The 71,500-nt window shown below is 45.7% G+C and overlaps 2 protein-coding genes and 1 pseudogene across 8 annotated transcripts in view; 1 reads left to right on the top strand and 2 right to left on the bottom strand.

Moving 5' to 3' along the window:
- CDK5RAP1 (CDK5RAP1 mitochondrial tRNA methylthiotransferase) overlaps positions 1-40,533 on the bottom strand; it is a 43,328-nt gene extending 2,795 nt beyond the window's left edge. Inside the window, exons 1-13 of one of the 5 annotated variants that reach the window (XM_081257383.1) lie at positions 36,961-40,515; positions 33,598-33,928; positions 30,509-30,612; positions 29,978-30,012; positions 28,823-28,923; positions 26,274-26,484; positions 24,355-24,475; positions 19,938-20,168; positions 18,354-18,451; positions 17,593-17,648; positions 11,570-11,700; positions 8,311-8,460; positions 2,158-2,298 (exon numbers count right to left, since the gene is read on the bottom strand). In XM_081257383.1, the coding sequence (XP_081113509.1) occupies positions 2,158-2,298; positions 8,311-8,460; positions 11,570-11,700; positions 17,593-17,648; positions 18,354-18,451; positions 19,938-20,168; positions 24,355-24,475; positions 26,274-26,484; positions 28,823-28,923; positions 29,978-30,012; positions 30,509-30,612; positions 33,598-33,907 (1,689 nt within the window). In that variant the 5' untranslated portion in view covers positions 33,908-33,928; positions 36,961-40,515. Of the gene's footprint in view, positions 1-2,157; positions 2,299-8,310; positions 8,461-11,569; positions 11,701-17,592; positions 17,649-18,353; positions 18,452-19,937; positions 20,169-24,354; positions 24,476-26,273; positions 26,485-28,822; positions 28,924-29,977; positions 30,013-30,508; positions 30,613-33,597; positions 34,888-36,960 lie in introns of those variants that run through there. The other 4 variants (XM_081257384.1, XM_081257385.1, XM_081257386.1 and 1 more) reach the window with 4 other exon arrangements.
- Positions 40,534-42,174: 1,641 nt separating this feature from the next.
- SNTA1 (syntrophin alpha 1) lies at positions 42,175-71,004 on the bottom strand. 2 transcript variants are annotated; one of them, XM_081256966.1, is made up of 8 exons: positions 70,571-71,002; positions 67,066-67,251; positions 50,995-51,199; positions 47,654-47,861; positions 47,374-47,504; positions 44,966-45,162; positions 44,068-44,255; positions 42,175-43,983 (listed from the first exon to the last, which is right to left on the bottom strand). In XM_081256966.1, exons 1-8 carry the CDS (start codon positions 70,878-70,880, stop codon positions 43,891-43,893), a joined length of 1,518 nt encoding a protein of 505 aa, XP_081113092.1. In that variant the 5' UTR covers positions 70,881-71,002; the 3' UTR covers positions 42,175-43,890. The 2 variants fall into 2 exon arrangements, with proteins under 2 accessions (XP_081113092.1, XP_081113093.1); XM_081256967.1 differs by lacking the exon at positions 42,175-43,983 and having other exon boundaries at positions 44,142-44,677; positions 70,571-71,004.
- Positions 58,330-60,539, top strand: LOC308629307 (annotated as a pseudogene). Its single transcript has one exon. The product of its transcript is annotated as an uncharacterized misc_RNA (transcript).
- Positions 71,005-71,500: the final 496 nt, after the last annotated feature.

Below are 71,500 nucleotides of genomic sequence, written 5' to 3'. Positions count from 1 at the left end.
AATACAGTAGGATTAGGATTTCAGCACCATTCATTTGAGTTTTATGGCATGAATGTGAACTGAGTGCAGTTGGTTTATGTGAAGAGACTGTTATTTGTCCCCCAGCAGTTCTCCTGTTCTTCCTCAGTAACTCCTCAGAACTCCCAATTTTTAACTGGGCACATCGTCATTCAGAATGAAGACCACACTTCTCAGCTTCTTTGCAGCCTGGCGTGGTGTGTTACCATGGTGGAAATAGTATGTGCAACTCCTGCAAACTGTCCTAAAAGGAAGAGGCCAAGCCCTTCACCTTTCTTCTTCCTGCTTCCTACTAGCTAGGACATGGCTGCTGGAACAGCCATCTTGAATCATAAGGTAACCTTGAGAATGGAGGCCACACACAGCAGAGCAAAAGACAGAAGGAGCCTAGACCCTTGGTGATCTTGGAGCCATCACAATCACCAGTCCTGGACCTTCTATATCTAGATTTTTATGACAAAGAGAACTCCTACCTTATTTAAGCCACCGTATTTTGAGTTTTCAGTCCCCATCATCTGACCTAATCTATGTAACAGAGATTAACTGTGTGCTCTTCCCCAACAATGTTCAGCTGCTAGGGTGCAGCTGCAGATAAGCAGATAACCACTTCCACCAAAGTTGGAGTTTAGCCAAATAAGCACCACAGAAGAAAGGGAGACAAGAAAATGAAATTTATGAGGAAATGGTTCTAGCACAGCCCGGGGACTCTAAGTGGAGAAAGATGAGAAAAGTGACAGAAAGATCCAACAGACCCCTGGTTCCACATCTTCTCCTTCATTCTGATCCTTTCACTAAATCTCACTTGTGGGGTTTATGTCACTTCGGAACAAAAAAAGAGTCCCAAGTATCACCTTTCTGTCTTTCTTGACAAATGGAATTTTTCCATTTTACAAAAGAATATCATACTAACATTACAACCCATACCACCAAACTCATCTTGCAAATAACCCTTATCTATAGTAGAAAGAGAATAGGAAGAGGTATGAAAAAGCAACTGAAAATCAAAGAAGCAAACATTCAGAAGACAAAGAAGAAAACAAGAGAGTGTCAAAAAGAAAGAATGAACAAGTAGAAAAGCCTATGAGAGACTGTTTCCAGATCAATCACGTTGTTGCCTAGTAGGAATTACTCCATTTAGGAAATCTCTAGGTAATGCTGAAAGTAAGACAATCCCCAGTCAGGACAAGGCCAGAGAGGAATGGGATCATCAAGTCCCCAACCCGAAAAATCATTGTTTCTGTTAGATGGACAGAACAGAAAAGTTCTGAGCGCTGGTAAAATTTCCAGGCCAATCTACAGAAGTTACATGCCAGGGGAATGAGCCTCCCTCAGCTGCACACCATGAACCATGGCTCCCATGACTCCAGAGGGAGGTGACGAAGAGCAAGGAAAGAAAGCAGAGGAGAGGGTAAGGCACTAAGGAACGGGGTGGAGGACCTAACACTGAACAACATCAGCAGAAGCGTCACGCTCTCGCCACCTCTCTTGCAGATGCTTCAAAGCTCAGTGTTGGAAAAGTGGTCTTACTCCTGCCCACCTCATCAGTAAGTGTCCTGCCAGTCTCTGGCTCTGGGGCAAAGTGGACATGAGGAAAAAAAGGAAGATGGCAGTAGCAGACCTGTGGTAGTGCAGGAAGCAAAAGAAGAAGGAAGAAACTCATGAAGGAGGGAAGAAAGGAGGAATATCCTCAGTGAAATGGGGAGAGGGAGAAAGGGAAAATCCCGCAGCCATTCAACTAGACCTGTTAGTCCAGGGAAGGCATGCAGGAAACTGGAGCACATGTAAGTTAGGGATGCCTGGAGCATCAGAGACCTTGACGGGCATGCTGATCTCTGACAGAGAGAACTATCAAATCACTTACACTTCCTGGCCTCTCTGCAGCAGGAAACTGCTTGCCACTATGTATTCCAACCTCACCAAATTCCCAGAAAGAACCCTTTCAGGGCAGGAGAGAAGAAAAACAGAAAGCCTAGTTTGGAGCAGTCTAAAATGCAATTAAAGTGCCCTTCCATTGGTCAGGTTGAGAAGAGATTTTTATTTTACTAAAGAATTTCTCCAGAAAAAAATTTCATTCCCCCAAATTATCCAATCCAATACCCACTTCACAGTGCAAGTCAACAGTGCAAAAGGATACCTTACCTTCACCAGCACATAGTCCCCGGGCTGGGCTTGGACTCTGAGACCAGAGTTAGTGACATCCTCCATCTCTACATCAGGAAAGATCACCTTAAGGTTTCCATCATTCCGGCCATACAGGTCAGTGGCAGAGCGTTTACTGAGCTGCAAAAGAACAGAGGAGAGGTTATGAGTCTGTCACAGTCATCAGTTCTTGGTCTGTTTCAGATCCCCAGGGGTCTGACCCATAGAGCATTTCTTTTTTTTTTTTTAATTATTTAGTTATTTATTTTTGGCTGCATTGGGTCTTTGCTGCTACGCGTGGGCTTTCTCTAGTTGCGGCAAGTGGGGGCTACTCTTCGTTGTAGTGGGCTTCTCATTGCGGTGGTTTCTCTTGCTGCAGAGCACGGGCTCTAGGCACACGGGGCTTCAGTAGTTGTGGCTCACGGGCTCTAGAGTGCAGGCTCAGTAGTTGTGGTACATGGGCTTAGCTGCTCTGCAGCATGTGGGATCTTCCCAGACCAGGGCTCAAACCCATGTCCCCTGCATTGGCAGGCAGATTCTTAACCACTGTGCCACCAGGGAAGTCCCCACAGAGCATTTGTTAACCAAGGAATCACAAGACTAAGTGCTTTACTGCTGCTTCACCAACAAGGGCAGTAAATAGCACACAACAGAAGCTCAATAAAATTTTCTGACAATGTAATATATGATTCAATCAACAAATCTTTGATTACAAAATTACCTTTCGCGGGAATGGACCTCCAACAGGCCTGATGCCAAGGACACAGGGGTGATACACTTGGCAAAAGGACTCACTTCACAGAGTCTCATAGTAATCACTCAGGAATGTTCTGGGGTTGTCTGGCCTGGGTTACTTGTCCCAGTGAACAGGCAGACTGGAAGCCAGAGTCTCCATCACAACATGCAAAAGACTGGGCCAGGAGAATACTAAAACCAGGATGATGGTATTAATTTCCAGAACATACCCAAGTCTTTCTCTTCCAATCATGATGAAGTGACAAAAACCAAATTTATCCTCAGGCCTTAAATAACCAGGAAACTGGACAAAATATATGAGACACCTATTTTCAGATACTGGACAACAGATTTGCCAAACTATGATTCCCAAGAGAAGGAAAACAAATGGGGTGAGCCCTTCAATCACCCCTGCATTCTACCAGAAGACATGTGTCAGACCAGAGAATGCAAAGCAGGGAGGGAGAGCTCAAGGCAGAGCATGGTGGCTCTCTCTGAATTGAGGAAAGTTGGATCAAAGTCCAGGGAGCCTGCAATAGCTGGAAATTGTGGAGCAAGTTCGAGAGAGGAGGGAGCTAAGCAGAAAAAGAGCTGTAGAAATGTGCACAGCGGCCCCCTGAGTCTTTGCTGAATAATAATAAATCCCTGTGTGGAGCAAAAATCCACGATGTCAGACAAAGAAAGTAACCTGGGAACTGCCAGCTGGTTAGCTCCCAGATCTCACAAAGGGCTAGGAATCATCTGACCTACCACCAAATAGTCCTCACTGATTCCTTGGGACATGCAGTAATGACTCTAGAAGAGCCATAAGTAGTACTAAGGCAAAATTATCCCTAGAATAAAAAAACTTTTCTAGCAAAGATCAAAAACAAGACTTGATGGCCATTCTGACCGGTGTGACGTGTGGAATCTAGAAAAAGGGTACAGATGAACCTATCTGCAGGGCAGGAACAGAGAGGCAGACATAGAGAATGGACATGTGGACACGGGGGGAAGGGGAGGGTGAGATGAACTGGGAGATTAGGATTGATATATACACTACCATGTGTAAAATAGATAGCTAGTGGGAACCTGCTGTATAGCACAGGGAGCTCAGCTCAGTGCTCTGTGATGACCTAGATGGGTGGGATAGGGGTGGGTGGTAGGAGAGAAGTCCCAGAGGGAGAGGATATATGTATACATATAGCTGATTCACTTCATTGAACAACAGAAACTAACAACATTGTAAAGCAACTATACTCCAATTAAAAAAAAAAAAAAAACCTTGAAAGGATCAAACAAAACTACAAACTACAAGTAACAAAACTGCTTATCAGAACAAAGCCCAACACAAAAACCAGACACTCAAAGATAATGTCTGACAACATAATGTGCAACATCCAATCAAAAATCACTAGATATGCCCAGAAGCAGAAAAATGTGACTCATAATCAAGAGAAAAGTCAGTCAATAGGGGCTTCCCTGGTGGCACAGTGGTTGAGAGTCCGTCTGCCAATGCAGGGGACACGGGTTCGTGCCCTGGTCCGGGAAGATCCCACGTGCCACGGAGCAGCTAGGCCCGTGAGCCATGGCCACTGAGCCTGCGCGTCTGGAGCCTGTGCTCCGCAACGGGAGAGGCCACAACAGTGAGAGGCCCGTGTACCACAAAAAAAAAAAAAAAAAAAAAAAAGTCAGTCAATAGAAACAGACCTAGAAATGATAGCAGTGATGGAATTATCACAAAGATATTAAGCCAGCTATTATAATTACGCTCAAATACTAAGTTTCAAAAGAAAACAAGAACACAGAAGAGAAGCAGAAGATATTTTTAAAAAACCAAATGTAACTTACAGAGATGAAAAATATATGATCTAAAATTTTTAATTCAATACATAATAGCAAATGAGACACTGCCAAAGAAAAGAATAATGAACCTGAAGACAGAAAAATAGAAACTATTTAAAATGAAGCACAGATATAAAAAAGAGAAAAAAAACTGAACAGCCTCAGTGTCCTATGACACAGTATCACGTGGTTGGACATATAGGTGACTGGAGAAGGAGAGAAGATACGGGGGGCAGGCAACGGGTGGCAGGAAGGAGGAGTACAGAAAAAATATCTGAAGAATAGTAAATGAAATTTTTCCAAATTTGATGAAAATTATAAACTCACAAACTAAGTAGCCTCAACATATCCCAAACAAAACACAAAGAAAACCATGCCGGGCTTCCCTGGTGGTGCAGTGGTTGAGAATCTGCCTGCCAATGCAGGGGACACGGGTTCGAGCCCTGGTCTGGGAAGATCCCACATGCCGCGGAGCAACTAGCCCCGTGAGCCACAATTACTGAGCCTGTGTGTCTGGAGCCTATGCTCCACAACAAGAGAGGCCGCGATAGTGAGAGGCCCGCGCACCGCGACGAGGAGTGGACCCCACTTGCCGCAACTAGAGAAAGCCCTCGCACAGAAACGAAGACCCAACACAGCCATAAATAAATAAATAAAAATTAAAAAAAAAAAAAGAAAACCATGCCAAGACACATCAAATTTCTAAAAAGTGATAAAATGACAACTAACACAACATGTAATACTAAACTAAATCTTTTTCTTATAAATGACAGTTCTGAGACAAGTGGAGAATTTAAATGGGGGTCTAAGGACTGGTTGGTAGTAATCGAACAAGCTTAATTTTCTGATTCTGATGGTTGTACTACAGTTATATAGGAGAATGCTCCTGTTTGCACAAAATACACACTGCAGTATTTGGGGAATTGGGGGCATCAGGGCAACTTACTCTCAAAAGCTTCAAAGAAAAAAGTTCTTTGTACTATACTGCTACTTTTCCACAAGTTTGCGATTGTTTTACAATAAATTTTTTAAAAGAGAGAGTGTTCATGTTCCGTGATTTGAACAAACCAACTATAAAAGAACATTTATAAGACAAAGAGGGAAATTGGAACATCAACTACATATTTGATAATATTAAGAAACTACTGTCAATTATTTCAAATATGATAGTCACATTATGTCTATTTTAGAAAAGAGTCATCTTTTAGAGACATATACTGAAATAATTACTGACAAAATAATATATGTCTTGTACTTGCTTCAAAACAACTCAGTGGGGGCAGTAGAGATGAAACAAGATCAGCCATGATTAACACTGTATTAACAAATTGCTGAGGCTGGTTAATGGGTACGTGGGCATTCACTATATTCTCTATACCTATTTTCTTTTTTTTTAGATTCTCCATAATTTGAAAAGGTGGGGGCGTACTTATAGGCTACAGAATGAGACAGATATGGGTCAAATTCTGGCTCTGCCACACTAGCTGTGTGACCTTGGGGAAGTTATTCCTACTTCTCTGAGTCTCCTTTCTTCATCTACAAAAGTGAGGTAATAACAGCACTACCCCCAAGGACTGTGGTGCAACTCAATGTGCTGATGACTGTAAAGTAGTTTCTGGCACATAGTAAATGCTCAGTATACAGACGTTATCATCTTCTCTGACACTGAATACAGCAAGCCTGTGTTTTAAGCTGGCCATGGGACATCCCTGGTGGTCCAGTGCTCAAGACTCCACACTTCCACTGCAAGGGGCACGGGTTCGATCCCTGGTTGGGGAACTAAGATCCCACATGCCGCCCAGCACAGCCAAAATAAATAGATAAATAAATGAACTGGCCATGACTGGAGGAAAGAAAGTCTTCCTAAGAAAAAGTGAAGACTCCAATGCTGACCTTGAAAAATTCATTTATTCTCTAGCCCCAGGTGAGTACTGGCTTATGCTGGATGTATTTAAAAAAAAAAAAAAACCCTTGTTTTGGTTCATTTAATTACCATGGGCTCTCTGTGGAGTTGATGAAGTGTTGGACAAAAATTAGTAACCCTTGAGTACTTATTCATTCAATCAAAAGACAGGTACACTATTCTGTACCAGACCCTGTGTGAGGAGAGCTGGGCATACAATAAGACCTAATTCCTACTGGATAAAATGTGGATTGCTAATAGACATGTTCATGTACAGGTCTCCAGAATCACAGTGGCACCCTAAATAACAAAGCATTTATCGAGGCAAACACTTTTGAGGTATTTCACCAGCTCAGCATCACCAACCATCAGCAGCTACTAGACCAGACCACAGGAAGATTCCTAACCCAAGCTGAGGTGATCGGACTCCCTCTCCTGGAAATCTGAATTGGAGCTGAAAGACACAACTTTGGTCTGTGAAAAACTGGAACTACACCATGAAACACAGGAACTATAGGGCTGCTGTACTCTACCACACAGATCAAGAATCAGGAAAAGCTGGTCTGAGGAGGAGAGAAGAAAGTCTGAGCCTCAAGGGCTTCCCAGACTGGGTACAGTCCGTTCCAGAAACCTGGCAGTATTCTTGCCTTTGGGCTCCACAAAACACTCCTGAAGTCTTATACAACACAGAATTATTTTTGGCTTAGACTGAATGGCTTGAACAAGTTTCCCACTGTTATTCACTACCAGAGAGTCCTAACAAACACAAATACCAAGCAATTGCTGATTTTGACACTGCCATATCCTAAGGCATGGAGCAGGACTCTCCTTTCTCAAACCTGGACTTGTGAGGAGTCACACAAAGAGCCCTATCTCTCTCTTTCCTCTCCTCTTCAATAGCGGAAGTATGCAGCTTCACAGAAGGTTAGGTTCCCTAACTCACCCCTTATCCCATCTGTTTAGTGCTCTAAATGATGACTAGGTTGCCAAGCTTGACCACAGAAGACTACAGAACCCCAAACTTCCAAAACGCACTACATTTCTAAGAAAGTGTGATTTTTAAAAGGACTGAAAACAAACAATAAAATTGTTTCTAAAAATACACATATAATAGTGTTTCCAAAAAGGTGGAGCAGAAATACTTTTCACTAATCCTTTCACTAAATACAAAAATATCCTTCAGGAATGAAGAAGAAATCAAAACACTCTAAGATGAAGGAAAACAAAGAGAATGTGCTGCCAGAGTGTCTAAAGGGAGTTCTCTAAGCAAAAAGTAAACAAAAAAGAAGGAACCCTGGAACAACAGGAAGAAAGAAAAACAGACATGATAACTTGCAAAGAAAATCCCAAGCAACCTACCCAAAAAACTCCTAGAACTATTGAGTTAAGCAAGATCAGAGGATACAAGATAGAAATACAAAAACCAATTATTTCTACATACTAACAGTGAACATATGGACACCCAAAATAAAAATATAGTTGCAATTACAAGAGCTAAAAAAAAAAATGGATGTAAATCTAAGAAAACATGTACAGGATCTATATGCAGAAAACTGCTAAAAGAAATCAAAGATCTAAATAAAGGGAGATATACTGTGCTCTAAAAAACAAAACAAAACAAATATATATATATATATATATATATATATATATATATATATATATATACATGCATACACACATAGCCTCACCCCCTCCACCAGCACCAGCTGGGTACAACCCACAAAGGTCTTGTTGGCTTTTGTTGCTTCTTCTCGGAAGACAGTGATAAGTTCCTCCAAACGTCTTAATTTTACCTCCTCCGGGATATCATCCTTCAGCCTGTGATAGGCCCGTGTCTTCTATTAAAAAAAAAAAAAGAGATGGAGGTCACCACGGACTTGTAGAATCCGTTCTTCAAGCACGGAGGCAGACATGCTCATCCAATTTGCAATTTACAGACACATGTATAGGAACTCAAGCCACACCACAAGGGTCCTCTAACTCTTGGGGCTTCTAAGAGAAAAAGGTAACTATGCAGTGGAGACACGTTTTTGCAAGGGTTAAATTCTAAATTTAGCACATGAAAATCATAGACTCAAAATTGTTCTTGAGGGCTTCCCTGGTGGCGCAGTGGTTGAGAGTCTGCCTGCTGATGCAGGGGACACGGGTTCGTGCCCCGGTCCGGGAAGATCCCATATGCCGCGGAGCGGCTGGGCGCGTGAGTCATGGCCACTGAGCCTGCGTGTCCGGAGCCTGTGCTCCGCGACAGGAAAGACCACAGCAGTGAGGGGCCCGCGTACCACAAAAAAAATAAATAAATAAAAATTGTTCTTGATATATTTATAGAACACAGACACTAAATAATTCATATACCAGGTTACTCAGCAGCAGTGTTTATAAAGACACAAGATACAAAGCATAGTAAATGTTTATCAATAGGGAACCCGTAGGGCCTTCCCTGGTGGTGCAGTGGGTAAGACTCTGCGCTCCCAATGCAGGGGGCCCAGATTCGATCCCTGGTCGGGGAACTAGATCCCACATGCATGCCGCAACTAAGAGTCTGCATGGTGCACCTAAGAAGTCCGCATGCTGCAACTAAAAGATCCCACATGCCACAACTAAAGATCCCAGGTGCCACAACTAAGACCTGGTGCAGCCAAATAAATAAGTAAATACTTTTTTTAAATTTATTAAAAAAAATAGGTAACCAGTAAAACAAATTATGGTTTATCTACACAATGGAATATTACACAGTTGTGACAAAGAATGAGATTTGATACAGATATGATTGCTCTCCAAAATATACTCTGAACAGAAATAAGCAAGGCACAGATCAACATGTATAATAACTTTGATGTAGAAAGTATATATATAAATATATTTATAAATACATGAAATGTCTCTGGAAGGTTAAAGAAGAAGTTGCTAAGAGCAGTTGCCTTCAGGGAAGGAACTGAAAAACTAGGCAACCCAGGAAGAAAAAACAACTCCTTTGCACTGCATACTATTTTGACCTTTTGAATTTTATACCACACTCAGGTTTTACCCAGTCAAAAAGAAAATGTATCCTTGAAAAGCTTTTAAATCATCCAAAATCATAGTGTACATACATGTTTATGTATATAAATATACACACACACACACACGTTTATATATATCTTTAGGTACACAAGTTCATAATGGAGCTGGAGAACCACTGAGCCAGACAAAAGTGGAAGTCTATACACCAAAGTCTGGACATTCAAACCAATCTGCCTTTAAGAGAACTACCATATCCAGAGGGAAATGAAGAATGGGTAGAGAATTCTAAAACAGAATTCTCTTACAGGGTTTAATCTATTCTGTCTTATTATTAACAACTAACCTCTACTGTGCACTTAGCTATTATAAAACACTATTTTAAGTGCTTTATATATATTATCTTAATCCTCAAAATAACCTGATGAGGTTGGTATTAATGTTATCCCTTTTCACAGATGAAGAAAGCAAAAACTTTTCCCAAGGTCACACATTATTAAATGGGAAAGGCACAATGTGAGTGCTTGTTCTCATCCACTATGCTACTTGATTAAGCCTCTAGGGCCTTAACCCTAATCTAGGAATTAGACTCCAAAGTAAACACTCATATTCAATGCCCATAGGATATGCTTCCACCTCACACTGAAAACTCACTTCCCAACTCTAGCATTAAAAAGAATTTTTCTTGGGCTTCCCTGGTGGTGCAGTGATTAAGAATCTGCCTGCCAATCCAAGGGACACAGGTTCAAGCCCTGGCCTGGGAAGATCCCACATGCTGCGGAGCAACTAAGCCCGTGTGCCACAACTACTGAGCCTGAGCTCTAGAGCCCGCGAGCCACAACTACTGAGCCCACATGCCACAACTACTGAAGCCTGTGCGCCTAGAGCCCGTGCTCTGCAACAAGGTTAGCTACCGCAATGAGAAGCCTGCTCACCGCAACAAAGAGCAGCCCCCGCTCACCACAACTAGAGAAAGCTCGCGCACAGCAACAAAGACCCAACACAGCCAAAAATAAATAAATAAATTTATTTTAAAAAAATTTCTCTTGCATATTTGTGATGTCCACAGAGATGAAGCGAATTGGAACCCAACAACTCTTCTGATGCTTCATCCCTGAAACAATTCTATAAGAGACGGCAATATACACATTGGCCCACTTACACTGTCTACAGAATACTAGGTAGTGGGCTTTACAAGATGTGAATTAGCTTGGTTGATGACAGCTGAGTGACAGTGATGGTTCAATCATTCATCAGATAGCTTTTCCCTGGCCACAGAGACCCCTCAGCCTCCAGCCCAAACACACGGCAAGCTGCCCTTGAGGTGACTGCGGGGATGAGAAGTGACCCATGCAAATTCATCCCTACTATCAAGAAAATGGCAGACAACCAGAACTATCCCCTCTCTGCAGGAAATATGCATTACGCTTCCTTTTCTTTCTCATCTCCTTCTGCTTCGCTTTCCTGGGAATCTGTGTTATAGGAGAAACTCTAAAGTAGACATCAGTGGGTTCACTTGACCGAGAAAAATGGAAATTAAAAATGGCTGAGGATGGCTAGGAGGGCAACAAGGAGCCTCTATAAAACAAATCACATCTGTTGGCCAAAAAAGAAGTTCTGCATATTAAAAGATTTTCGGTTTCTTTTAAAGAGAATAGTGCCCCTCCCTCCACTTTCAAATTCTGAACAACCTAAACATAATTTTAAATATTCTAATGAAGAGGAATATTAGCACAGTTGTTTTTCATCTCAAATTGCTGAACTGTATAAAAAGGTAGACACGTTTATTAGAAAAAATAAAGAAATGAATGGTAAGATCCTTGTGGTTTCTCAAGGACAGCCTCGCTGCCACTTTCTCTTCTTCCCAGCTGTCCACAATCGACCAGAAACTGGTCGGGAACGATGTCAGTCTCAGCATAGAAGTAGCTCCTCCTCCAGCCCAGGGCTCACCTGTCTCATGCTATAGGCAAAGAGGAAGCCCATGTTGTACTGAACTTCCTGAAGCAAAGACACTGTCTGGAGGTGATCTTCCTCCGTCTCACCACAAAAGCCAGCAATGAAATCGCTGCTGAGGCTCACACCTGTGACACACAACAAAAGACAGCATGTCACTGCTGCTTACCTTTAAGAGAAGCCTTTGGTACCTGTGGATTACAGAGGGAAGGATAGAGACTGTAAGGCCTTCCCTGGAGCTAGCCAACCCATGTGCAAGTAAAACGGAACAGTTATTATAGAGCAAGGAGGTAAAGGCCTGCTTGCTCATCAACAAGGTTCTCATGCCAGAGCCTGGCTTCTCAGTCTACATTCCCCTCAGTGCTAGAAAAGGTATTTTTCACTTCAAATATTGGATTTAGGGACACAGTAGGAGTCCATATTTTCAAATTTGTCCTGCTTTAACTTTTTTTTAATTTAATTTTTATTTTATATTGGGGTATATTTGATTTACAATGTTGTTAGTTTCAGGTGTACAGCAAAGTGATTCAGTTTTACATATACATATATCCATTCTTTTTCAGATTCTTTTCCCATATATTTAGGTTATTACAGAATATTGAGTAGAGTTCCCTGTGCTATACAGTAGGTCCTTGTTGATTATCTATTTTATTAATTCCACTTATAATTGGCATCATATGTTATTTGTCTTTGTCTGACTTACTGAACTTAGTATGGTAAACTCTTGGTCCAGCCACACTGCTGCAAATGGCATTATTTTGTTCTTTTTTATGGCTGAGTAATATTCCATTCCATGTATGTACGACACCTTCTTTATCCATTCCTGTCGATGGACATTTAGGTTGCTTCCATGTCTTGGATACTGTAAATAATGCTGCAATGAACACTGGGGTGCATGCATCTTTTCAAATTATGGTTTTCTTGGGATATATGCCCAGGAGTAAGATTGCTGGATCATATGGAAGCTCTATGTATAGTTTTTTAAGGAGCATCCATACTGGTTATACCAATATGGAGGTTGTCTCCATAGTGGCTGTCTCCATATGGTTGTCTCCATAGTGGCTGTACCAATTTACATTATCATCAACAGTATAGGAGGGTTCCCTTTTCTCCACACTCTCTCCAGCATTTATTGTTGGAAAATTTTTTGATGATGGCCATTCTGACCGGTGTAAGGTGATACCTTATCGTAGTTTTGATTTGCATTTCTCTGATAATTAGCAATGTTGAGCAGCTTTTCATGTGCTCTTTGGCCATCTGTATGTCTTCTATGGAGAAATGTCTATTTAAGTCTTCTGCCCATTTTTTTGATTGGGCTGTTTGTTTGATACTAAGCTGCATGAGCTGTTTGCCTATCTTGGAGATTAATTCCTTGTCGGTCGCTTCGTTTTGCAAATATTTTCTCCCATTCCGTGGCTTGTCTTTTTGTTTACGGTTTCCTTTGCTGTACAAAAGCTTTTAAGTTGAATTAGCTCCCATTTGTTTACTTTTGATTTTATCCCCATTAATTTAGGAAGTGGATCCAAAAAAGATATTGCTGCAGGAATTCCCTGGTGGTCCAATGGTTAGGACTTGGTGCTTTCACTGCCATGGCCTGGTTTCAGTCCTTGGTTGGGGAACTAAGACCTCTCAAGCCATGTGGCACGGCCAAAAAAAAATACTGCTGCCATTTATGTCAAAGAGTGTCCTGCCTACGTTTTCCTCTAAGAGTTTTATAGTATCCAGTCTTACATTTAGGTCTTTAATCCATTTTGAGTTTATTTTTGTGTATGGTGTTAGAGAATGTTCTAATTTCATTCTTTTACATGTAGCTGTCCAGTTTTCCCAGCACCACTTATTGAAGAGAATGTCTTTTCTCCATTGTATATTCTTACCTCCTTTGTCACAGATTGACCATAGATGTGTGGGTTTATTTCTGGCTTTCTATCCTGTTCCAATGATCTATATTTCTGTTTTTGTGCCAGCACCATACTGTTTTGATGACTGTAAGTTTGTAGCATAGTCTGAAGTCAGGGAGCTTGATTCCTCCAGCTCCGTTTTTCTTTCTCAGGATTGCTTTGGCTAATCGGCATCTTTTATGTTTCAATATAAATTTTAAATTTTAAATTATAAATTATTAAATTATAAATTTAAATTTAAATTATAAATTTTAAAATTGCTTGTTCTAGTTCTTTGAAAAACGCCATTGGTAATTTGATAGGGATTGCACTGAATCTGTAGATTGCCTTGGGTAGTATAATCATTTTGACAATATTGATTCTTCCAATCCAAGAACATGGTATATCTTTCCATCTGTTTGTGTCATCTTCAATTTCTTTGATCTTTTTTTTTTTTTTTTTTTTTTTTTTTTGTGGTACGTGGGCCTCTCACTGTTGTGGCCTCTCCTGTTGCGGAGCACAGGCTCCGGACGCACAGGCTCAGCGGCCATGGCTCACGGGCCCAGCCGCTCCGCGGCATGTGGGATCTTCCCGGACCGGGGCATGAACCCGTGTCCCCTGCATCGGCAGGCGGACTCTCAACCACTGTGCCACCAGGGAAGCCCCAATTTCTTTGATCTTATAGTTTCTTAACTTTCATCTTATAGTGTCTTATAGTATATAAGTACTTTATACTTATAGTACTTAAAGTACTTATAGTACTTTTCAGAGTACAGGTCTTTTGCCCCTTAGGTAGGTTTATTCCTAGGTATTTTATTCTTTTTGATGCAATGGTAAATGGGATTGTTTAATTTCTCTTTCTGATCTTTTCTTAGTGTATAAAAATGCAACAGGTTTCTGTACATTAATTTTGTACCCAGCAACTTTACCACATTCATTGATGAGCTCTAGTAGTTTTCTGGTAGCATCTTTAGGATTTTCTATGTATAGCATCATGGCATCTGCAAACAGTGACAGTTTTACTTCTTCTTTTCCAATCTGGATTCCTTTTCTTTTTCTTCTCTGATTGCCATGGCTAGGACTTCCAAAACTGTGTTGAGTAAGTGTCTTGTTCCTGATCTCAGAGGAAATGCTTTCAGCTTTTCACCCTTAAGTATGATGTTAGCTGTGGGTTTGTCATATATAGCCTTTATTATGTTGTTAGGTTCCCTCTATGCCCACTTTCTGGAGTTTTTATCACAAACGGGTGTAGAATTTTGTCAAAAGCTTTTTCTGCATCTACTGAGATGATCACATGGTTTTTACCCTTCAGTTTCTTAATGTGGTATATCACACTGATTGATTTGTGGATATTGAAAAAAAATCCTTACATCCCTGGGATAAATCCCACTTGATCATGGTATATGATCCTTTCAATGTACTGTTGGATTCAGTTTGCTAGTATTTTGTTGAGGATTTTTGTGTCTATGTTCATCAATGATATTGGCCTGTGATTTTCTTTTTGTGGTATCTTTGGTTTTGGAATCAGGGTGATGGTGGCCTCACAGAATGAGTTTGGGAGTGTTCCTTCCTCTGGAAATTTTTGGAATAGTTTCAGAAGGATAAGAAGGATAAGTGTTAACTCTTCTCTAAATGTTTGACAGAATTTGCCTGTGAAGCCAGCTGGTCCTGGATTTTTGTTTGTTGGAAGTTTAGAGGGTGGGTTTGTCTGTCTGTCTATCTATCTATTTATTTATTGCTGCATTGGGTCTTCGTTGTTGTGTGCAGGCTTTCTCCAGTTGTGGCAAGCAGGGGTTACTCTTGGTTGCAGTGTGTGGGCTTCTCATTGCAGTGCCCTCTCCTGTTGTGGAGCACAGGCTCTAGGCATGTGGGCTTCAGCAGTTGTGGCACATGGGCTCAGCAGTTGTGGCCTGCGGGCTCTAGAGCACAGGCTCAGTAGATGTGGCACACAGGCTTAGTTGCTCCAGGGCATGTGGGATCTTCCCGGACCAGGGCTCAAACCCCCATCCCCTGCTTTGGCATGCGGATTCTTAACCACTGTGCCACCAGGGAAGTCCCTTGTTGGAAGTTGTTAAATCACAGTTTCAATTTCAGTACTTGCAATTGGTCTGTTCATATTTTACTTCTTCCTGGTTCAGACTTGGAAGATTGTACCTTTCTAAGAACTCATCCATTTCTTCTAGGTTGTCCATTTTATTGGCATATAGTTGCTTGTAGTAGTCTCTTATGATCCTTTGTATTTCTGTGGTATCAGTTGTAACTTCTTCAGTTTCATTTTTTTTGGCTGTGCCACATGGCATATGGAATCTTAGGGATCTTAGTTCCCCAACCAAGAACAAACCCGTGCCCCCTGCAGTGGAATCAAGGAGTCCTAACCACTGGATTGCCAGGGAATTCCCTCATTTCTAATTTTATTGATTTGAGCCCTTTCCCTTATATTCTTATATATAAGCCAAAGGTTTATCAATTTTGTTTATCTTTTCAAAGAACCAGGTTTAGTTTATCTTTTCTGTTGTTTTCTTTGTCTCTATTTCATTTATTTCTGCTCTAATCTTTAAAATTTCTTTCCTTCTACTAACTATGGGTTTTGTTTGTTCTCCTTTCTCTAGTTGCTTCTGGTATAAGGTTAGATGGTTTGAGATTTTTCTTGTCTCCTGAGGTAAGATTATATTGCTATAAACTTCCCTCTTAGGGACTTCCCTGGTGCCACAGTGGTTAGGACTCTGCACTCCCAATGCAGGGGGTCCGGGTTCGATGCCTGGTCAGGGAACTAGATCCCACACACATGTTGTGGCCGCAACTAAGAGTTCGCATGCTACAACTAAGGAGCCCGCGTGCTCCAACTAAGGAGGCAGTGAACCGCAACTAAGGAGCTCACCTGCTGCAACTAAGCCCCAGCACAACCAAATAAAAATAAATAAATAATTTTTAAATAAATAAATAAACTTCCCTCTTAGAACTGCTTTTGCTGTGTCCCAAAAGTTTTGGATCGTCATGTTTTCATTTTCATTTGTATCTAGGAATTTTTTGATTTCCTCTTTGATTTCTTCGGCAATCCATTTTTTAGCCTCGATGTGTTTGTGTTTTTTACAGTTTTTTTCTTGTAGTTGATTTCTAATCTCACAATGTTGTGGCTAGAAAAGATGCTTGATATGACTTCAGTTTTCTTAAATTTACTGTGGTTTGTGTGACCCAGCATGCAATCTATCATGCAGAATGTTTCAGTACCTCATCCAAACATATACTTTTTTTTTTTTTTTTTTTTTTTTTTGCGGTACGCGGGCCTCCCACTGTTGTGGCCTCTCCCGTTGCGGAGCACAGGCTCCGGACGCGCAGGCTCAGCGGCCATGGCTCACGGGCCAAGCCGCTCCGCGGCATGTGGGATCTTCCCGGACCGGGGCACGAACCCGCGTCCCCTGCATCCCCCTGCATCGGCAGGCGGACTCTCAACTACTGCGCCACCAGGGAAGCCCCAAACATATACTTTTGAAGTTAAACACAATGTTCCAACACACTTTATTTAATTATTCCAACAATCCAATAAGGTGAGTACTATTAACTCCATGTTACAGATGAGGAAACTGCAGCCTAGAGAACCTCCACACTATCCTGCCCCATCCAAATGAAAGTATTGGTACAGAACACAAGTTACAATAATTAGAAATTTGTAAAACAATGTAGACATTATCAACAAATCTAAACTACAAGACTTACAGAGTAATTTTATTTGGAGAAAGGGAAAAGAGAAAGGGGAGTAAGGGTTATGATAACAAGAAAGGAATTACCTCTAAGTACACATTTTTAAAGATATCAATTGCTCCCAAATCAGAAGTAATTTAGACTATAACTTTGCCAGCTAACGAGCAGGAACAAGGTTTCTCTCATATGTTCAGAAACACAAAGACTATAGAAAAGGAATCTCTTTAGTACCTGAGGCCACAAGCTAATCCACACCTCTGAGTATATCTAGCAAGACCAAGATATTAAAAAATTAGAAAGAAGAGAAAGAGAGAAATGAAGAGGAGCAAAAGAAGTGAGAAAGGTGACACAATGTACTATCACAGGTGTTGCCTATATCTGACCAAGAAGACTGGGGTCACTGGTAGAGTAATGTGCTCAGCAAAATATGTTTCTTAAATGTACCTGGGATAGACTCTCTGATATGATGAATTAATTCCACATAAGCTTCTCTTGAATATCTGCAATAAAGAAAAAAAAGAAAAAGCTTAGATGAACCAATCTTCTTTAAATGAATGCTATAAGAAGATAACACTATGAACTAATCACACGTAATTACTTCTCATTCACATAGGACAGTACAAGAGTAAGTATCCAGAAGAGTCCTTTTGATTCAAATCCTGTACTATAACCTAATCCAGAGCCTATAAAATTTTAATTCAAAAACACAAATTACTCTAAATAGATGTTTTAACTAAGAAATGAAGACAAATTAACATTTAATATCTCTAAAACTCTTTGCCAATGTGGAATACAAGGAAATTACTAGTTCCATACAGCTTGCCATTTGTCACATGCTCCTTTCAGTCTTATCTTTGCTATACTTACTATTCCCAAAGTGAGTGAACACATGGAGCTATATTTAAATTCTAAGACCTAAAAAACTTTAATGTTAAAAGCTAAAGGATTAAAATCTCAGTGTGCCACACAGTAGGTGCTTAATAAAACACATGCTAAACAAATGAAATGAGTGATCTAGTCCTCAGTCTATACTTACAGAATGAACAGAAGCAAGTTATAATGTCCATGGGTTTACTCATGTAATAAATATTTAGTGAGTAGCTACTGTGTGCCACACACTACACTAGGTTCTTAGACACTGCTTGGTCCTTAAGGAAACATGGAAAGGTATGGGATGCCCGCCCCCCGGCCCAAGCAAGTCTGACCCCCTCCGCATGGCCTCCAATACACGGCTGCTTCCACTCTGGGCTGGTAGGTGGATCTGTTTACAGATATTGTCCCTCTCGTGAATCAGCTGCAGAACCTGATCAAATAGAACACATTAAAGGTCATCAAAGTCTCACCAAAGAATCTTGCAGAAAGGAATACCATCCCCAACTGTTTTTCCACCAAGGTTAATTTTTTTTTTTTTTTTTTTTTTTCTTTTTGTGGTATGCGGGCCTCTCACTGTTGTGGCCTCTCCCGTTGCGGAGCACAGGCTCCGGATGCGCAGGCCCAGCGGCCATGGCTCACGGGCCCAGCCGCTCCGCGGCATATGGGATCCTCCCAGACCGGGGCACGAACCCGTATCCCCTGCATCGGCAGGCGGACTCTCAACCACTGCGCCACCAGGGAGGCCCAACCAAGGTTAATTTTTGAGAATTAAGAGGCTGACTAAACCAAACACATAAATTACCGAAAATCTTTACTTTTGCTCAACCCATGTTCTGTCTGTCCCAGACATTTCACCTGATGGCATCTCTGCTTTCAAAGAGTGAAGAAAGTAAGCAGAGGTCAGATTCAAGCCATGGGGCTATACAGGGGTAGTGCCAACACAGACCAGAAAGGAAAAACAGCATTTGTTTCATCCAGCTTACCAACTAATTAGCCACTTTAAAAGATATCATCAAGAAACTAAAACTAGGAGAAAATACCTGAAAAAAATATACTGACAAATGATTTGTATCAAGAATACATAAAGAGGGCTTCCCTGGTGGCACAGTGGTTGAGAGTCTGCCTGCCGATGCAGGGGACACGGGTTCATGCCCCGGTCCGGGAAGATCCCACATGCTGCGGAGCGGCTGGGCCCGTGAGCCATGGCCGCTAAGCCTGCGCATCCGGAGCCTGTGCTCCGCAATGGGAGAGGCCACAGCAGTGAGAGGCCCACATACCGCAAAAAAAAAAAAAAAGAATACATAAAGAACTTTCACAACTCAATAAGACAAATAACACAGAGGGGAAAAAGTAGGGGTGGGGCCAAAAGACAGACATTTCACCAACACAAAAAACCTTCCAAAAAAAGGTTTCACACGTGAACTACATACTACATGCCAAGCACATTGCCGAGTACGTTCCACCCGTTATATCTATTTCTCAATAACCCAAAGCAGGAAGTGATTATTAACCATTTTACAAACAAAGATGACAAGTTGAAAAGGTCAGCCCTACTGGTAAAGCAGTGGAAGAGCCAGGACTGAACTCAGCTCTGAGGCCAAAGTCTAGACTGTTTCACACTGCATCACACTGCCCCCCCACCTGTCCTTCCCACAACATCCTGTAATAAAACCTCTCTCCGCACAGCCCTCATGGTCCCACTGGTGGTCTTAATATCAGTCCTTTACTTGCCCCCGCCCCGGGAGACTTCAAATCTTTCCAAAGGATGGGTAGATTCAGAGGGCAATATAGTAATACACCACAGGATCCCCTGATCCTCTGAGGACGGATGCCTCTGCCGCATGCTACTGGCTGCAGTCTTTGGCATGCTTAAGGATACTGATGTCAGTTCGACACACTAAACTCTCAATACTCACCTCATCAGGAAAGTCCTTGGGGTGGGGAGAGGTGAAACGAATCCTCATTTCAGGATCTATTCTGGAGACCTGATCCAGAAGGTAAGCAAAACGAAGGCCCCCTTGCTTGGCTTTATAGTTGGTGGAAAAGCCACGGCTAAGGTTAGTGGACACTGCATTGTTGAACTGGACCTCTGAATTGTCCCGAAAACTATTAACATTCTGACCAAGGAGTGTTACTTCTTTCAGCCCCTGAAAAAGGGAAAATAAATACACTGGAAGCAATTTTAAAACATGTTTGGCAGCTTCATACCAAATCACTGACTAAAATTAGCTAAACCTACCAAGAGCCATCCACAAATGTACCCAATAATTTCATGCTTGGGCATCTTGTCTGAAGAAATGAACTTCAGAATAAAACCTTATGTAAAAAATCTTCAAAGCATTTTTTAGAATAGCAAAAAAGCTGGATTCAAGCCCCATGTTCAATAATAATGGTTAATTTATAACACCAAAATCAAATTATGACACCATTCTGTCCACTGAATGTTATATAACCATCACCTATGAAGTATTCTTGCCAAAAACATTTAGTCTAAATCCCATCAAGCTTTTACACCTAACTTCCAGTTTACCAGAATTCAGGGGAATATTTTAAATGACAACATGAGAAAGCAATCAGACAAACCCAGACATGTCTAATGCATCATGTAAGACACACAACAAAAAAGTGAAAGGACTGTTTTAGATTAAGAGAGTTTGAAGAAATATTATAATACAATCAAACAAAACTGTACAAATCTTGATGGGATCTTGGTTTGAAAACAGAACAGTAATAAGATATTTTTGGATAAATTAATAAATTTTGAATAGGGGCTGCATGTTAGAGAATATTAGTTAATTGTTAAATTTCCTACAAATAAGGTATTATGGTTATGACGGGGAAAATTCTTTATTCTGAGAAGACACATACTGACAGATGCAGGGCAAAGTGGCCCGATGACTACCACTTACTTTCAAATGGTTCAGAAAAAATGTATTTATATATCTACAGAGATAGGCAGATAAAGGACATATGACAAAATGTTAATAATCATGTTTATTAGACTAGTCTTTCAACCTGTCTGTTTGAAAATCTGCATTGTAAAAGTTCAGAAAGAAGAAGAATAATGGTTTCTATAAAGACTATTGTTTATAATTTTATTTTGACATAACTTCAAACTTACAGAAAAATTGCAATGGTATAAAAAACTCCCAGGACTTCCCTGGTGGTCCAGTGGTTAAGAATCCGCCTTCCAATGCTAGGAAAGCAGGTTCGATCCCTGGTCAGGGAATTAAGATCCCACATGCTGTGGGGCAACTAAGCCCGCACTGCAACTACTGAGCTCGCGCACTCTGGAGCCCACGCACCACAACTGGAGAGCCCGCGTGCCATAACTACTGAGCCCAAGTGCTCTGGAGCCCGTGCACCACAACTAGAAAGAAACCCGTGCACCGCAACAAAGAGCCCATGCGCCACAATGAAAAGATCCCACATGCCACATCTAAGACCCAACACAGCCAAATAAATAAATAAATAATTTTTTTAATTAAAAAAAAAAACAACTCCCATATACTATTTGCCCAGATTCAATAACTGTTAACATTGTGCCCTATTTCTTTATTATTCACATTCACACCTCATGTATATACTTTCTCTCTCTACACACAAACGCAAGCACAAATTTTTCTAAGTCTTCTGAGAATAAGTTGCAAACATCATACTCCTTTACTTCTAAATATTTCAGCATATAAGAATATTTTCTTATATAATAGTAGTCACAGGACAATTATCAAAATCAGAAGTATTGATATTATCTAAGCCACATTCCATAAGCCAAATTTTCACCAACTGTCCATACTATGTCCTTCATGACTTTTTTCTTAATCTTTATCAACGGCATGTCTAGAAATTTATCTTATGGATATAACTATTAAGATGGACAAAGATTAATGCATAGAGATGTACTTCTACAAAGCACTGTTTTAACAGAGGAAGAACTGAAAGCAATTTGAAAGCTGCTGTCCTACAAGTAAATCATAGCGCATCCATACCGAGGAAGGCCACACAACTACAAAAATAAATTAAAAGCTGTTAATGACATGAGAAAATGTTCACACTATTACAGACAGGATACAAACTTGCTTAGGCAATGACATCACAATCACATTAAAATAAATAATTTTTTTTTTTTTTTTTTGCAGTACGCGGGCCTCTCACTGTTGTGGCCTCTCCCGTTGCGGAGCACGGGCTCCGGACGCGCAGGCTCAGCGGCCACGGCTCACAGGCCCAGCCACTCCGTGGCATGTGGGATCTTCCCAGACCGGGGCACAAACCCGTGTCCCCTGCATCGGCAGGCGGACTCTCAACCACTGCGTCACCGGGGAAGCCCCATATGTAATTTTTTTTTAACATTTCTTTCCCCTGATTAGAATCCCACTCCAGGACCATGCAATGCATTTAACTGTCAAAACCCGAGTCTCCATAAAGACTATTTTTTACAAGTTGTGACATAATGTTAGCTTAAAAAACAGGATATACTAAATGCAACATGGATCCTGGATTGGATCCAGAAAGAAGACATTAGTGGGGAAACTGGCAAAATCAGAATAAAGTCTGAAGTTAGTTAACAATAATATACCAATGCTAATCTTTTAGTTGTAAGAAATGTACCAAAGTTAAGTGAGATGTTAACATTAGAGGTAACTATCTTTGCAACTTTTCTTACAGAAAAGTTTGAAGTTATTCCAAACCAGAAAATTTTTTTAAAAGATAGTAAGATATAAAACTAAGTAAAACACACACATATAAAGAGATGTAATGACCAAATGAAAAAAGAGTTATGGAACAATTGGGAAAATTTGAATAGGAGTGGACTAAAATGAAAAGATATTTAGCATTTTTTGTTAATCCTATTAGAGGAATTAATGGTATTGAAAATATCCTTATTTTTTTTTAGGGATGCACAATTACTTAAGGGTGAAATGTCATGCTGTACTCTGAGATACTTAACAACAACAACAAAATAAAGTAAATATAGCAAAATGTAACAATTATTAAGTTTCAGGGACTTCCCGGGCAGTACAGTGGGTGGGACTCCACACTTCCACTGCAGGGGACACAGGTTCGATCCCTGGTCAGGGAAATAAGATCCCACATGCTGCAGGGCAACTAAGCCCACGCGCCGCAACAAAAGATCCTGCATGCCACAACAAAGATCCCGAGTGCCACAACTAAGACCCGATGCAGCCAAATTAATTAATTAATTTCAAAAAACACACACACAATGCAGAATCTTAACTTTTCATAAGTCAATGTCTTTGAATTCACTAAGATTCACTTTAATGTTATTAAGTTCCTTCTTTTATATGCAAATACCCTAGAAAAGTTAGGGGGTTTTTGTCATCACCTCAGTCTATTTAAACAGACCATCTCCATCCCAAAGGAGTGAGTTTTGGTACTGTTGGGGAGCTGGAAGGGGAGAGGAAGGAGACCACTTTGGACCACTTTGGATAGCACTGGGTGAGGTAAGGTACGAAGAATACTCACAGTGCCTGTGAGCAGCCAGAGACCAAATCAGGGAACTGAGAATCTGGGGACGGGAGAAGAGAAGACAGCGTGCCAGAGTGCACAAACAAAGGCAAACTGTTGACTTAGAACTGGAGCAGGGGCTAGCCTCCCATGGTTCCTAAGCCAAGCAAGTAAGAAAACACAAAGACTCAAGTGGAAGAAAAGCTCTGTATTCCCACCTATTGTCCTCTTTTGCAGGGCTGGAATATTAGGGTCTAGCTAGGGTTAGGGAGAGACCTCAAGGGCTGAGGGACCAGCTCCCAATAGGAGGAAGGCAGGAGGTATCTCCCCTGGCCTCTGATCTGATTCACTACCCTCACCTAACCTCTGTCCCTCAACCAGTGAGCAGGCTCAGTGATAAAATGAACAAGAGATTTGGGAATAGCCTAGAATACAAAGACTAATAAATCATTCTCTGAAAACTTACTAAGTGCCAGTAACAACTGTCCTTCCAGTAACAGTCCTTCCAATAACCTAGCAAAGAAGGTATCTACCCTCTTTTCATAGATGGGGAAACTGTGTTTTGAAGAAGATAGTTAAGTGACCTATGCCAGGGCATCAAGCCAGAGAATGGTGGAGCCAGAATTCACAATCATCTGATTCATGCTCTCTCCATTCTACTGTGCTGCCACCCAAGTGAACCTCTCAGTGCATCTGCCTATAATTCCTGGGCAGCAAACCCAAGATGTACACCCAGGTATTTCCTTCTGACCAGGTATGGTTCTAAACTTGTACAGCTTAGAGACAGCACAGGCTGCAAAACTAGAAAGGTTGTCCTCATCCTCCCACAAACACGCTCACAGTAAGAAGGGCTGGAGAATTTTTCACCTGCTCAGAAAGCTTCCTCACTTCCTCTAGAATGGAGGCAACAGGCCGACTCCTCTCCCGGCCACGTGTGAAAGGAACAATGCAGTAGCTGCACATGTTGTCACAGCCTCGCATGATAGACCTGGGGAGGAAAGCACCAGAACTTAGTAACAGGAGCAGGATGGCCTGGTCCAACCCAAGGAGCAGCTCCCTTGGCATTATCCTTTGGCTCTGAATTCTCTTGGCAACAGGCTCACACTGGACCAATCGGAGATCTAAGAAGCAATAAAGCAGACATTTTTTATCTTTAAAAACTATTATGGGGGGCTTCCCTGGTGGCGCAGTGGTTGAGAGTCCGCCTGCCAATGCATGGGTTCGTGCCCCGGTCTGGGAGGATCCCACATGCCGCGGAGCGGCTGGGCCCGTGAGCCATGGCCGCTGAGCCTGAGCATCTGGAGCCTGTGCTCCACAACGGAAGAGGCCACAACAGTGAGAGGTCCGCGTACCACACACACACAAAAAAAACTATTATGGGGAGTTCCCTGGTGGCCTTGTGGTTTGGATTCCAGGCTTTCACTGCCGTGGCCTGAGTTCAATCCCTGGTCAGGGAAATGAGATCCCACAAGTTGCACAACACGACCAAAAAAAAAAAAAAAATTATTATGTGTTAATCACAGGATATAAACCAAACTGTAATTGGTGGATGCAGTGGTTACCCTAAGGGACTGCACTGGTGAAGGAACGGGTTGCAGACGTACCACACTTGGACTTTCTACTGTTTATATTTACATATTTTTGAACTCTTTAAATCTAGACCCAAAAAATAAATATTATAAAGAATGTATTAGGAATGGAGACCTTGGATTTAAAACACAAGGTTCTGCATCTCTCACTCATTCCTGATCCAAATGCTAAGTAGCTAAGTTACATCACCCTCTTTCATTGCACATGTATATGAAAGCCTAAATTTATCTTAAGGAAATAATGATGGATAGATGTATAGTAAAGACGTTCACTGAAGGACTGTTAAATAAATGTTAGCTATTAATTTTTATAAAGCATTCCAACAACAGAGTATCGGATAGCCATTAAAATGAGAGGTTGGCAAACTTTTTCCATAAAAAAACAGAGAGTAAATATTTGAGGTTTTGCAGACTATACAGTAGAGACTCATCCTCCTCACAACTACTCAATTCTGATATTGTAGTGGCAAAAGCAGCCACAGACAATATATAAACAAATGGGTATGGCTGTATTACAATAAAACTTCATTTACAAAAATAGGCTATAAGCCTATTTGCCAATATGTTAGAGAAAATTTCATGACATAACAAATGTACATTATTTTAAATATGAAAAGGTTATAAAACCAAGTACACCAAGAGCCAATTTTTATAAATAAATATAAATAAGCATACACATACAAACACAGAAGAAAGAACAGTCATACACACCAAACTGCTAATAGTGTTTATCATTAGCTGGTAGGAGTATAGGTAATTCTTACTCTCTTCTTTATGTTTTTCTATCTTTCCACATATTCTTCAACAAACATGAACTATTTTGTCATCAGATCTTCTTTTTTTAACTTAAAAGATCAGAGGAGGGGAAAAAAGGATCCTAAAAGCCCTAGATATTTTAAGTGAAAAAAATAATAAGAGTATAGAAGGGAGGGTAGGAAAGATTCCATATTATATACATGAATGCGTGTGCAAAGAATACCTCTGAAAGGATTATATAAGAAACTCCTAACATGGCTGACTCTGAGAGGTAGCCTAGGAGACTGAGGATGACAGGTGTGAGGGAGTCTTACTATACCATCTTTTGTCTTCAGTTTTTTGTACTATGTGCATTAATTTTTTTAATGTAATAAAATTAACATGTTATTTTAAAAGTAAGAAAGGAGAAGCTGACTCCCCATCTTTTGGTCAGTGACTCACACAAAAGCAGAAGTGGCACTGGGGCTCATCTGGACTGGCAAGACATCAGCATAGGTCTCATCCAGAGAGAGCAGAACATTGGCAGCTTGCTGGCCTGACTCGGCAACAGCAAGCAGCCGAGGAAGGTCCCTATAGGCATCTGGACCAGCCAAAATATCCACCGTTTTCTCTCTGTTGAGGATCTCCTCCTTCAATCTCTCAGCCATGCAGCCTGGGAGGGAAAAGAGATAAGCTAAGACCTGTTCCTAAATTCATCTCGTCTCACTTCTTTTTAGTACACATTCTCTCCAGCTGGATCAGAGACCAGGTCACAGAAACTTCTCTAGCAGTTTAGCATCATCCCTCAAATTTGCCCAACACTTCTATACCTCTGGAACCTGCATATTCCTATATAAGAAAACCACAGGAAAAGAGCTCTATAGCAATTCAATTAAATGCCTGGAAAAAATGAAACCACCATCCAAAAACCTTTCTAGACATGAACCACCTCTTTTTTCAATTGAAAATTACTTGGTGCTACAAATAAAAACTATTTTGTGTCAGGAACTTATTTATTAAAAGAAAACTTATTTATATACAACTGCACTTACACACTTTATCCCTCTTGTTGCCCATAATACTTATTAAAACCTATAAGAAATGAGTTATCCATCTATGCTGGTATCTTCCATAATCAAGAATACCACTATTAGTAAAACTATACAATTTAAAAACCCATTTTATTAAAAAAAAAACCTTTAAAAACACTGGTTTAAAAACTATTCTTGGATGTACAACCGTGTATAGCAGCATCATTGACAATAGCCAAAAAGTGGAAGCAATCCGAGTGTCCATAAACAGATGTGATATATACATACAATGGAATATTATTCAGCCTTAAAAACGAAGGAAATTCTGACACAAGCTACAGCCTGGATGAACCTTGAGGGTATTATGCTAAGTGAAAAAAGCCAGTCACCAAAATGTTGTATGGTTCCATTTATATGAAGTACCCAGAGCAGTAAAATTCACAAAGGCAGAGAGTAGAATGGTAGCTGCCAGGGACTGAAGTGAGGGAGGAATGGGGAGTCATTACTTCATTGGTGTCGAGTTTCAGTTTGGGAAGATGAAAAAATTCCTGAAGTGGACGGAGGTGATGGCTGCACAACAATGTGAATGTACTTAATACCACTGGACTGTACATCTAAAAGGGGTCCAAATGGTAAACTTTATGTTACATACACTTTACCACAATTAAAAGAAAAAAACTGGGCTTCCCTGGTGGCGCACTGGTTGAGAGTCCGCCTGCCGATGCAGGGGACACGGGTTCGTGCCCTGGTCTGGGAGGATCCCACATGCCGCAGAGCAGCTGGGCCCGTGAGCCATGGCCGCTGAGCCTGCGCGTCCGGAGCCTGTGCTCCGCAACGGGAGAGGCCACAGCAGTGAGAGGCCCGTGTACCGCAAAAAAAAAAAAGAAAAAAACTATTTGGGGGATTTCTGATATTCCTAACAGATATATACCCAGGGGCTTCTATAATGAAGGAACTGGAATGGAACAAAACATTCTAGCTAATCTTTCCATCCTCCTGCATCACTTAGTACATTAATCTGTGTAATAAAGGATATGCTCCAACCTGTGTTTTGACCCATCATCAAGAAGAATTAATTTAACTATTCCACAATGGACACAGTCTATTTTAAGGCTAAGTACATTGACTAACTTCTGGGACCATGAGGGTACAGAATATTTATTTTTGAAATATGCCTCCCAGCTATCTATACCAGAGATGTCCAATAGAACTTTCTAAGACAATGGTAATGTGCTGTATCTACGCTGTTCAAACTGGTAGCACTAGTCAAGTGTGGCTACTGAGCAGTCGATATGTGGCTAGTGAGACTGAAGAAGTGAATTTTTAATATTATTTAAGTGTGATTAAATTTAAATGACCACATGTGGCTAGTGGCTATTATACTGGTCAGTGAATAATTAGATCTTCACTTGGGCATGCTTCAGGAGTCAAGATAAAAGGTGCCTACGTGGGGCTTCCCTGGTGGCACAGTGGTTGAGAGTCCGCCTGCCGATGCAGGGGACACGGGTTCGTGCCCTGGTCTGGGAAGATCCCACATGCCATGGAGCGGCTGGGCCCTTGAGCCATGGCCGCAGAGCCTGTGTGTCTGGAGCCTGTGCTCCACAATGGGAGAGGCCACAACAGTGAGAGGCCTGCATACTGCAAAAAAAAAAGGTGCCTACGTGGTAAATTCAAGCTGTCCCTTCAGACTCCAAACTCTCTCCTATCCACTATTCTGTGCCACCATGAGCCCCATCAGACTAGTAAGGACAGATCACTTTCTGAGTACAGTACCTATTACTTTAAGGCACTAAGAAAAGCCCTTTTATGAGCTTTATCTCATTTAATCCTACAGCCTCTGACATTAAGTATAAGAGTTGAATGGCATGTATAAGATTTCTTCACCACTGGGAATCCAGCCTCTAAGGGAAACCCTAGCATATAAAGCTACATGGAGCCCAAGTCTCACAAAACTCACAAAATCTGCAAATTACCAGATACCTAGAATCCCAATCCTCAGAGGCACTCGGGAGTGGAGCCGTTTTGACTTCAAGGATCTGAGCTGATGTAAACGATTCCAGATGGTCTGTTCAGCCTTCTCCCTACAGAGGTCAAAAAAGGTAGACCTGAACCTGAAAATAAACTACAAAGCAATCTAAAAGAGCAAGACAATGGGAAGAATGGGAATTCCCTGGCAGTACAGTGTTTAGGACTCCATGCTTTCACTGCAAAGACACAGGTTCAATCCCTGGCTGGGGAACTAAGATCCTGAAACCCATGCAGTGTGGCCAAAACTATTCCTAGAATGATGCCCTCCCTGCACATCTCCAAATCCTGACAAGCCTTTAAGCCAAAATCAAAAACAATCTACTCCACAAAGCCCTCCCCAACTCTCCTCTGTTGGAGAGTTTGTTCTCCTGTCACTTTAACTATTCTATTCCCTGTACTCAGCAATTTCTCCTTTATACTGTTTGATTTTTTTACCTAGTGCTTTCTGCCAGATGTTAGAACTATTTGTGTATGTGTCTTAGTTCCCATGTCAGACCAGACTCCTTAAAGTCAGGCTCCATGGAGGAAGGGTTCATTTCGGAATCTCTCAAAGAACCTAGTCCAATGTCTTGCAGCAAAGACCCTTAGAACAAAAATGTTGGATTAATTGATAGTATAGCCAGCTGAGGAAACATAACACCAACATGCCTTGTACACAGAAACAAGTAATAAACAGGGTATGCTCACTTCTGATGGATGCCACCCATCTCTGTTCAGAAGAACTCTGTCCCTGACCACTGACGGTACCTAGCCCTTATGATGTGAGGTACATCATAAACATGTGCCATTGGCTACAAGAAAAACCCAAGGAAAAGCTGGGCAACTCAACACACTCTCGGTTTCCTCATCAATAAAATGAGTTTGATAACAGCACCTACCTCATAGGGTTGTTGTGAGAATTAGTTAGTGCACGTATAGTACTCAGTACAAGACCTGACACACAGTACACGCTTAGCAAATGCTGACCGTTCTATCATTACTATCTCCACTGGTGTAAAACTGCAAATCCACTGGCTCATCTCCATAGGTAGGGCCAGCCTGGCACCGTTGGCTCTGGCATTATTATATAAGATATATTCACTCTCTAGGTAAAGAACAAATTCCCACCTGATAGAACATGTGACAAGGAGGACCACATCAGCCTGGGTGGAGAGCAAGGAAAAAAAAGAAAATTATGATCTTTGAAATTAACCTTTTAGAATCACTGCCCACAGCCCTTTTTTTTTTCTCAGATTGTGGTGAAACACACATAACATAAAATTTACCATTTTAACCATTTTTAAGTGTACAGTTCAGTAGCATTACGTACATTCACACTGCTGTGCAGCTATCACCACCATCAACCTCCACAACTATTTCAACTTCCCCAACTAAAACCTGTACCCATTAAACACTAACTCCCCATTCCGCTCCTCCTCATGGCCCATTTTTAACCTAGCTCCTTGCCTGAAGGTGAGCACCACCTTAAAAGTTTCAAAAATAACTGCAACAAAAGTACAGCTTGGTCCCACACTGCACACTTTCCTCAAGGGAACTCATTCTCACTAGGCCACAGCCTGCTCCTGAAACTCCACCCAAGAACTGGCAAACATTCAGAATCTCACCCAGGAAACAAGGGGAAGCAGGAAATGTGTGTACCTCCTGAAGGTTACTGGTCCGGAGGTAGCCACTCTTCTGTAAGATGGACCAGGCTATCTCTGTGTCATTCACGTTCATCTGGCAGCCATACGTCTCAAGGTAGACTGCAATGAGAGGGCAATTCCACTGTAGGCAGATGAAAAGGGACCGCAAGTCTCAAAAGGTCTCCTCCCCAAATGCCCCAGAAACACCTGAGGCAACTGGTTAGCCGCTAAGTCCCCTGTTGCCTCAATTCTAAGGCATCATTAATTGCCAGATGTACCCCCAAATTAATGACAGCCTTTCAGAACAAAAGAAATACTACATTATATACACACACCAATTACAAGCCGTATCATTTAAAAATGGAGAAAACATGCACCTGAGAATCAGGAAATATGGTTATAAAAACAATTAGAAAAGGGAGAACTAGTTGACAATAATTATCAACCTGGGGGGAAATAAATTTAAATCCATGTTAGGTCTTCCCTGGTGGTGCAGTGGTTAAGAATCCGCCTGCCAATGCAGGGGACATGGGTTCGAGCCCTGGTCCAGGAAGATCCCACTTGCCGCGGAGCAACTAAGCCCGTGAGCCACAACTACTGAGCCTATGCTCTACTGATGTACCCCCAAATTAATGACAGCCTTTCAGAACAAAAGAAATACTACATTATATACACACACCAATTACAAGCCGTATCATTTAAAAATGGAGAAAACATGCACCTGAGAATCAGGAAATATGGTTATAAAAACAATTAGAAAAGGGAGAACTAGTTGACAATAACTATCAACCTGGGGGGAAATAAATTTAAATCCATGTTAGGTCTTCCCTGGTGGTGCAGTGGTTAAGAATCCGCCTGCCAATGCAGGGGACATGGGTTCGAGCCCTGGTCCAGGAAGATCCCACTTGCCGCGGAGCAACTAAGCCCGTGAGCCACAACTACTGAGCCTATGCTCTAGAGCTCGCGAGCCACAACTACGGAAGCCCATGTGCCTAGAGCCCGTGCACTGCAACAAGAGGAGCCACTGTAATGAGAAGCCCATGCATAGCAACGAAGACCCAACGCAGCCAAAAATAATAAATAAATAAAACAAATAAATTTATTTAAAAAAAATCCATATGTTACACTCCTCCTTCTCAAAATGAGGTTCTCCAGACTCTGGAGGGAGCAGCAGTGGCCAGAGGGTACATAAAGCCACAAAATAAAAATGAGGCAACTTCCTACAGTAACTTCAAATGTCTTAAATGAAAGCAAGCATGGCTAACATGACATAAAACACATTTGCATAAAGTTCTAAGAACCTCAATTTCACACCGTAGCAAGACCCTTCAAACTAAATTCCTATTTCAACCCCTGCGCCCACCAACGCATTTTAATCCACAAACCCAAATAAATTCTAAATGGAGTTAAAAGTTGAAGGATAATCACATGAAAACCAATAGAAAAGAGCAGTAGTTTTTTTAAAAAAAGAAAGAAACAATCAGGATTTTTTTTTAAACCTTCCTTGGCTCACTTCCCTTGTCTAAAAAAAGAAAACACCAAACTTATGTCAGGGAGAGACTGAAGGGAACAACAAATTTTAAAGGACTACAAAATACCGAGCAGGAGTCACAAGGTATACAGACTCCTTGATTTACCAATTCAACTCCCAGAAATTTATTCCAGAAAAAAATTTTTAAAGAAGCAAAGCTATCTATATATGCATGTATCTGTATACACATATATGAGGCACTTATTATAGTGTTATTTATAATATAAAAAATATTGAAACAACCTAATGTCCCAACAATTGGAAAACATCATGGTACAGCATGTGATATTTTGCACCAATGTTTCTAAATTTAATTATGAAGACTACTATTTGGAAGAATATTAAATGAAAATAGCACATTACAAATAATTTGCACCATATGACTGCAACCAAATCATTAAGAATTATAAAGGGAAATTTTTTTTGGAAACAGTGCAAAATGGGAGAGGTTTGGTTGTCTCTTAATGTCTCTTCAAAATTTTGTTTGTTTGTTTGTTTTGGCTGTGTTGGGTCTTCACTGCTGTGTGCGGGCTTCCTCTAGTTGCAGTGAGCAGGGGCTACTCTTCGTTGTGGTGCGTGGGCTTCTCATTGTCGTGGCTTCTCTTGCTGCGGAGCACGGGCTCTAGGCATGCAGGCTTCAGTAGCTGTGGCACGCAGGCTCAGTAGTTGTGGCTCGCGGGCTCTAGAGCACAGGCTCAGTAGTAGTGGTGCATGGGCTTAGTTGCTCCGCAGCATGTGGGATCTTCCCAGGCCAGGGCTCGAACCCATGTCCCTTGCATTGGCAGGCGGATGCTTAACCACTGTGCCATCAGGGAAGCCCTCAAACATTTTTTTAAGGCATTTTAACTGAGTGCATTATGTTTCTCAGAAAACCTCTGCCTAAGCATAATGATTTTCTACAGCACCAATTATGAAACCTACCTTATAACTTAGGATGATCTAAAAATCAGAATAGAGATCATAAGGGTTTCCAAAGGTAACCAAAAAGAGGACTACCCAGGACTTCTACCCACAAGTTGCGTGTACCAAAACTATAATTCCTTTATATTATTGTTACTTGGTAGAGTCTGACGATTCCATAACTTAGCAGCCTTCCCACCCTGTTAACCCTCCAAAGCCAGGTCTGTAATAAAAGACCTGTTAAGAATCAGACTATGGGACGTCCCTGGTGGCGCTGTGGTTAAGAATCTGCCTGCCAACGCAGGGGACATGGGTTCGAGCTCTGGTCCGCGAAGATCCCACATGCCACGGAGCAACTAAGCCCATGCGTCACAACTACTGAAGCCTGCATGCCCTGGAGCCCTCACGCTGCAACTACTGAGCCCAAGTGCCACAACTACTGAAGCCCGCGTGCTGCAACTACCGAAGCCCGCATGCCTAGAGCCCATGCTCTGCAACAAAGAGAAGCCACTGCAATCAGAAGCCCGCACCCCGCAATCAAGAGTAGCCCAGAAAGCCCGAGTGCAGAAATGAAGACCCAACGTAGCCAAAAAAATAAAGAAAGAAGGAATCAGACTATGGATACTGGAAAGGAGTAAAGCAGGAAGTTCAAAAAGAAGTAAAGTAAAACCAACCTTTTCTCTGCCTTCCTAAAAGATCATCCACTGTGAGATATGGGGGTGGGTCCTCCACATCTGGAGTAGACGGTTTCTCTTGAGGAACTGAAGCACTTCTTAAAAAATGCTGAAAAGTCGGTCCAGTGGCCAGCCTGGAGCTGAAATCCTTCCAAACTCCATCCTCCTGCCGCCTCTCTGGACTGGGACCTGCAGAGCTGCGGACACCACTGTGTGCCCTGCAGGTCCTGAGCAGCAGCCAGGACACAGAGGCCAAGGGCCCCCACCTCAGACATCTCTGCGCTTTGAGGACACACTGTAAAGGATGCATGGCACTAAAACAGCCCAAAGACTGCAAGAGAATGACAGACATCACCAACATTTATTGAACACTATATACAGGGCACTGCTCTAAGCACTTCCAAGTGTATTAATACATTTAATCCTCACAAAAACCCAAGAAGGTACTCTTAATAATATTGTCCCGTTTATAATATTTTACAGGTGAAAAAACTGAGGCAACTTGCCAAATATCACACAAAGAAGTGCCAGAGATGAGACGCAAATCCAGGTAGTCTGTTTTCAAAACAAAGGGGTGGTAGAGATGAAATGAGAAGCCCTGACAAAATAACAAAGTAGCACCGTGTGCCAGGAACAGTTCCAAGGGTTTTAAGTGTATCAGCTCTTTAAACCTTCACAGCATCCTGAGTAACATAGGCAACAGACACTATTATTATCCCCATTCAGAGAGGAGGAAATAGACAGAAAGGCTGAGGGACTTACCTAAGCTCCCACAGCCAGTAAGCAGCAGAGTCGCGATTCAAATAAAGGTCTCTATTAAAACAAAGCCTGTGTCCCTAGCCACCTTGCTACACCGCCTCCCCACACTGTGAAAACAATTTACTGAGGGCATCTTCTTTTGGGTTCCTTCAAAAGGAAAGTATCTAACATGGGGGCACCATATGCCTGGTCGGTGACTACTTTCGACCTCCAAGAGTCTCAGATTACTGCCCTTCAAACTTCCCACCCAGACTCTCTCACATATGGCTGGGGGAGAGAGATGGAAAATGGCACAACCTTTACAGAGAGCAATTTGCCACCTTCCGTCAAAATTACAAACACACAAACCCTAGATAACTAATAAGAACCTACTGTATAACACAGGGAACTCTACTCAGTACTCTGTAATGACCTACATGGGAAAAGAATCTAAAAGAGAGTGAATATATGTATATGTATAACAGATTCACTTTGCTATACAGCAGAAACTAACACAATACTGTAAGTCAACTATACTCCAATAAAAATTAATTTAAAAAAAACACAGGGCCTCCCTGGTGGCGCAGTGGTTGAGAGTCCGCCTGCCGATGCAGGGGATACGGGTTCGTGCCCCGGTCTGGGAGGATCCCATATGCCGCGGAGCGGCTGGGCCCGTGAGCCGTGGCCGCTGGGCCTGCGCGTCCGGAGCCTGTGCTCCGCAACGGGAGAGGCCACAACAGTGAGAGGCCCGCATACCACAAAAAGAAAAAAAAAAAAAAAAAAAAAAAAAAAAAACACACAAAAACCCTTTGACCAAGCAGTTCCATTGCTAGGTATTTATCCTACAGATAGACTCATGTGCAAAATAACCTATGCATAAGGATATTTGATACAGCAGTGTTTCTAATAGCAAAGAAACGGGAAAGATCTAAATGTCATCCATAGGGGACTAGTTAAATAAGTCACAGTACATCTATACAATGGAATAAGATGCAACCGTTAGAAAGTTAGGTCGAATCTATACATGACAAAAAAGCAAAGAAGCAAAGTGCTATACTAGATATAGCGGGCCATCCACAAACCTGTGTAGGAAAGAAGACATGAATATTCAGGTACATATTTGTAAATGCACACAATATCTCTAGAATGCATAAGAAACAGTGGGTGCCTCCCAGGAAGGAACCTAGGTGACTCAAAGTACAAAAGGTGGAGACTTACTTTCCACCACATATTCTTAATGGACCCCACATCTCCAGCCTGACTACCTCACTCCAGCCATACCAGACATCTTTGTACTGATCTTCACTAGCTTCTAGGCTTTTACACATGCTGTTTTCTCTGGCTGGTGTATCTTCGCTTAACTGACGTGGCCAACTCCTACACTACTTTTAGGTCTCTGCTTCCTCCTGGAAGCCTTTCCTGGCCACCACCGCCAAAGTCTAGGGGTCCTCCCCTAGGTTCCCAAAGCCTCCTTATAACTATCACAAGACTCATCACACTTTGCTGTTAATTACTGCTTATCCCTTGTAAGCCGGAGGTCTCTGAAAGCAGGGAACAAATCTCATTCATTTCTATATTCTTAGTGTCTCCCATTCTAGTAACATGGCAGGTGCTATACATGTAAAATGAGCAGATGTGGCCTGTTACTTCTCCAACCCGATCACCTGCTGTACATGCTACCAGCACTTTAGGCAGGAGCAATGCCAACCTACTTTCAAGTGACAGAGAACAGCAGACTTTTAGTGTGAACTTTAAAGTCACCCGTTTCTGCCCCTTACTTGTTGTGTGACCTCGGGAAAGTCAAATTCCTACCTCTGAGCCACCAATTCCACATGTGTAAAATAAGGATAAAAATAATACCCACCTCTCAGAGGTGTTGTGAGAATTAAAGATGTTAAAACCTAACTTGGCATACAGTAAGTCTTCAGTAACTGCACAATTGCAGCCTACACCTCCTTTGATGGTGGGTATAGAGCATTGTGGTTAAGACGCGAGAGACGGCGTCTGACCCAACTGCTGCCTCGCCAGGTAACTTTGGGCACGTGGAAGCGTCTTACGTTCTGGGAGCTTCCATTTCCTCATGTGTAAAATGGGAATAATGGTACCTATTACAGCACCTATCTCCATGTCTGTTGTGAGGATCAAATGTGACAATACGAACAAAATGCTTGCATAGCACAATGTAGGGGGCCTCGGTGGGGGCCCACATTAATTGGTAGTCGACAATAACGATGAGACAATAGCCTCATCTCAACATAAACAATAAAGCATCCCACTTCATTGGGTGATTACAATGTGTCAGGCGTGGTGCTAAGCGCTTTCCATGGATTACCGTATTTAATCCTCACAGCAACTGTGAGGCAGGTTTTACTATCATCCTCACTTCACAGGTGACAAAGCTAAGGTTCGGAGGAAAGAGGGCTGACTTGTCCAAGGTCACAAACGAGTAGGAAGCGGGGCTGGAGTGCGAACCCCGACAGTCTAACTCCAGGGTCCGCGCTGTAACCACCGCGCCATCGTCCCCTTGAACACCGCGCATTCCCGGGGCACCGCCGCCCCTCCAGTCCCAGACGTGGGGCGTGGCAGAGGGCGCAGGCGACCTCCGCCGGCGCTCCGTTCACCTACCGCTGCCCGAAGGCCTGGCGTCCAGCCGCTGAAGCTCCTCTCAGTAGGCAAGCTCCCGGCTCAGCTGTCTGCGGCTGCGCACGCACACGCGCAACTTCCGTTCCGCCGCAATTTCCGTCCGGGGCGCCCCATCCGGCGGAAGCGCGTCTTCTCTACTGTCCGGGTGGGTCCAAGCTCCTGGCTTTGAAAACCCTCCACTGGTGAGTGGAACCAAGCGGTAAACCCTAGCCGGCAGGTGGCAACGGAGCGCTTGAAATGTGGCGAGTGGTAGCTAAATGTGTTCTAAATGTAAAATACACACCGGATGTCGAAGAAAGAATGCCAGCTATCTCCTCGATAATTTTTACATTGACTGCGTGCTGAGATATTTGGGATTTATTGGTTTAAATGAGTATATTATTTAAGTTAGTTTCATCTGTTTCTTTTTACTTTTTTCAGTGTGGCTACTGGGAAATTTTTAATTATTTACGTGGCTCGCTTTCTATTTCTGTTGGACAGCGCTGCGTTATAGGTTAAAGTCTTCCCAATTCACGTTTCCATCATAGAACCCCCCTCCCAACCCCTGGAGTCACACACACATAAGTTCCACTGTCTATGGGGCACCTCCCCTTGGGTACCTATCGACCGTCTCTAACTCAATACAGAACTCTTCATTTCTTCGTACACATCCTAACCCAAAACCTGTGTCTGCCCAGTCTTGCCCATCTCAGTAAATGACCCAAGCATCCTCCCAGTTGCACTAGGAGAAACTGAGTCATTTTTTTTGTTTCCTCTCCCTGAATCTCCACACTCAGTCTATCAGCAAAGTTTTGTCAGCTCTAAGTGCAAAATGTCTCAAATCTATCCACTTCCCATTCTCCTGTTCTTCTCCTGCTGCAGCTCTAGCCCAGGCCATCATCATCTCATCAGAAAGGACAGCAATAGCCTGCTAACTGGCCTCCTTGCTTTTGCCCTTAACCTAGTCTCCTACCAACTATTTCCCACACAGAGCCTAAGAGAGTTTGTTTTCTTAACTCAGATCATGGGAATTCTCTGGCGGTCCAGTGGTTAGGACTCCGCACTTTCACTGAGGTGGGCCCAGATTCGATCTCCACCCTTGGTTGGGGAACTAAGATCCTGAAAGCTGTGCAGTGCAGCAGGAAGAAAACAAAACAAAACAAAACAAACAAACAAACAAAAAACAAGACTTAACTCAGATCACATCATTCCTCTGCTGAAAACTCCCAGTGGCTTGCCACATTGCCTTTGCAATAAAATCCAGATTTCCTGCTGTGTCCTAGGACCTGCATGATCTGGCTACTGCTTACTTTTTACTTCTCCAACTTACTTATTTATTTCTTACTATTTACTTCTCCTAGCATGTTCTCTCTAATTAACTATATTTCAACTACACAATTTTATTTTGCTCCTTCAATACCCCAAGCACATGTTTATCTCAGAGCCTTTGTACTTTGAACATTCTCTCTGGAATGTCCCCCCAAATTGTTTCAAGGCTGGTGCCTTCTCATCCTTCATGTCTCAGCTTAAATATCAGCTCTCCAGAGAGGCCCTCTCTGACCACCCCATGTAAAAGGCTCCCATCACCATCACATCATTTTCTTCTCAGTATTTGTCACTATCCAAAATGATAGCATTTTTTGTTTACTTGCCATTGCCTATTTCCTAGACATTCAGCTCCCTGAGAGCAGCGACACATTCTGTCATGTTCACGGCAATATCCCCAGGATGTAGCACAGAGTCTGATTCATAGGAGGGCTTAATGAATACTTGTTGAATGAACAAAGGACTGCTTTATGTATTAGTTTGGGTTCCCCAGAAGCAGACCTTGAAAAAAGGACTTGAGTGCAGGCAGGTGATCACAGGAGACGCTGATAAGGTAACTCAGGGAATGAGACAGGGGAGACAGCCAATAAGAAGTGTGTTATCAAGCCAGTTACCAAGGTGGGCATCTGGGTCTTCATTCTGTTGGGGAGCTCTAGGAAACAGTGTAAGACACAGACCTCAGAATTATTTCACCCAGAGGGAGAGGAAGCTGGGGTAGTTATATACTACCAGCCGTGGTGGAAGTATACTCCTACATGTGTTAATTCCTCAGTGCTTCTACTCTGCCTATGCGGGGAAGGCTGTGGTTTGGGAGAAAGCCCTCTATCAATAAGATGCAGTCACTGACTCCACCATTCTGAATTACCAAGGCTCTGGGCGGCCTGACAACCCCTGCTACAACTGGCCTCTTCGACACCCCATTAGAACTCTATGAGGTTATTATTGGCCCAAGTTACAGGTGAGAAAACTGAAAATACAAAAAGGTAGTCGAGTGCTGAAGCTCACATAACTAGGGTATGGCAGAACTGGGATCCACCCACAGGTCAGTCTGATCCCAAAGTCCTATTCTTAACACTGACTAATTCAAAGTCAGACTGGCTGGGTTCACATTAAGGCTCCGATGCTTACCATGCATGATAGCCATGGCCAAGTCAGTCCCCCCTGATGACTTGCACTTTCTTTGCATATAAAGTGGCTTCTGTGTAGAAAATATACTGCATTGAGGGTAGGAGGGTGGGAAGACCAATCAGTAGAGTATTGAGGAGGCTGTGGCAGTTGTCCAGAGATTGTGGAGTCCTGGGCCAGTGCGATGGCTCGGGGCAGTGAGGAAAAAACAAACCCAGATTTCAGGAGTTTGAGACATACCACAATAAATTCCACAGCATCTCTTTACATGACTGCTGGGTGCCAATTGAGTCAAATATACAAAGGCAAACACAGCCCAAGAATTGTATTATGGCTCTTGTTTTTTACTGTGGTTCTCCAGGTAATATAGAATGTGCTCTGATCTTTTCAGGCAATAATCAGCACCGTGAAAATACAAAATTTCAGAATTCCTGGAAAACTTTCAGACTCTAGAGACAAGTTCCTGGAAACTCTGAGATCTAAAGACTCCAGCTGGAGAAATATTCAGGTTTCCTGTCAAAGTTTTTACTACAAGGGGAAGATGTTCTGTCCTAACTCGGCCATGGGGGGGTGCCACCCGTGCCACACAGAGCCCCACCATGGTGGCCGAACCTCCGTTCCAATAGGAGTTATGTTGAGGAGGGAAGCCTCCCACCCACGCTGCCAAGGTCAGACAACACCCATTCACTCTCCACAGTGACCCCAAGCATGGACCCTGTCCTTCCTGACACACCAATTCTCTATTTCAGGTCCTACTTATCGTTTCAACATGGCCCTTCCCTCTTTAGCCTCGGTATTGTCCTCCTAGAATCACAGGAGAGAGGGATTCTAGAGCTGGAAGGAAGCCACTTTTAGAACTTCCAATGTGGGAGTCAGGGAGGAGCTGGGATTTTAACCCAGGTCTCTTGGCCTCTTAGAACTGTGCTCTTTCAAATCTGGATCTTCCCCTAGTGGCCCCAGAAGGAGGTGTCACCTTCCCCTTTTGTGGCCAGAGCAGGAGGCAGCAAGTCAGAAGATGTCAGAGCTACCCCTTGCCAGTTCTGACTGCCCATGGGATGGGCATGAGGGATGTTCTCTGGTGCATGTTATGCTGCCCCCACCTACACACACACACACACACACACACACACACACACACACACACACACACACACACACACACACACACACACACACACACACACACACACACACACACACACACACACACACACACACACACACACACACACACACACACACACACACACACACACCAGCCATTCCCAACATCCCTACTATCCTTTCCCACACACATCAGCCCATGTGAGGGCCAGGGACCATTTCCAACCTCCCAAACCATCACCCACCACATTCCAACAACAAGGGTCCTTTCAGCTGCCATACTGTGGAGTCTCAGACAGTGTTGTGTCTTGGGCAATGAAGGTGATAAAAACAACACCCCCCGCCCCGCCCAGATCTCCAGGAGCTTGGAAGGCTCATGTTCCATCCCACCTTGGGAATCTGTCATCTGGGATGCCATTCCCCCTCCTACCTGACTAACTCCTACTGGTTGCTGATAGTTCTAACAGTTACTGAGCAACTTCTTCTTCCCCTCCTCCTTCCCCACTGATTCAGCCTCAGCCAAATGATTTGTTTTGGCCAACGGAATTAGAGAGGACAAAATGCGGAGGATGTAAGTGTGCTTGTGCACTTTGCTTGTCTTTGAACTCCAGTGACTTGCCATGAGAACATGCCCTGGGAGCTGATGCCCCTTCATCCTGGGCTCCAGAAGGAAAATCATAGAGTAGGCCTGAGCCCAACCCACAGCCTGGACCAAAGCCACCCAGCCAAGCCCAGCTTCTAATGGTCAAACTGCAGTCAACATGCAGCCCCAGAAGCATGAAAATAAATGCTTATTGCTGTGGCCACAGAGTCTGTTGTTGTTTTGGTCCACAGCATTGTTGCAACAGTAGCTGATTTTTAGCCTGCTCCTTCAGGACATCAGCTTCAGGTCTCTTCCTGAGAGAAAACTGCCCTCACCCCCAGAGCAGGTCAGGTCCCCACTGTCCTCTCTGGTATTTCCATGAGTCTACCCAATCACACATTTGATTGTGAGAGCTTCTGCTGAATTTCTTTCCCCTGTGCAAGGGGGCCTGTCAGTCTTGCTCCCAGCAAATTGGCTCCTGGACCCAAGGATTAGCACAAAGTAGGTGTGTACTATGTATTTCTCAAATGAACAGTGGATTGACGAATGGGTGGGCAGATTGAGGTGGGCAAAGCTGGAATATCTCTGCTTACCTGCATTTCCCCAGGTTTCTAGAACAAGCTCTGGCTCTGGCTTGTTACGTGAACCTATGTGGGCCTCAGTTTCGTGTGGGACCTGATTAGAACTGCTTAGTCTAATGCAGTAGCTACTAACCACATGTGGCTACTGAGCATGTGATATGCAAGCAGTGTGAGTGAGGAACTGAATTTAATTCCATTTTAATGAATTTTAATTTAAAAACTGATAATTCAGTTATTGGAAAACTTTAGTACATTTGGAAATACTTGATGATGCGAATCTAATTTTTTCAACTGGAAACTTTATGAAATCTAAATACCAATCAAAGGTTTCCAATGAAAATTTGGTATCTGAATAGAGATGTGCTGTAGGTATAAAATACACACCAGATTTCAAAGACAGTATGAGAAAAAGAATGTAAAACATTTCATTAATGAATTTTTATAATATGTGTTGAAGTGATAACATTTTGGATCTACTGGGTTAAATAAAATTTATTATTAAAATTATTTTCATCTATTTTTTCTTACTTTTAAAAATATGGCTACTAGAAAATTGGTAATTACAAATGTGGCTTGCATTATATTTCTAGTGGATGGTGCAGGGCCAGAAAGTCTCTAAGGTGAACAAGGGCTCTGAAGTCAGAAAAACCTAGTTTGAATCAAGCTCAGACATTTCAGAGCTGTGTGACTTCGGGCAAGTCACTCTCCTGTTCTGAGCCCCAGTTTTCTTACCTGTGTAATGGAGACTGCCGTGCCTATCAACATAGATGTGTGGTGAGGATCCAATGAGGAAATGTATGTACAGTGCCTAGCACATAGCAAGCACTCTCTAAATGTAAGCTATCGTTACTGTCATCATGGTAATTTTCTGGACAACGCAAGAAACTGGGGCTCATTTGCAGCCAGCTGCATGGTATAGATTCCGAAGAAACATTCCACGAAGCATACTCCAAGCGTCCTCCCTTCTGCAGGAAAGGAGCGAGAGGCTCTCTATGACGGTTTTAAAATAGGTCCACAAAAAAAATGTTTAAATAAATAAAATGGGTCCACAAATTCTTTGACATTCCTTTCTTCAAGAGGTGAAGCCTAATTCCCCTCCCCTTGAGTGTGGGCTGGGATTAGTGACTCTATTCATTTATTCTAATGAATAGAATAAAGCAAATGTGACAGTATGTGACATACAAGACTGGGTGATAAGAGGCATTGTGGACCCCTCTTGGGTCTCTCTTCTGTGTCACTCTGGGGGAAGCCAACCTCCTTGTCATGAGCACACTCAAGCAGCCCTATAATTAGGCCCATGTGGTGAGGAACTAGGGCCTCCTGCCAACATCCATAAGTGAAAAATATTGGAAACAGATCCTCTAGCCCCAGTCAAGCCTTCAGATGAGTGCAGCAGACACCTTGACTATAACCTCATGAAAGACCCTGAGACAAGAACAACCCAGCTTAGCCCCTCTCAAATTCCTAATCCACAGAACTTGAAAGAGAATGTTCACTGTTTTAAGCTGTGAAATTTGAGGGTAATTTGTTATGCAACAGTAGATAACCAATAGATTCTTTTTTTGGCCCTGTGGTTAAAGGTCTGCTCTTCTCTAGGGAAAGGGGCTCCAGTCCTGGGTCTGGTCCCTCTTGTGACTACAGGGGCCGCTACAGCACCCACAGGCCAAGGTACAAACCACAGACACTGGGCCAGGCTGCCTATGTACTCACAGGCTGTTTATTTATCCGAGACTAAGGATGAGAGAGAGAGGATGAAGAGAAAAACCAGATGCCTCAAGGTGGTAGAGCTGATGGGAGAAACGAACAGAAAGGCTCCTCCTCTTTCTCTTGACACAGACCCCAGGGAACTCCAGCTTCAGGTGGGGCCTCTGGGGACAGTTTAGGGGCCCCTAGGAGGCCTGGCAGTTGTCAGCTAGGGTCAAGATCCCCAGAGGGGCAGGTCCCGGGCTCGGAATGGCTTCTGCGTACACAAAATATCTCTCCACAAAAGGCACTGGTGTGGGTGGGGGGAGCAGCAGGGAGGCTACCACATCACTGGCAGGATCCACTGTGCCCTCAGTCTGGGTCCCAGCCTCTCTCAGGGGCTGGGTCTCTGCCTCCTTGTTCCTTTCCTCTCCCTTCCCTCAGCCCAGTGGTAAGCAGGCAATCAGCGGAGGGCCAGGTCAGGCCGTGTGGTGGACACCCCCTCTTCAGGGCTAATGCATCTGACGACCTCTAGGCTAAGAGCCCCAGACGGGTGACTTTGGCCGAGAGGAAGGAGTGGATGATGAAGACCATTGTTTTGGGGCATGAATGCAGGTCCAGCTGCTGCAGGGTGGACGGAGAGAAGGGTCAGGAGCCCCATCCAGCCTGGGCCCCAGGACAGCATCACCCCCCAGCCCCTCCACTCACAATCTCTCCTTCAGCGCCCCCGAAGTCCAGGAAAAGGAGACTGGCACCATCGTCCGAGGACATCTGCAGCTTCTCAAAGGGTTGTCGGAGCAGCACAACTTGGGCCGCACCTGGCTCGGCCGCCCACAGTGTGAAGCCTTTGTCAATATGCACAGACAGGCTGCAGGGACGGCCGTTCCACGTGCAGGCTGTGGGGAGGGTGTGGGCACGGGCACAGCGACACCTCAGAGACCACAAGCCCTACCTCCAATCCCCACTGGTAGCTCCAAAAGCGGAACTTGAATGCCACTGGAGGTGGGAGGCTCACTGTCAATGCCATTTGTACACCCACCCTGTATAGAGTCACCCACACTCTGAAATACAGAAGGATGAGCAGGCAGAAAACCTATACCCCACTTCCAGTCCCACTGCCAGCAGCAAAGGTGGAAAGGGGGAGCTTCAACTCTGCTTTGGACAGGAGGCCCACTCCCTATAAAGGCATCAGCAGACCCACCAAGCATGGCCTTCGGAGACCTTAGAGGCCTGTAGACTTACCCAGTTAAGTGTGAATTTCAGATAAGCGATGGATCATTTGGACATACTTAGACCAAAAAATTATTTGTTGTTTTACCTGAAATTCAAATCTAAGTGAGTGTCCTGTATTTTTTCTGGCAACCCTACTCCAAGTGCCATCTCTCATATCCTCACCAGCAGAGTCAAAAGCCGGCACAAGAAAACCCCTGGGAAAAGAGTCTCACTACCTACCAGGGCACCTGCACATCCAAAACAGAGGGCCCTCAGAGACCCCAAATCCCACTCTCTCTTCCCCTCCTGAAGCACCCTAAAGAAGGAAACTTGAATACCCCTGGGGATAAGAGGCTCGTTACCAGAAAGGCACTCCCAGATCCACCCAGCCCACCTGTCGACACCTCCTGCACACCCTCAGCAGCCCGGTGACAGCCATCCACCAACTGGCGGGTCCAGGCAGCCAGCTCCTGCGGTGACTCCACGCTGAACAGGTGAGTGTCCACACCGTGGCGCGTACCCGTGCGCAGGGCAAAAGAGAGCTCTGCATCGTAGGACAAGGAGCCCTTGGAGGGGCCTGAGTGCACCAGCCTGGGGGCAGGGGGCAGAGGGCTAAGCATGAGGCCTCAGGCAGCAGGGAGGTAGCTCTGGGCCACAAGGGTGGTTACCTGGGAAGGGACCCTGCGACTCCTTTACCACCTAATGTGGGGACAGGACTTCCAGACAGCCACTGATTGACTCACAGGAGACCATCTCCTGCCACCCTTCCCCTTGCCCCCTCGGCTCCAACCGTTCTGGTGTCTTCAGACACGCCAAGCACACTCCTGCCTCAGCACCTCTGCTGTCCCCTCTGCCGAGCACACTCTTCCCTGATTATCTGCATTGCTCTCTCCCTCACTTCCTTCAGACCTTTGCTCAAGTGCCATCTCCTCTGAGAAGCCTTCCCTGACCTCTCTGTCTAAAACGGCACCCCTCCCTATCACTCACTAGCCTTCCTTTTCTTTATGGTACCAGAAGTTATAATTACTTTTCACTGTTTCGGCTGGCTTTTGTCTTTTTCTCCAGAATATCATCTAGGGTACAAATTTTTGTCTAATTGTTCGCCACTATATTCCCAGCAAGTAAAACAATGCCTGGCATATAGTAGGTGCTCAGTAAACATATGTGACCTGAATTAATGAATCACTTAATTAGGCAGGCAATTCATGACCTGCTTATCCCTAGTAGGCAGCAGGCTCCTGACACGTACACCAGAGCCCAGCCCAGAGTGAGGAGACATGTCCAACAAGGGCCCAGACCCCGCAGCTTGACTCTCACTTGCTGTGTAACCTTGGGCAGTTCAATGCCCCTCTCTGGGCAGCAGACCCCAGAGTTCTGTCCTTTAGCCCACTTTGCTCCTCACTCCACATACTTTCTCTCGTAGCTTCATTCCCCCTTGGAGCTGCTTCTGATACTTGGAGACTTGTGGGTCTGTAGTCCCCTACTTTGCAGCCCTAAACTACAGACCCACAAGTCTCCAAGTTTCCTACCCAAGCTCCCTACCTGTCCCTCGCACACTCTGGACTCAACTCAGCGTCTGGCTCTGACCTCCTCCTTTGCACTCCCACCCCCAGTCCCACTGCTCCCCCAGACACAAGCTCCAAACCTCCCGTTCATCCATTCATCCGGACACCTCCCCCACCCTCCCCATCTGGTGAGTACTAAGCCTGGTTAATTTTACCACCCATGTGTTTTCCAATGCAAATGCGGCCTTTCTTCTCCATCTGCTGCCTCCACCCACCTCCACCAGCTCTCCTGCATGACTGCTCCCATCCCCCGCCTCCAGCGTATTATCCAGGTGGCAGCAACATGGATTCTTTTAAAACACAACCCAGGGCTTCCCTGGTGGCGCAGGGGTTGGGAGTCCGCCTGCCAATGCACGGGACACGGGTTCGTGCCCCGGTCCTGGAGGATCCCACGTGCGGCGGAGCGGCTAGGCCTGTGAGCCATGGCCGCTGAGCCTGCGCATCCGGAGCCTGTGCTCCACAACGGGAGAGACCACAACAGTGAGAGGCCCGCATACCACACACACACACACACAAAACGCAACCCAAAGAGCCACCTCACTCCCAGGCTAAAACTCTTCAACTCTGCCCTAGCTCTTAAGATATGGCTAACATTCCTTAACCAGCCAATAGAGGCTCCGCAAGATCAGGCCCTGCCAACTCCCTGCCTCATTTCTCTCCCTTTCCTGCAGAGAGTCTACAAACTGTTATAGCACACTCACGGCTCCATGAACATGCAAGAGCCCTTCATGCCTCTGTACCTTTGACTATGTTGTTCCCTCTGTGTGAGATGCTTTTCCAGCCTTTCTTAAATAGCAAACTTCTACTCATCTGTCAAAGTCCAGCTCAAATGTCACCTTCTGCACGAAGACTTCCCCCACCAGGCCAGGTAGAGTTAAGTGGTCCCTACAACTCTGCATCCTAAAGGCTGTTCCCGGGTCAGTCTCCCCTGCCAGGCTGGGGACTCCCTGAGGGCAGAGCCTCTGGGGGCTCTCTGTCTCCCGAACCACACAGCACAAGGTTGGGCAGAGTAGGCATCAATGAATGAGTGACTGGTGGGACCTCATATCCTTCTGTTCCAAGCCCCCATTTTACAGATGAGGAAACCAGGGCCCAGACAAGGCAGAGACTCGCTTCAGGCCACCTGGGGAATAACTCAGGGCAGGATGGGGCTGGAGTCCCCAGCTTCTGAGGTCCATCTAGAGCATCACCCCCCAAGCTCTGGGTGGGACACACAGCCCTGCCTGTCCGCGGATACCTGGTGGTGATGAGCGGGGCAGTACGGGCCGGCCGGCTCAGGGCCTCACGGGTCTGGGGGAGACAGCAGTAGAGGAGCAGCTCCTTTTCGGTCAGCAGGGCCACGGTGGGTGCTGTGCCCCCACTGGGCAGCTGCAGGGGGCAAGGCAGCAGGGAGGAGGGACGGAGAGGGGAGAGGTCAGAGGGCCAGGGAGGGGTGAGGCAGTGCGGGGCAATGGGATTTGGGTCAGCTCCAGGACAAGGGAAGAGTGGGGAGGATAGGTCCCGGGCCCTGCAGGCACCTGCTCAGTCAGCCAGCCGATCTGCTTGATGTCCTGGCTCCCGGCTGTGCTGGTGGCTGACAGCAGTGCCTGCAGCTCGTCCTTGACCCAGGGCATCAGAGCGTTGACCTGGGCTTGGATGGCAGCTGCCCACGACCTGGCGCTAGCCTCATCCTTAGCCCTCAGGAAGAGGGTGTCCCGGCCATCTGCTGAACAGATCTCCAGATACCTGCAGGCACAAATGAGGTGGAGGGGAGGGCCCGTCCACTGGGCTGCAGGTACCCAACCCTGAAATCTGGCCCAAGAAACTCCATCTACCACAAAACCAGAAGAAACCACAGGGGATGTCCATGACAGAATCAGGAGTGACACTTGCTGCAGGGCTCCAGCCACAGTTGTTGGAGCCTCATGGGGCTTATCTGTCTTATCTCAGGATAAGAGACTATCTCACACACACACCCATAGGCATATACACACAAATACACACACACTCAAACATGTGTGACGGGGGCCAAAATTATCACTGTGCGAGGATTCATGATTTTGCCCTGTCCTGGTTTCTAAGGAGAAGGACTGTCTTGCTAGGCCATCTCCCAGGTTCTCCTTTGTGGTACAGAACCAAAGTAACGCACTGACGGGGTAGGGGTGTGGACACAGCAACTGAAGAGGCTTAGTAGCCTGAGATGGTCTACATAAAAAGAGGTGGGGGGCGGGGAACTTCCCTAGCAGTCTGATGCTTAGGACTCCATGCTTCCAATGCAAGGGGCACGAGTTCGATCCCTGGTTGGGGAACTAAGATCCGTGGTGTGGAAAGAAAAAAGAGCTGGGGAATGGAGAAGGGAAAAGGGCAGGGAGATAAAAAGCCACACAGGTAAGTGTGGGGGAAAGGTTTCAGGGAGGTACAAGAGGAGTCAGTGACAGGGAGAGGACTTTCAAATGTTCTGTGGGGCATTAAAGATTCACTCCCCTTTGGCTTTTCTGTAAACAGTGAAGTGGGTCAGAAACTGAAGAACGGCTCACACACATCCATTCCAATGCCCTCCGCCTCTGCCTTCCTCCACTACAGAGCTCCCTTGCAGCTAGCCCTGGCCATCGACCCAGTTCTGACTGATGAGAGAGAGAAGGCTCTGGGGAGGGTGTCCTTTCCCAAATGAAAGGTAAAGCGTTCCCAGCTGTGGTAGTTAGTTTCCAAAGGTGGCCTCCACCAAATTCATCCCTCCCTATACACACGGTGCACCTCTCTCATCAAGAGGTGAAGCTGCTTTCTCCTCTACTTGGCCTTGTGACTTGGTTTGACAAATAAAATGTGGCAGAAGTGCCATTCCGGCATTCCCAAGCCATCATGAAATCCAACTAGCCCGAGGCCACCCACCCTGAGAAGAACAAGCTAGCCATATGGAAAGGTCATACTGAAAGAGGAATGCTTAGCCAGCCTCTAGCTGTTCCAATCACCCCAGCTGGCACGTGGGTGAAACAGCCACCTTGGACTTCCATGCCCAGCAGATATCACATAGAACAGAACTGGCCGGCTGATCCAGCCCAGATTACAGAATTGTGAAAAGTAATAAACTGTTATCTTCTAAGCCACTAAATTTTTGGATGGCTTGTTATGCAGCAATAGAACAAAATACCAGGAGAAAAGTTCCTTTGTCCTTTGCCTTCTTCCTGTCTGGCATATGGACACATGCTTGGAGATGCAGCCATCATCCTGCTTCCAGGAAGAAGAAAATCCACAATAATGATGGCAGAAGGGGAATTCCCTGGCAGTCCAGTGGTTAGGACTCCGCACTGTCACTGCCGAGGGCATGGGTTCAATCCCTGGTCTGGGAATTGGAATCCCACAGGCCATGTCGTGCGGCCGAAAAAAAAATTATAAAAATAAAAAAAAGAAGCTGGAAGCCTGATGCCTTGAGGGCATTCTTGAGCAGCAACAGCAGCCTAAACAGCTGACCACTGGACTTCTTTTTAAACGTGTGGAAAAATTAACTCTTCATTTATTAAGACATTTCGTGCTGGGGTTTCTAATACTTGCAGCCCAATGTAATCCTAACACTAAGTAAGAGTTTGAAATATTTTTCATTACATTTTGGTTACCAGATTGTGTTCCTTTGACTGGGATACTGTGCTGATATGGAAACCCAGTTATATTCAAGTTACACATATGTACACAAATCAGGCACATGTACATACATGAGTATACACATACAAATATTAACACAAACACACACAAACACATATGCACAAATCTACACCTCTGCCCATGCAAATGCTCACATATACCCACAAAGACTTGCATTTAAGTGCCATCTACATGTAGACACACATGCTTCAGGTGATGTCTGGGGTCAGGCTGGGATCCACAATTAACCTAAAGTTCTATGAGTCTCAGGAAGGACTGATACCACCTCACCTTCACCCAACACACAAGGCCCCTTTAGTGGAGCACCTGTAAGTGACCTGTGAATCACTAGTTCTTGCCTCATGAGGGCAGGCTGGGGCTGGGGCAACAAGCAGGGCCAGGAGATATGGATGCTGAACATTAATCAGCCCTTCAGGGCAATGCTGGGCATTGGCCTGGCATTGAGCCTCAGCTGTAACTAGGACCCACAGCACAAGCCTTTTATGCCCAAGCCATGTACACACCACCCCAATACTGCACACCGCGTTTAATCAACATAGACTGCATTTACCACCATCACTACTCAAGCACCTGAAGCTTCTGAAGCAGAGAGGGCTACCTGGAAATGAGGCAAGCTCCATTCCGTCCAGGTTGTGTGGTCTCGGGCATGTTACTTTCTCTGTCCTCATCTACAAAATGGGGGTGAAATAATAGGACTTTGCCTGGAGGGTTGCTGTGACAGTTGGATTAAGTTGTGCGTGATAAACACTCAGTAACGTTGGCTGGTATCAACCTTATCATCGGTGTTAAAGGCTGTGCAGACGTGAGGGGTGGTAACCTTCCACGGCCCTGACACAAACGTCACCAGACATCTCAGAACCTCAGCAGCGTTGGAAGAGACTTGAGGGGATCACTGAGTCCGATATGCTTGTTTCACAAAGGGGAATCTAAAGGTTAGTGAGGAAAAGGGACTAGTTCAAGGAGTACCAAGACTGGAATCCAGGGCTCCTTCGCAGACCAAGTTCCTCCTCAGATGTGAACTGCCCAGAGGGAGAAGAGAGAAGCAAAGCACACTATCATCCCCATAACTTCACCCTTGCATCCATTCAACAAACGTTTCTTAAGCACCTACGACGTCTGCGCATCATGCTTGTCACTTTGCAACACAAGGGGATCTTTCCTTTGGCCCCACTACCTCACACGAGGGCATGTCTGTCTGAGTTGCCCCCTACGCCAGGCTTACCTGGTCTCCGGGTCACTGGGGGTGCACCTCCTCGAGACATATGCCATCTTCAAGGACATGTGTTTGGCATCACGGAGGTCCCGGGGTGGGAGGCCAGGGGAGGAAGGCTGCCGCTGAAGGGGTGAGGCAGGAGGCGAGTCCCAGCCAACCGAGGTCCCACTGGCAGAGTTCTTGAAATATGGTGAGACCTCTTTCATGTACTTGACTGGTTAGGGGAGAGGTCAGCAGTTACCACTGTGACATGGGCTCCCACGTAGCACACATCACAATTGTCACTAATTCATTAAAAGTTTAATTTATGTCCACTATCACTATCCTCCTCTAGGCTAAAGTCTCAGACAGGGAGGCATGGTAGAAAATTCTGGATGCATGCCAACATCCATTCTCTCACTTTTCCCTTGGTTTATAGACACATGGCCACTTGAAAGAAAGACTACATTTCCCAGCCTCCTTTGCAGCTAGGTGTGGCCACATAACTAAGTTCTAACCACATAAGTTTAAGTGTTTAGAGCTTCAGGATGGCTGCTTAAAGGGAATGGGCAACAGCTGCAGCAAGGCAGTGAGAGAGCACCGGGAGTCAGAAGATGTGACTGCTCTGCCACTGTCCCATTGTTTGCTTCTATCTCTTCAGTCTTCTCATCTGCAAAAAGGAGGGGCTGCATGAGATAGTCCTATGGTGGAGGCTGCTAATTTTCCTCCAAGATAGTGATAAACTTCCAGCTTAAGACTTCATTTTCTAGGTTCCCTTGCAGCTATAAGTGCCCATTTGACCAAGTCTGGCCAATAGGATGACAGCAGAAGAGATGTGTGCAGCTACCAACTTCTGCCCATTAAAGAAAGGGGCACGTCCTGGTCCGGGAAGACCCCACATGCCGCGGAGCAACTAAGCCCGTGTGCCACAACTACTGAGCCCACGTGCTGCAACTACTGAAGCCCACACGCCTAGAGCCCATGCTCCGCAACAAGAGAAGCCACCACAATGAGAAGCCCACGCACCCCAACGAAGAGTAGCCCCCGCTCGCCACAACTAGAGAAAGCCCGTGCAAAGCAGTGAAGACCCAATGCAGCCATAAATAAATAAATAAATAAATAAATTTAAAAGAAAAAAGAAAGGGGCACGCCCTTCCTTTCCCTGTCTTTTCCCTTGACAGGTTGAGCTGGCTAGAACACAAACTGGTGGGGCACCATCTTGACCAGGAGAACATGAGCCACACTCTAAAAGGCTGACTAACAAACAGAAATAAATGGATGCTGAGACTTTGGACTGCCATGTCAGACTTGAACTGTTACCTAAGAAAGCAAGGAGCTTCTATTATATTTAAGCCATAGTATTTTATGGGGATCTGGTTACAGCAGCACAACTTGTACCCTAACCAATATAGATGTCTAGAGGCCCTCTTAGCTCTGACCAGTCAACACTGAGTGAGTATAGTGGACTCCTTCTAGAATAGCATTGTCCAACAGAGACCATGATTTCTATGATTATGAAAATGTTCTCTATATACACTGTCCAGCATAGTAGCCACTAGCCGCATGTAGCTACTGAGTACTTGAAATGTGGCTGGTACAAAATTCAGAGGAACTGAACTTTTTGTTCAGTTCCTCTGCCCAACTGACCCATAAAGTCATGTTCTGATATGTGATCCTGCTCTCCTGGCTATGCTAGCTGAACCAGGGGTCAACCCCTTACCCACACTAGGCTACCCAAATTGAGACTGTTGAGAGATCCTACACTAATGTGTTGAACACACTTGAAAGCTATAGGGGCAACCACCTTCTGCAGTGAGGACAGAGAAGAGGCGAGAGCTAATTTGTAGGGAGAGAAAATCAGTGGAGATGCATGTTGAGAGACAGAGGGAAAGCCCTGCCAGGCATCTGCTAATGTTCTGGTTTCTGATACTCCTCATTTAGAAAGTCAGACTGCCATTCCAACAGGAGTTATGATATTTGCAACCAAAAGAGTCTTGACTGGGGCCTGGATTCCATGCCTTTTGACAAAAGGAAGATGTCAGTAACAAAGGGCAGCTAGAAGTGAAAGGCAACATGATGAACACAAGGTTGATCTGAGAAGAGTTTGGTGGGAGAAGAGTTTCAGAGACAAGTCAGTTTTCTTGAGCACCTAATATGTGTCAGGTGTTGGACTGGCCCTAGGTAGGACTGGGATGGTAAACATGTGACACTTGAGCTACCACTTGTTTATCCCTTGCTCAAGGAAGCCATCACAAATCAATCATAGTGTTCTATGGCAGCCATTACCAATCAATTAAATAATAAAACATTTTGGCATTCTTACTCTATCAATTTGTTGAGTTTGGCTGCAAATAATAGAATATATGATAACAGTGCCTTAAGCAATAAAGATATTTATGATTTCATGTAACAAGAAGTCTAGAGGAAGACAATTTCAGGATTGGTTCAGTGGCTCAATGACATTGGATCCTGGATAGGCATCTCTGCCATTGGATCTCTGCCATTCTCTGGCCTTCCCCTCATGACCACAGGATGGCTGCAACAGGCTTAAGCTAATCATTCCTTACATGACAAAACCCAAAGCAAGAAGGGAGGAGGCAGGCAGCAAAAGGGCTGTCTCCTCACATCTCCCTCTTATCAGAGAGGTAAATATTTCCATGAAGCCTTATATCTCATTGGCCTGAATGGGCTGCATGCCAAGTTCTAGCAAATCATTAGTAAGAGTGAATAGTCATGATTTATTTAGACCAATCACAATTCAGCCTCTAGGGCTGAGCATATTCCCACCCAATTAAATCAGGCTCTGGTAGCATGGAAGAAGGGGAAATGGTTGGAAGACAGACAACCAGTAGTGTCTGCCACCTCTGTCCCAGCATCTGGACTGTTCCCAATTCTGATGAGCAGCAGTCTCCTATCTCTAAAATGAGCTGCTAGAAGGACAGTGTGTACATCAAGGTGGTTAAAAGTCGTGACCGAGGGGCTTCCCTGGTGGCGCAGTGGTTGAGGGTCTGCCTGCCGATGCAGGGGACACGGGTTCGTGCCGCGGTCTGGGAAGATCCCACATGCCGCGGAGCGGCTGGGCCCGTGAGCTATGGCCGCTGAGCCTGCACGTCCGGAGCCTGTGCTCCGCAACGGGAGAGGCCACAACAGTGAGAGGCCCGCGTACCGCAAAAAAAAAAAAAAAAACCACACAAAAGTCTTGCCCGAGCACTGGTCTCTCTTCTCCCAGCCAGGCTGTCCCCTCTGCTGCCCTACTGAATAGTACCTATGCCTGCTAGCCCTTGGACAGCCTCTCTTCCTCTCCTCTCAGCCACCTCTACTCCCATGGCCATCTGGCTTGCTAGCCAGCTGATGTCTGCAGTCAAGGCCCAGTCAGTATGCTTTGCCTGTGAGCGGACAGACCAGGAAGGGGCGGGGAAGCAGTTCTTGGCCCAGCTCCCTGGAAGAACCACGTAAGAAGCTATTTCTGTTGCAGGAGACTGACCCTGAGGCTCAGATAGGATCCAAGGCAAACAGGGGTGAAAGTGAGAGGGAGTTACAAGCCCTATTGGGGTTGGAAGAGAAGTTATATTGAAAACAAGAGCAGATTTTTTTGAGAGAACTAAGCCTAGGTCTGAAGATTGGGAACTAAGACTAAAAATGACTCATCCTCACCATTACAGCAATGACTTACCCCAGGATTATGTCTCAAGGGGCGATAGAGGTGGGACACATCACAGCCTATCTGACAGCCAAACCATTCCCCTACTTTTTTTCTCCTTGCCAACAGAACCCAGAGCCCAAAAGGCTGGGCTTCTCCCCAGCCCAGGGGGAAAATCTTGACTGGTCAAAGCAAATCATGATCATTCCATCCCTCTTGCTTGTGATTAGCTTAGAAATGGGCAGATGATACAATTCTGTCCAATGAGCTATGAGAGAAAATATACTCCCTTCCCTTCCTCTCTAGCCTTTAGAAGTTGCTGGGAGGGGGGAGTTGGTCCTAAACCGATGATAGTCACTTTGACCCCAGGATTGGGGTCCACACACTGAGGATGGTGAAACCTTAAATTAATCCACCCTGGAGCCATGCTGACTTTATGTATTCTGGAAGAAAACATATTTTCTTCAATGTTTAAACCTCTTTGAATTGGGTTCCTGTTACTTGCAGACAAAAGCATCCTAACTAATACAGCACCCACCCATTCCGTCCCACTCTGACTCAGGCTGCAACTGATATATCTCCCTACTATAATTAACTACGTCCCTCCCCTGCTCAAAGCCATGCTCTGGCTCCCTGCACTCTTCACCCAACTGCAAGGCTCTCCAGGACCTGAGCCCTGCCTACCTTGCTGGCTTTACCTCCTGCCACATCCCCAATCTCGCCCTCTAATCCAATTATACTGACCTCCTCAGAGCTCTCAGAAGCTGTAGGAGCTTCCAAATGCCTTTAAAAATGCAGTTCTCCCTGCACAGAATGCCCTTAGTACATGGTTTGGAGACAGGCACTCTAGGATTTGAATTCCAGCTCTGTCTAACTATGTGACCATGGACGAGGTAATTCACCTCTCTGGCCCTCAATCTGCATAATGATGTCTACCTCAGAGAGACATTAGAATTAAATAAGATGATATAAAACATATGACACAGGTTCTGCCCACACTTAGAACTCTGCTGTGATTTTGTGTGTTGGGGCTGTCTCTCGCACTGAACTGGGAGCTCCTATAGGACAGAAACCGGGCTTGATTCGAACCCAGAGTCAGTGCTCTGTGAATGGAGAAATGAACGCCAGGGCAGGACAGGTTCATTCAGCAGGCGGGAGAAGGTGCCACAGCCCAGAAGGTCCTGGCTCAGCTCAGACATCGCCCCTCTAGGAAACCTTCCCAGATACCTGCTCTGGAACCTCCAAGCCCATCACCTCCGCAGTCCCCTAGACCCCACTTCCCTATGTGTCCATGTGGGAGTCCGTGTTCTCCTCCAGGCTGGGAGCACTGTGAGGGCAGGGACCTTGACTGACTTGTCTCTGTACCCCCCAGAATCCAGCAGGGATCTCCGACGCTACGTGCTCAGCAAATGAACATTTGCTACCTTGAAGCCAGAGAAACTACTAGAGGCCCTGCTCACCCAGGCCATCCCAGAAGAGGGTCCTGCTTCTCCTCTCCCACAGGAACATGCTATAGATGGACAGCACACCAGCTGGTGTCTGAAACACGGCTTGCATTTCACCAACCAATCAGCCTGTCCCAGAGTCGGGGTGGGGTGCTGGGGCCCCCAGAGTGTGGCCATAAATAGCCCAGCTCTGAGGCCTCCTCCCTGCTCTGATTTCTTCCTGAGTCACCCAGCCAGGCAGGGCGGGGCTGCCCAAAGGCAGTGTCCTAGAGAGCTGAGGGCAGGACCATGACCCTGTGGCCAGCATTCTTGAGACCCCAAGGATAGACCCAACTGGTGTCCACACCCTCCCCAGCCAAACCTCTGGCCCAGGAGCCTGGTAAAGCAGATACGTGGGCCCTTCCTCCTCAGGGAAGTTGAAACAGACACAGGACGCCCTGCCCCTTCCAGAGGCCCCGATTGCCAGCTCTGCCAAGGAGAGAAGCCAGCCCTGACCCCAAGGAGCCAGGAATAGATTCCACTAGAAGGAACAGAGGAACAGAGGCAAGGCAGGACCATTTGCCTGGCCCAGGACAATTGGGAGGGAACATATGTGTTGCAGAGAGAAGGAGATACATCTGTTCTGGCTCAACACAGTATCCCCAGTACTTATCCCAGTGCTCAATAAATGTTTATGACTGAATGTCTTGGCTTTGAGTCTTGGCTAAAGCCTGTCCCCTAAGCTCAAGCTGTTCCTTGTCTGTTCAGTGGGTGCTCATTTACTTGCCCCTGCCTGAAATTACATGATCTATCCATTTGCTTACTAGTCTACAGCCTCTCTCCTCTAACCAAAATGTCAGTTCCATGAAGGCAGGGACATGTTTCCTTGCTTATTAGGGTATCCCCAGCATCAAGAATAGTACCTGACATATACCAGGTAATCAGTAAATAAGAAATGTTGCACAAGCCTGGGGCTGCACAATGAATATTGACAAGCCTGGGGCTTCTCAGGATGGAGACAACATTGAATTGGGCTCTAGAGTGAGGCAGGCTTGGGTTTAACTTCCTTGCTCGGTGACCTTGGACAAGTGACTTGACTTCTGTGAGCCTCTATTTCTTCATCTTTATAATGGGAGTAAAATATATCTATCTCCTAACATACTGAGATTCAATACTTGTAAAGCACTTTGTCCTGCCTGGCATAGAATAGGTCTTCAATAAATAGCAGTGTGGTTATTATTTCTGCTGCTATTCTTAGTATGACAGTATAAGGGGATGAGCACAGGATGTCGTGACAGACAGACAGACAAAGATTTCAATCCAGGCCCTGATGCTTACTCTCTGGCCTTGGCAAGTCCCACAGTCTCTCTGAGCCTCAGTTTGCTTGCCTATATAATTGGCACTGATATGCCAGCTTTCTGAGTAAGGCATCGTGAGGATTCAAGTCCAAGCTGCCCACCTGCCCACCCAGGATGCTGTGGAGAGGACTTGGCATTCCAGTGGGCTCTGGATGATCTTTGAGGTCCTGCTGGTCCAGCAAGGCTGGACTATACATAGTTCCCAGCCACTGGCAGGCCTTGCAGCAGAGCTGCCTGAATTGCCACACTCTGGGGCATAAAATCTCACCTTCCACACCCTTGTACAGTATAGGGGGCACCACCTATCAAGATCCTAAAGGCACATGAACACTTTGAACTTGCAATACCCTTTGCAGGAATCCCCTTCAGATAAATGTTCACAGGTGCATAGAGGGGTCACAGCATCATTGTCTATGGCACAAGAGGCTAGCAGCAACTTGAATCCCATGAATAGGGGTTGCTAAATACAAGAAGTGAGCTCGGGACTTCCCTGGTGGTCCAGTGGTTGAAAATCCGCCTTCCATGCAGGGCACGTGGGTTCGATCCCTGCTGGGGGAACTAAGATCCCACATGCTGTGGGGAAACTAAGCCCACGCACCATCTCACAACTAGAGAGAAGGCCCTGAGCTGCAACAAAAGATCCTGCATGCCAACGAAGATCCTGTGTGCTGCAACTAAGACCCGATACAGCCAAATAAATAAATAAATAAATAATTTTTTTAAAAAAGTTGAGTTCTTGGCAGACCACTCAGTCCTGTTCACGGCTATATCCCCAGTGCCTTACATCGAGTCTTGACATAGAGCAAGGGCTCAATAAATATTTGTGAGACGAATATCTGAATCCCAATAATGGGATATTATGCAACCATTTAAGAGAATGAGGGCTTCCCTAGTGGCACAGTGGTTAAGTAAGAATCCGTCTGCCAATGCAGGCGACACAGATTCGAGCCCTGGTCCGGGAAGATCCCATATGCCACAGAGCAACTAAGCCTGCGCACCACAACTACTGAGCCTGCACTCTAGAGCCCACGAGCCACGACTACTGAGCCTGCGTGCTGCAACTACCGAAACCCACGCACCTAGAGCCCATGCTCCACAACAAGAGAAGCCACCGCAATGAGAAGCCCGCATACCGCAACGAAGAGTAGCCCCGGCTAGCTGCAACTAGAGAAAGCCCGCACGCAGCAACGAAGACCCAACACAGCCAAAAATAAGTAAATAAATTTGTTTAAAAAAATAATAATAATAAAGAGAATGAAACAGAGCTACATGTTCTGAGTTGGAGAGAGGTCCTCAACTTGTTCAATGATAAAAACAAATATGGAAACCTTTCTCTGGAAGTGTGTGAAAATATTAGCCATGGGTATGAGAAGATAATTGCTTTACACTCTCCTGGGGTTTTTTTTGTTTTTTGTTTTTTTTAATTAAGCATATATTACTTTTCACATTTATTTTAAACTCTATTTTTCAAAAATATACCGCCAGGGTCTGGGGAAGGGGCGGCAGGTGCCATGTTGGGCCACAAAGGTGGCAAGAAGCCCCTGAAGCAGCCCAAGAAGCAAGCCAAGGTGATGGATGAGGAAGATAAGGCATTCAAGCAGAAACAGAAGGAGGAGCAGAAGAAACTTGAGGAGCTAAAAGCGAAGGCCGCGGGGAAAGCCCCCTGACCACAGGTGGAATTAAGAAATCTGGTAGAGACTTCCCTGGTGGTCCAGTGATAAAGACTCCGCCTTACAATGCAGGGGACACGGGTTCAATCCCTGGTCAGGGAACTAAGATCCCACATGCCGCGGGGCAACTAAGCCCGTGCGTCACAACTACTGAGCTCGCACAGAAAGCCCGCGTGCTGCAAACTACAGAGCCCACACGCCCTGGAGCCTGCGCACCACAACTAGAGAGAAGCCCACGTGCCACAACGAAAGATCCCACATGCCTCAACGAAGATCCCGCATGCCGCAACCAAGACCCGATGCAGCCAAAAATAAAATTAAATAAATAAATAAGTAATAAATAAATCTGAAAAAAAAGGGAATCTGGCAAAAACTAATCTGCTCCTTGTGTCTGAGGCAATGATGAGCCTTAATTCCATTCCTGTTTAAACATCTGGATTCTCTGCCATAACATCTGTTGCCACCTATAGCTAGAATGAAGTGTTGTCTTGGAACATACTGTACATTTAAGAATAAACTTTTGTTAAAAACAAAAAAAAGGGCTTCCCTGGTGGCGCAGTGGTTGAGAGTCTGCCTGCCAATGCAGGGAACGTGGGTTCGTGTCCCGGTCCGGGAGGATCCCACATGCCACGGAGCGGCTGGGCCCATGAGCTATGGACGCTGAGCCTGTGCGTCCGGAGCCTGTGCTCCACTGCGGGAGAGGCCGCGGCGGTGAGAGGCCCGCATACCGCAAAAAAAAAAAAAACTGAAAAAAAACACATATATATATCTACACACTACTACATTCCAAACCATCTTAGCCAGGATTCAAAGATAAAGCCCTCATCAACTCAGGAAGCCTACTAGTATCTTAGTAATGGGAGAAAGAAGCACTTATTGAGCACCTACTATATACCAAGCATGAAAGCTCAAATCTCACTAACACATCTTCACCTAATCAAACCAACTCAATGAGACCGATCCATTGTTAAACTGCCCAATTTAACAGTTGAATAAATTTAATAAACGGAGTCTCACAGAGATGATATGACTTGCAGTGCAGTATAAACATTTAAGAAGGGCTTCCCTCATGGCACAGTGGTTAAGAATCCACCTGCCGGGCTTTCCTGGTGGCGCAGTGGTTGAGAGTCCGCCTGCCGGTGCAGGGGACGCGGGATCGTGCCCCGGTCCGGGAGGATCCCACATGCCGCGGAGCAGCTGGGCCCGTGAGCCATGGCCACTGAGCCTGCGCGTCCGGAGCCTGTGCCCCGCAACGGGAGAGGCCACAACGGTGAGAGGCCCGCGTACTGCAAAAAAAAAAAAAAAAAATCCGCCTGCCAAGGCAGGGGACACAGGTTTGAGCCCTGGTCAGGGAAGATCACACATGCCGCGGACCAACTAAGCCCCTGCTCCACAACTACTGAAGCCTGCGCTCCTGGAGCCCGTGCTCCGCAACAAGAGAAGCCACCGCAAGGAGAAACCCGTGCACTGCAACGAAAAGCAGCCCCCACTCGCCGCAACTAGAGAAAGCCCGCGTGCAACAAGGAAGACCCAAAGCAGCCAAAAAAATAATAAATAAATTAATTAATTTTTTAAAAAAATTTAAGAATATGGGTTTTGACATCTGACAGATCTGACCTCAAATTCCATCTCTGCCCCTGTGTGACCTCAGGCAAAAGCTTCACCTCTCTAAGTTTCAGTGTTCTCATCTGTACAATGGGATGAATAATGAACCTTGAATCATAAGGGTGGTTTTGAGGATGCAACAAGAAAGCATATGGAAGGCACCTAGCACAGTATCCAGCACACTGTAGGTGCTCATTAAACAGCAGACATACCATCACTATTATTAACATTCTTATCATTATCATTATAATTTCCTCCACCACCACCAACAGCCAAGCTCACATAGCTAATCAAGGCCAAAACCTGCCTCCAGAGCCCCACAAGCATTTTAATCAAAGATCCAGGGAACAGGCCAGGACTGAATTAAGCCAAGTTTTGTCTGTGGGGAATCACATGGCCCTAAGCCGTATGTGTGTGAAGCCAAATTAATGTTTTCTTGAGAACAATGATTAGAACAACAGGTCTTTGCAGCCATGGGAGGACTGGACGGGGGCTCCATTCATGCCTCTGTTCCCAGGACACAGGTCCCTCAGGCGCCTCTCAAGGCACAGCATCACTCGGCTAAACTGCATGGAGTGGCCTCAAATTAGCTGCATCCATTAACATCCCACTTTTTTTTTTTTTTTTTTTTTTTTTTTTTTTTTTTTTTTTTTTTTGCGGTATGTGGGCCTCTCATTGTTGTGGCCTCTCCCGTTGCGAAGCACAGGCTCCGGACGCGCAGGCTCAGCAGCCATGGCTCACGGGCCGAGCCGCTCCGCGGCATGTGGGATCTTCCCAGACCGGGGCACGAACCCGTGTCCCCTGCATCGGCAGGCGGACTCTCAACCACTGCGCCACCAGGGAAGCCCTAACATCCCACTTTTGACAGTGGTAATGTATTGAGCCAAATTTCAGGCAGGACACCTGGCAGTGTCCATCTCCCAGGCGATGAGCTGGCAGGGGCCTGGCCTTGGAGTTCTGAGGACACACAGTGGAAACTCTCAGGGGTCAGTCAAGCCCAGCTTGAGCCTTGAGCCCCATCTTAAACATTTAGGAAAGTCAACTGCAATTGAGGAGGTTAAAGGCAAAGTAGAGGGCTTCCCTGGTGGCGCAGTGGTTGAGAGTCCGCCTGCCGATGCAGGGGACACGGGTTCGTGCCCCGGTCCGGGAGGATCCCACATGCCGCGGAGTAGCTGGGCCCGTGAGCCATGGCCGCTGAGCCTGTGCGTCCAGAGCCTGTGCTCCGCAGCGGGAGAGGCCGCAGCAGTGAGAGGCCCGCGTACCGCAAAAAAAAGAAAAAAAAAAAAAAAGGCAAAGTAGAAATGGTCAGGGATGTCCCCTAGGTGAACATTCCCCCCAAACTCACCAACATCTAATGTGTGCTGGGCTTAGTGCCAGGCTTGGGGCTCTGAGGCAAACTACACATGACTCCTGCCTGCAGAGACCTTCAAGTTTACTGGAGAAAACAAAAATGCTGCTGCTGATGTGATGATGACAAAGGTTGACATTTATCAAACGCTTACTGCGTGGAATTGTGCCATAAGCCTCAAATGCATTGTCTCATCCTTATAAACAACAAATAAAATAAATGAGTGCCTACTTATGCACACTGGTCCCAGCATGTTACATGCATTATTTTTTTATGTTGCAAACAACTATGAGTGGTAGGTATTATCCAAGGCAGAGTCAATAGTGGCCTCTGCAATCAGACAGACCTAGTTTGGAATTGAGTCAGCCAATTTATTAGTTGTATGACTTGAAGAAAGTTATTTATTCTTAACAAATCTTGGTGACTTTGTCTGTAAAACGGGGATTATAGCAATTCCTACTATTCTCTGTGTCTTTTATGTACATGCTACTCTATGCCTGTATCTTTTTTGTTTTTTTTTTTAATTTATTTATTTTTGCCTGCGTTGGGTCTTCGTTGCTATGCGTGGGCTTTCTCTAGTTGCGTTGCTGTGCATGGGCTTCTCATTGCGGTGGCTTCTCCTGTTGTGGGGCACCGGCTCTAGGCGCGCGGGCTCAGTAGTTGTGGCTCATGGGCTTAGTTGCTCCGTGGCATGTGGGATCTTCCCAGACCAGGGCTCGAACCCGTGTCCCCTGCACTGGCATGCAGATTCTTAACCACTGCGCCACCAGGGAAGTCCCATGCCTGTATCTTTTAAAAGCCTGATCTTTGTGTGGGGTGAACCTTCTCCACTTTGTACAAAGTACTAAAATTGGCTTTATTCATTTTTGTCCTTTAGTATTATTTTTTAATGCATCACAGGCTCCCTGTTACTTGTGTCTTGTCAGCCTCACTGGGGGTGGAGGGAGGGGAGGCATTTGGCTGTCCCTCCCTTTTCTCCCAGGCCTGGTCTCCAAGGGCCCAGGCTGGCCCTGCTTCCAGATCCTTGCACACAATGGGCCTCTCTAAGCAGCAGACAGAGGCGTGTTGGCTGTCAGCTTGGGCCCAGACTCTGGTCACAAATACATCGCTATAGCTGAGAATAGGCTCAAGACACTTGTGCAAACTCCTGCCCTCACAGAGGAAAAGGTCTAGAAGGCAGGCTGGGGTTGCTGATACCCAGCTGAGCCCCTGACTTAGGCCAGGGAAGTAGGGTTCTGGCTGACAACTGTAGTTTGCTAGTGACATCTTTTCTTCTAGGATGTTTTTAGGGAGCTCTGTACCCAACAAGCCCCAGACCTCAAGAAAGATGTCCAGCTGCCCTGCCAAGTTCACATCCAAAGGACAGGCCATGGGCCCTTGGAGGTGGTCTTAGAAGTGGGATGAGGTCAGGGAAGTTCTGAACAATGTGACCAGTGATTGGGTGCTTGGGAGGATCCTAAGCCCAGAGAGGCTTCCAGGAGCTCTGGCTCCAGACTGGGGCAGTTGCCCAGTCTCCACAAACTCCCCCAAATTTCAAGGACCAGTCAGAACCCAGCATCCTAGATCCCTCATGTCTTCCAGGCTTTTCAGATCACCCATGCGATTCAAAGAGTCTTGACCCCCAGTGCTCACCCCCACCCATTTGTTGCCTTGGGTGGAATTACCTCCTTCTACAAGCCTGCTGGAGAGCAGCTCAGAGAGAGACTTCAACTAAGAAAAAGCTGGGAAAAAACTAACAAGAAGGCTACAACCTTGAGACTCCTCTTTTTATTCAAACCTGCTTAGGTCAAGCCACCACCATCTCCCTCCTGCTCGTGGCCCCAGCCTCTTTGTTGCCATTCTGCATCTACTGTTGCCTCCCTCCAAACCAGGTTGATGCTGTAAAGCCCAGAGCTGACCATGTGAGCCTCTGCTGAAAACCTTTTAACCGCTCTGTTTCCCTCCAAATTCCTTTAGTCTGGCACTCAAGGCCCTGCAGAATCTGTCAGTCTGAATAGCCCTCTCTTTCTCCACTCCCTTCCTCACACCTAGGCTCAGATAAAGCTGAATTACTTCCCAGGCAACTCCCCAGGTAAGTCAAGTCATTTCACCCCTTCGTGGTTTTGCTCACACAGCTCCCCTTCCCGGAATGCCCTTTCTCCACCCCATACCCACATCTGCTTATTGTTCATAAAGTGCCAGCATCCCCTCCTCCAGGAAGTCTTTCCTGACCACCTGCCTCCTCCAATCCCTGGGCAGACCCCATCTCAGCACCTATGACAGGATGGTGATCTGGTAGGTTTGCTCAGCTATCTGCCCCACAAGACTGAGAGTCCCCTTGAAACCACTGAGTAGAGCAGTACAAAGGGAGGAGGAGAGAAAGAGAAAGCAGGAGAGGGCTGTCATCCAAAAGGGAGGAAAAATACCAGAAGATTATAAACAACTTTATGCCAAGAAACTTGACAACTTAGACGAAATGGACAAATTCCTTGCAAGACATAAACTACCAAGAAAAGAAAAAAAACAGATCATCTAAATTGCCTTATTAAAGACATTAAAATCGGGAATTCCCTGGCGGTCCAGTGGTTAGGACTCCGCACTTTCACTGCAGGGGTCCAGGGTTCGATCCCTGGTAGGGGAACTAAGATCCCACATGCTGCGCAGTGTGGCAAAACAAACAAACAAACAAAAAAACCTTTCTATAAAGGTAGCTTCCCTGGAGAATGCTACCAAACATTTAAGGAGGAAATAATACCAATTCTATATAAATGCTATGGGACAGGAGGGGAGTCACTAACATTTACAGAGCGCCTACCATGTGCCAAATCCTATGCCGGGCAAGAGGCAGGCCAGGCTCCATCCAGCAGCCTGGGGCAGCATTTGCCAAGGAAAGCTCTTGCCCTATGAAAAGTCTTAGAGAAGATAAGTGCTGGAAACCCTCAGTCCTGGGATGTTACACATGGTATTTCTCTTCCCTCCTCTATGTACAGCAGACATCGCTAATCAATTCCAGCTTCTTTCTGCTGAGTCCAGATAAGACCTCCCAATCTTTCCAAATATGGAACTCTCAGTAGCCACCAAGGAAGCTAACACTCAAAATGAAAGCTGTTGGTCATCTCTGATCTAGCTTAACCCCAACAGATATGAAAACTGAGCCCCAGAGAAGACGAGGGTCTTGCCTAAGGCCAGATTAATTACAGAGCAGACAGGATTTTAGACGCTGATTTTTAAATAGTTTGTGTGGAGAAGATAGTGTTCATATTTTGTCTCCCCCACTCACTGGTGGGCTCCTTCAGGAAGGGCCGGGTCTGCTTTAGCTTCTGACCCAATGCTCTGCAAATCAGGTACATAGTAGGTCTCTGGAAATGCCTCTTGGCTTTAGTGAGGAAGGAATGGAGTAAATGAGGTAGAAGGCTTGGGTATTAGCCCCGAAACCAGGAGGCGCTTCAAACGTCTAACACTCAGAGATGTTACCCTCTCAGAATGATCCACACTGAGAAGCCAGATAGAGACATTCTTTACCTAAAGATGAGGAGGTGAAGGGGACCTGGGTGTGGATTAGAAATGTGTCTACAGTAGAAATTTTACCATCCATGGACTAAACTTTCAAACAGCAGAGACTAAAAGAGTTTTTCAAGTCAACCAAAATATGACATTTTGATGAATTTCAACTGTTTAAACTGCATTACTGGCTATAAATATCAAAGTGATGAGGCATATGGGAGGGAAAGTCTCCTATATCCATATCATTAATGTGTGATCTTGTTATTTCATTTTGCTGTTAAAATATGATTGATATACTTAAGCTTTTAGGGACCAATACTGCAGAGTCAGCTTTCAGTATATATTTTAAAAATGCAACAGTAGCATTTAAATAGACACACAGTACATTTAAATAGATAATAAAATGTAAAAATAAAATAAAACAAAACAATAGAGAATTTAGGTCAAGAATGCCAAAGATCACCCAGGGATCCAGAGCCTGTTTGTCTCTGTGGCCTCTTGGAGACCTCTTTGGGGACACAAAGGCAACCTATCAGGATCTGGGCCTGGGTCTCAGCTCCGCAGCTTCACTGGCCATGGCATTCTCCATCAGCCCCCCCCCACCTCCATATGCCTGTTCTGGGCCAGGAGCCAAAGATACATTCTTCAGGCCCCCCTGGCTTCCGGAACTGACAGAGTGGAGTTTTTTTGGGGTTTTGGTTTTTGGGTTTTTTTAACATCTTTACTGGAGTATAATTGCTTTACAGTATTGTGTTACTTTCTGCTGTATAACAGTGAATCAGCTATATGCATACATATATCCCCATATCCCCTCCCTCTTGCATCTCCCTCCCACCCTCCCTATCCCACAGAGTGGAGTTTGATGAAAGGGCTGAGCAGAGCAGAAACCTCCTGACAGAGCTGGCAAAAGGCAGAAGTGGGACCACCCCAGCAAGAGACTGTAACAACCTATGGGAAACTGAGGCCCGGAGAAAGCCAAGGTCTCATCTAAGACCACACAGTGACGGGATAGTGGAGGGGAGCCACTAAGTATCCCCCCCAAAAAAAATAATACTCCTCTCTGAGCCTAGCTGGAAGTATTTGATGTCCTGATACATAAAGGCCAAGTCCCCTCCCAAAGCAAGACGGGTCTCAGGGTTTTAGGAGAACTCAAGAGTTGAGAGCTCCCCTGGTTCCTCAGGAAAGAATCTTAGCCGCCCCTTTGCCAGTCCCCGCCCCTCTCTTCCCCTGAGTCACTCACTGGGTGGCAGATCCTGCCTGCCATGGACCTTTTGTCCTACTTCCACAACCCAGTAAGGCAGAAGTTACATCCCTGCCCTACAGATGAGGAGAGTAAGGCTCAGGGGAATGAGGTGACTCGTCCAAGGCCACAGAGCTAGGGAGTGGGAGAGAGGAAATGAAAGCCAGGTCAGCCTGGCTCTGGACCAGCTCTGCTGCCACCACCCCCACTGTCTCAAGGCGGATCCCCAAGTTCTGTTTCTGTTTTCAACCCTGCCCACCTCCCAGCCCACACTGCATGAGGCCTGGGGAAGGTAGGGAAGAACTGAACACCCCTGGGGTCCCCAATGCTTACCCTCAAGCACAACCTCTTTGCCTGTCTTCTTTAGGACTTGCACCGCCTCATCATGGGTGGCAGAGGAAAGGTCTTCCCCATTCACGGACAGGATGGCATCCCCTACAAAGAGGGCCTCCGTCTGGTCGGCTGCCAGGCCCTTGAAGATCTTGGAAATGAGAATAGGCATCTTGTTCTCTCGGCCCCCTGCACAAGCACGGAAAGAGGAAGAAACTGAGGCAGACACCCCAACACTTGCGAGTCACATTGAGGCAAAATTATTTCTGAAGGTCTCTCACTGTGTCCAAACCATTGCTGGGAAATGGGGAATGGAGAGTAAAGAGAATCTCAGAAAAGAGCCTTAGAAGTTCAGAACACTAATAACACTTGCAAGTCATTTTCTAGATTTATAATGTTATAATGGATCTTTTGGTTAAATGCTTTGGGTATTCACCAGTGTTTGAGTAACTTACAAGGTGCTTCAGTAACTTCTTTTTCTTATTTTATTTTGCATTTTAAGCGATTTTCCCATAATGGGGGAACCCACTGATAACCTCTAATCAAGAATAAAGATAGAAGTCAGCTATTGCTATGGCCACGAAGGATCTCTTTAGCAACCAGAAAGCTTTACAACCTAGGATCCAGGCTAGAAACCAAGGCCTTAAAGTCTAGAGATTTCAAAAGCCTATCTGGGGACTTCCCTGGTGGCGCAGTGGTTAAGAATCCGCCTGCCAGTGCAGGGGACACGGGTTCGAGCCCTGGTCCAGAAAGATCCCACATGCTGTGGAGCAACTAAGCTAGTGCACCACAACTATTGAGCCTGCGCTCTAGAACCCGCGAGCCACAACTACTGAGGCCCGCACACCTAGAGCCCGTGCACTGCAACGAGAGAAGCCACCGCAATGAGAAGCCCGCGCACCACAACAAAGAGTAGACTCTGCTCGCCGTAACTAGGCAACTAGAGAAAGCCCACTTGCAGCAACAAAGACCCAACGCAGCTAAAAATTAATTTAAAAAAAACAAAAAAAAGCCTATCTGGGGACCTCCCTGGTGGCACAGTGGTTAAGAATCCGCCTGCCAATGCAGGGGACATGGGTTTGAGCCCTGGTCCAGGAAGATCCCACATGCCACAGAGTAACTAAGCCCGTGTGTCACAACTACTGAGCCTGCAAGCCACAACTACTGAGCCCACACACCACATCTACTGAAGCCTGAACGCCTAGAGCCCGTGCTCTGCAACAAGAGAAGCCACTGCAATGAGAAGCCTACGCACCACAACAAAGAGTAGCCCCTGCTCACCACAACTAGAGGAAGCCCGCGCACAGCAACAAAGACCCAACACAGCCAAAAAAAAAAAAAAAACCTAATACATTTTACCACATTGCTTTATTTCTAAATTCTTGAATGTCCTTTTAAAATCAGCAACAGTAATAACAGTAATAACACCATGCTAAATGCTTTCAATCTTGTCTCGTTGCATCTCCACAACACCCCAGTCACATAGGCATGCTCAGATTCCTACTGGGAAAACTGAAGTGTGGAGAGAAGCCCCTTGCCCAAGGTCACCCAGCTGGTTAGCGGCAAAGCCAGTATTTGAACCTAGGTCTCCTGGCTCCAGAACCAACACTCTTAACTCTATGGTAGACTGCAAGTCAGGCCCTCAGGTACCACACTAGTGCTCCATCCTCAAAGATGAGGAACAAGTGGCCCAGGTCATAATTCCAATGTCACCCAACAAACTGGTGGCAGAAGTAGGACTGGAATGCCTCTCCAGACCCCCACACAGGCCCAACAGTTTGTTCATTGCACCACACAGAGAGTGAGACCTAGGAAAGGAAGGAGTTTCTATTTATATCTATCTGCCCTCTTCTGCCTGAAATTAGGGACTTCAGTTCAGTTTGAATCCATGATTATTCTTGGATGCCTGGGCTGGGCTGGACCCTAAAGGAAAGGTCAACATCGCAACAGGAGCCCAGTCTCCATACATGAAGAACTGAATGGAGCTGGTATTCCCCCTGACACCTCCTAAAAGTACCCTTACTCCCACCTGGAAGTATGATGCTAGGAGGTAACTTTATGTGACCTTGGAAAGTCCCCCCCTCTCCAAGACTCAGTTTGTCCACCTGCAAAATGGAACCCTGTATGAACTCTTAAGTTCCTTCCTGTTTTAACACATTGAGTGTACAATTTCTGGATTGATCTGTTGCCCTATCCCATGCTGGAGTTTGAAGGCAAAACTGGTGCCCACTCCCTGGCTTTCCCATTTCCCCCTTTTAGATCCCTTTGGTTGGCTGCATGGAACCTTCCATAGGGAAGAACTGACTCCTCTGGACACTCTCTAGGAGCCTGATAACTGAGGTTCAAATCCCAGCTCTGTCGTTCACTGACTGTGTGATCCTGGGAAAACCATTTTACTTTTCTGAGTCTCAGTTTCTTCACCTACTAAATGAGGATTATGCTTCCTACCTTTTAGTACTTGTTGCCAGGATGAAGTGGACATGAGCCTAGAGTACTGGGCACAGCACTTGGCACTCAGTGGTAGCCAAGTCACCACCATCCCCACCCCTTCAGGAAAGAATGGTGGCCCCAGCAGCTGGGGTGTGCAGTTTTTTTAGCACTAGGTTAGTTACTTTGGGAGTCTCTTGTGACCTCTATTCTTCCTCTGATCTAACAGCCATAATTCTCCAGGCACCTACTATGTGTTGTTTGCAGGGTGAGTACTTTGGATTCCTGTTTTCATAGAAACATCCCAATTCTACCATTACCCTCATTATATAGTTGAGGAAACTGAGGTCCGGAGATGGGAAATGACTTGTCTAAGTTCACACAGCTGATTCTGGACTTCAGTCTGGGTTGCCCCCTAAAGAAAGCTGTCAGTACTGGGGGCTGAGAGCTCATCTCAATCCTGTGGAAGGTGGAAATGGTCAGATCAGGAAACTCAAACCCAGCTGTTAGGGCTCTTCACCTAGGTCCACATCCTTTGTAGGTCCTCAGATTTCTAGGTCCTTTCTGGACCTCTGTCTGTGAGCCCAGCCCAGCTGGCGCCTCCAACTAGTCTCCAATCTCCCCACCAGCCATGCTTCCTACTCCAGGCCTTACTCCTCCCTCCCACCTCGGTTGTGTCTTGAAGACTTCCGCCTCCCTGCCCTAGTAGCACCTCAGGCCTCAGTCTCCTTTCTCTATCCTTTGCTCCCCTGGGGTCCCTGTTGTTCTTGATGGCCATGCAACCCTAGACTAGGCAACCAGTCTCAGATCTCTTTGCCTCCATACAGAACTCCCCACTCACGTGTTCTTGGTGAGTCCCCAATGCCCTCCACACCTGTGCCTTCTGACTGAGACCTCAAAGCCCTCTCCGGCCTTGGTGCTCCTGGTGCCCTCGGTTCCCTCTGTCCTCTCAGACGCCCTTACCCCCAGACAGAAGTCATCCAACTCCATGTCCTCAATACGCTGCCAGCCCCCGCGACCTCTGCGCCCTCGACGGTCCCACAGACACCACGACCCGTGCCCTCGGTGGCCCCGCGCCCACCTTTAATGCTGATACCCAGCCCGCCGGCGTCGGCCTTGCGCACCGTCACGCGGCGCCGCTGGAGCAGCAGCGCCTCCGGCAGCGGCGGGGACTTGGCGCCCGGTTCGGCGGCGCCGTTCAGCTGCGTGGGCTCCGGCTCCCGCTGGGCACCGGGCTCCGGGTCGGGCTCGCCGTCGGCGGGGCTCACGGTCAGCGCGTCCTCCTCTAGACTGAGCATCACCCGCTGCCACCGGTCCCCTCCAGCCCCCGAGCCCGCCCCGGCGCGCAGTTCCAGCAGCCCGGTGCGCGGGGCACGCCTGCCTGACGCCATCTTCGCCTCCAAGCCCCCGGGCCGCCGCGCTCGCCCTGCCCCGCAGTGCCCGGCCCGCTCCAACCCAGCGCCTAGGGCGGAGGGCAGGCGGGGCCCGGCTGGGCCAGCCGCCACCCTACCACTGGCCTCTGAGGGTGGAGCCTCGAGGGGCGGGGCTATCTGTGGGTGCGGCTAACGGTTAGTGGCGTGGCCACAATCAAGCTAGAGAGGGGCTGGGGCGGGGTCCAGGAGCCGAAGGATATGCTGTGGGACTACATGGGGGTGGGGTCATAAGGGTGTCGGGGCGGGGCCACGAGTTAAAGCAACCAGCGGGTGAAGTGGGGTGGACGGGGCCATTAGGGGGCGGAGCTTCGTCTCAGGGGCTGGACCCTAAGACCCTGTGGAGGAGACTGCACCCGGCATGATCGTGGAGGGCCGGCGCCGTAGCTCGCCCACTTGGGAGCACAAGAAAAAGAGACAGAACCGTGGATCCTGGTGCGAGGCTTTAGGCGTTGGGGTGGGCTGCACATGGCGGAGCGCTGGACTCCAGGGACAGGGCTTGAGTTTAAGAGGTAGACACGAGCTGCGAGGGACTTCGCAGGCATGTTGCTAGTGGAGGAGATTTGAGGGAGCTGGTTTCC

This window comes from Mesoplodon bidens (assembly GCF_964165515.1).
Source record: "Mesoplodon bidens genome assembly, chromosome: 15".
NCBI lineage: Eukaryota > Metazoa > Chordata > Mammalia > Artiodactyla > Ziphiidae > Mesoplodon > Mesoplodon bidens.
This window is presented reverse-complemented; position numbering and strand designations above follow the sequence as displayed.

Excerpts from the sequence above, each read along its gene's own strand:
- SNTA1 (XM_081256966.1), bottom strand. The coding sequence starts at position 70,880 with ATGGCGTCAGGCAGGCGTGCCCCGCGCACCGGGCTGCTGGAACTGCGC. Across the intron at positions 67,252-70,570 it reads GCTGGGTATCAGCATTAAAG|GGGGCCGAGAGAACAAGATG; the intron begins GTGGGCGCGGGG and ends GTGCTTGTGCAG. Across the intron at positions 47,505-47,653 it reads TCGGCTGGCTGACTGAGCAG|CTGCCCAGTGGGGGCACAGC; the intron begins GTGCCTGCAGGG and ends TGCCCCCTGCAG.